This window comes from Crinia signifera, chromosome 6 (genome assembly GCF_055691185.1).
Source record: "Crinia signifera chromosome 6, ASM5569118v1, whole genome shotgun sequence".
Taxonomy (NCBI): Eukaryota; Metazoa; Chordata; class Amphibia; order Anura; family Myobatrachidae; genus Crinia; species Crinia signifera.
This window is the reverse complement of record NC_139222.1, coordinates 72,811,560-72,883,648: the sequence shown is the minus strand read 5'-3', so window position 1 is coordinate 72,883,648 and position 72,089 is coordinate 72,811,560. Positions and strand designations below refer to the sequence as shown.

The 72,089-nt window shown below is 43.8% G+C and overlaps 1 protein-coding gene across 2 annotated transcripts; it reads left to right on the top strand.

Annotated features, from left to right (window-relative positions):
* Positions 1–41,574: 41,574 nt before the first annotated feature.
* PCBD1 (pterin-4 alpha-carbinolamine dehydratase 1) lies at positions 41,575–68,677 on the top strand. 2 transcript variants are annotated; one of them, XM_083146295.1, is made up of 4 exons: positions 41,575–41,598; positions 63,875–64,006; positions 66,986–67,066; positions 67,921–68,677. In XM_083146295.1, exons 1-4 carry the CDS (start codon positions 41,587–41,589, stop codon positions 68,017–68,019), a joined length of 324 nt encoding a protein of 107 aa, XP_083002421.1. In that variant the 5' UTR covers positions 41,575–41,586; the 3' UTR covers positions 68,020–68,677. The 2 variants fall into 2 exon arrangements, with proteins under 2 accessions (XP_083002421.1, XP_083002422.1); XM_083146296.1 differs by lacking the exon at positions 41,575–41,598 and adding an exon at positions 52,333–52,569.
* The last annotated feature ends 3,412 nt before the right edge of the window (positions 68,678–72,089 follow it).

Here is a 72,089-nt window from a genome sequence, read left to right as displayed (position 1 = left end):
GCAGCTACTGACTCAATGCTACTGATTCAAATAGGGAAGCCATCGCTAACTGCCACCCCAAATGCTGCCAAACATCCGCAGTGGGTGTGGCTCCCCTATCTGACTTGTAGTCTGCGCTGCAGCCCCTCCTCTAGTATAACAATGAAACCACATAATGGCATGTGTGCACATTGCCTCAAATAGATGACACAGCTTCATGTCACCGTGCAGAAGGAGACAGATAAATGAGGGTGTGTGATGTAATGCTATCAGTTACATGAAGATATCCAATTCAACATGTAAAATCTCTTTATAATGCAATCCTTTTAGGGAATTCTAAAATGGACGACAGATGCTTACATCTCCTGCTCATTCTCTGATAAATGTAGGCAGTGCCTTTTTACTCTTAAATATGTTTACAATAATTCCATTACACCATTGAGGTCTGAGTAGAATACATTTATCAAATGTCTGTCACAGACGGAAATCATGGTCCTACAACTACTAATCTATAGGCATTCAGATGATAAAGTGGGATTTGGGTTAACCCTTAGCGTATCAATATACATTAACCTATTTACTCAAAAAGGAGTTATGAAAGCCTTTGAAGCTATTTAACTATATATGTCCTTGTATGACGGTGGTGATGATGATGATAAGTATATTTATATTAAATATTTTGATGTTTGTGTGGTAAAAAAGACAGTAAAAGTGTGGACACACATGTATATGCCTCTAACACATCTAATGAGGTGCTACATTAGCTCCCAAGTGAGATCGTTAAGCTGATACATGCTTCTTTTTGTATATAGATAATGGACCGTAGATGATGCCTCGCACCTCCTGCCTATATGGAAGTGTTTTTTACAGACTGAACTCTTACTATGCATTTGTGTTGAACATTTTAATTAGTGAGGTGTAATTAACATACTGTTATGAAGTGGAATACCACAGTCAAAAACGATATCCAAAAATATGGAGAGAAATCATCTATAATAGGCAGGCTATAGTAAAAATGATTCCTCCGTACTGTGAAAATGTAAATATTTAGGGCCAGATGTATCAATCTTCAAAAGTGATAAAAGGGAGAGTGATAAACAGCCAGCCAATCAGCTCCTACCTGTTATTTTTCAAACCCAGCCTGTAACATGACAGGTAGGAGCTGATTGGCTGGCTGTTTATCACTCTCCATTTTATCACTTTTTTGAAGCTTGAAACATCTGGCCCTTAATGTGAAAAACAAATGAAATCATAAACATGCATACATGATAGAAACACTGGTGATACAAAGGAGATATGTTTGACCCAGGTTTCAGGGTTATGTGTTTTTGAACCCCTAGGAAATGTCTGTTTATTAGAGATTGGTCTTTTAGTAAAAGGCGGATAATGGGTCTTGGGGGCGTGAATGTGACAGAAAAGGGAGGACTCCGTCCATGAATCCCATTTTGAGTCTTTAGGCCTACAGTCTGAGAGCTGGCTAATTAGAGCATTCATCTATAGAAGGCTGATATAAGCAGTGTGAGAGCTTGGCTCAGGGTCTCACTACCAATAGAAGCAGTCAGAAGTCCTGTTAAAAGACTGTGATTTATTGTATTGTGCAAATGCCTGTTTAGTGGTAGGGGCATTACTTCCTACCACCCTGAGAGCAAGAATCTATTTCTTTAGTTAGTGCCCAGACAGGCTAGGATTTATTGCTATGCTTTGTTTTATATGCTGCACAATAAAACTAGCCACAGCTAGCTTGCACACCCCAGGAAAGGGTTCCCCTACCCTTACCTCCCCCCTAGTACATACATACAAAAATCGAATGTCTATAATATATCAAAATTTTCCTGATGACTAAGCAATACCATCACAAATTCCAAAAATACTACTTAAGTATCCCTATTTTACCAATCCCTCCTGTGTTGCAGATATGCTCTGTTACAGAGCTATTCCATAATCCATACTTGCCGACTTTGGAGCTGCCCTCTCCAGGAGAGGGCAGCCAGCTTTTTTAGGCAGGGGTGGCGGGGCCATCGCCAGGAGGAAAAAGAACCGGCTTGTGGGCGGAGCCACAGATGGGTTGTCCTGTTGGGGGTCCTATGGTAATTGTGTCATTTTAGCCACGCCCCCTGCCGCGCAATGCCGGTATTTCAGGCATCGCACTGCGTGGGGCGGGGCTAAAATTATGCAATCGCGGCATTTTACCCGCGGACACCCCCGCCCACGGAATGATTCGCAAGAGATGGGGGTTATGCAGGAGGGTTGCGCCCCTTTCCGGGAGGCCGGGAGGGGGACCCAATTTCCGGGACCCTCCCGGCCATTCCGGGAGGGTAGGCAACCCTGCCATAATCTGTTATGGGAGCTGGTGAACTTCAGTGTGCGGGAGCTCACTAAAAAGCATCACTTTTACCATGTGAAACTTTTACTGGTGTTGCATGTCATTAACAGAGAGTTCATGCAGCATTGTCCTAAACTGTGGAATTATGACAGAAGTAAAATATGTACAGCAGACTGTCCTGAGCTCTGTATGTTTCTTATTCTGTGTAGTGGAAACATAGGGGGCTATTTACTTAGACATGATCGCCATCCTGTGAATTTGTTGAGTCCTGCGATCAGATAGCCCCTGCCTAGCCAGAGTGAAAACCTGCCCTGTCCAAGGCTGCGAAAATCACACAGATTCTGAATAGCTGCAAATTCATTAGCAACTCACTCACAGTGTGATAGAATCAGGCGGATCAAAGCCAAAGCTGATGTCAAACTCCCTCCTAGAAAATGCCTGGGCACTCCAGCCTTTTTTTCTGACACTCCCAGAAAATGGCTGGTTACCACCCCCAAACAGCATCTTCCTGTCTATCACCTTGGAAACAGTGGCGTGGCTACATATGTGGCAGACCCCATGGCAGCTTCGGGAAGCGGGATCTGTGGTGGGCGCCGCTGGCTGAACTGACAAGAGACCCAGGCAGCAGTGACTACTGAGCTGGTCCCGCCCTGTTCATATCTCATGAGCGGGGACCCAGTGCAGTGCATATTGAATGAGTGTGTCCCCGCCCCGTGCATATGTAATGAGCAGGTCGCCTGTCAGCTCAGCCAGTGGTGCCCATAGTCCATAGCCTCACTCAAAGTCCATCGTCTCGCCCCTTCTTGGAAGAAATATAGTGGTAACTTAATTGGCTTTTGACAAAATATGCAGTACAAAATATTTATTATAAATTCCACTGGGGCATGGACTGCTCTGAATTATTTCATATTCTAATTGCAGTACAGTATCATATATATACATATATACATTTTAATAATATTTTAATAATACTGCTGCTTTGATCTGAATTCTCTTAACCAGTAAAATTAATCTCCAAATTGTAAAATATAATGCTTAATACATTTTGCCTGTCTTGTGTAGAACACCATCAATTTCAGCGTTCTTTGGAAACCAATCAATAGTTTGAAATGACATTAGGACTCTATTCTGTAATGTTACTTGGCAGTATCCACTGCCTGCCATTAGGGGTTGTCAGGCCTTTTGTTATGTGAGCTGCAGTACTGGTCCTTACCAGGTGTCAGGTAATTGATGACTCAATTATCTGCATGGATCACACCTGAGAGACTGGCTATTTAACTCTGCCCAGCCCCAGCATTCATTGCTGGGTCATTAATATTTCTTCCATTCGTTCTTGTTTTGGGTCCAGTGTCATGATTCTGGACTCCGGTATTCTGCGCATATCAAGCAAAGGAACTTCTACCGTCCAACATATAATTCTCCTTCTGTTTACTTATGCATCCTGTGTATCCTGCATTCCTGCAGTTTCCAGAAATCTGCTTTTAATGTATACGGTATACACTAAACTGTATTATCAAGCATATCTGCACTCTCCTGCCAATGTATTTTCCTTCTATAAATATAATTTGAAATTATTATTACATTCTATGGACCTTATTCTGATTGACTCACAAGGCTGCGAATTTCGCAGCCTTGCGAGTCAATTAGATATCGCCCAAAGTGCCGTCCACCACCACCCCCCCACCCTTGTATGTGCGATCCCCCACATTCCTGCGAATGGATGATTTACATAATTATCCATTCGCAGTCGGGGTGAAATCATTCGATGGTCAGTGACCATCGAATGATTTCTACAGCGCTTGCAGTTCAGAGACACCTATATGGTGTCTCTAAACTGCGGGTGCCCTGTGTGAGCAGCTGGCATCCAGTGATGTCAGCTGCCCGCCCCCCGCACCCGCGTCATGGCCTCATTACCACGAGACCACCCAGTGTTATCATGGGAATGCCCATGAAACGCTGGGCGTTCCATATGGTAATGAGGCTTCCCGGGGCTCCCAGGCCTTCTCCGCCCTCCATCCACTGCGTAGGGTGCATGCACCCACTGAACAGAATGTTCGCCATGGGTGCACGCACCCTGCGCCTGCACATGCGCAGAAATGCATATGCACATGCGCAGATGTACACCATCGGTCCTCCGTGCAAACGCATGGAGGACCAAATAAATCAGAACAAGGTCCTATGACTTGTGGTTGACCTGCACCTAGGGGGTTCAGAACAGGTGATATCACTCCTCAAAAATAGTACAGGTTGAGTATCCCGTATCCAAAATGCTCGGGACCAGGAGAATTTTGGATAACGGATTATTCCGTATTTCGGAATATTTTAATATTTCAATGATGTATTTTGAAGTATCTTGCATTTATGCTGTATAAACACATAATATACACACAAATATATTTTATTACCACATAAAATACACACAAATATATTTTATTTGTTCAAAAAACAAGGTTTCAAAACGTGAAACAAAATGTGTGTACTATCTCAGCACTGAATTTGAATGCCAAACAATCATTTTCTTGTACATATATAGTGCCAGTTACATATCATGTCCTCAGTGATGCTGTTACAAATGTCCCCAGTGAGTTTTTAGCAAAAAAAATATTTTTTTTCACTTTCTGGAATGTCCGTATTTCGGAATAATTCGGATAACGGATATTCGGATACGGGATACTCGACCTGTAGCACAAACTATGTCAATCACATGCAACTAAGTAGAAATATGGACTTTCAACATAAATATAGTGCAGAAGTCATACAAATACTTATGTTGCAAAGAACTATTATCGACAGTGCAAAAAAACCATGAGAGTGCAAAAAAACAACGAGAGAGACAGAGAGAGAGAGAGAGAGAGAGAGAGAGGGCGGTATTCAATGAGCTGAATCGTTTGTCACAGCGATTCAGTTTTTTCATTCGCCAGCCAATCGCCGGTTTTTTGCTGCCAATCGCCATGCATGGGGATTCGTGTGGAGTCGCCGAGTCACCCTATTCAACGTGGCTGAGAATCGCCGGCCCTAACGGCGATTCTCAGCCAACCCTGCGTTTCCCAAAGCAGCGTCAGTAATGTCGTCAGTGTTTAAAAAAAAGCAGTTAAATGCAATAGAAATGCAAATTACCCTGAATAAACGCATTCCAATACAGCAGACGGCAAAATCGGGGTAATCTGCACAAAGGGCAAACGAAGGAGTGAGGTGGGGAGGAGAATCATGGGTAAGTGAGGTGCACCATGGGTAAGAACAGTGCTTTGTGGGAGAAAAAAAAATACCTCAAAAAATTAAATATATATTTGTATAGCACTTCTACGACCAACACATCACACAAGGGCAGCAAATAATAATACATTACACTTGCACAGTTAAATAGAACACTTAAAACCAATTATTTGACATGTTCCTATCAAAGTTCACCAGAAAAAAATGACGAGGGACACTCGGTGAGGAACGGCGATATGTAACAAGAAAAAGGAATCGCCAACTTCACATTGAATACACTTTTGGCGATTCCCCTCGACTACCGTCGATTCCCCATGCAAAATCCTATAGACTAAAAACGGCGATTTGTAGATAATCACATTTGGCGATTGGTGCTTCATTCACCGGTCGTCAGCGGCGAATAGACGACGTTGAATAGGGTGATTCGCTTATACAGCTCATAAAATCGCCGGCACACATGAAAAAAACACAGAATCGCCATAAAACTTGGCGATTCTGGCTCATTGAATACCGCCCATTGAGTTATTATGATATTTACTGGCCATTGGCACAGAGCCAAAAAGTGATGATCAACTTTACACCATATGCATGAACCCCGTTATCTAGTTCATTGGTACGTTGTGATGGACTACTTTATCTTTTTTTATTATCTGCTGAAAAAAAAGGTGGCTTTTAACCTTTATTCCAGTTTTTTGCAGCGCTATATCTCCATTCCATGCAATGCATAATAATGTTTCTAAATATCATTTTAATTGAGGCAGTCAATCAAAATGTTCAAATGCCTAACGAGCAGAGATCTCCTGTTCCTGTAGGAAACTTGGGACTCATCAACATTTTTGACAGAATCACAATTAAATTAAAATACAACTTTATGCTACGTGTAAGACTATATTTTTACACTTCAGTGTAAAGCAGCCATGGCCAACAGTTTGCCCACCAAACCTTAAATTGTAGCCACAAACAATATGTTTTGATATCATATTTGTGTAAAAAGACTGATGTGCAGCACATACTTTTTGTACTAGATTTTATCTCATTGCATTGCAAAACCCATGCAATGCAATGCGATGCAATCTAGTCCAAATTGTATACAATAATTGTACCGTGTATGGGCACCTTTAGGCAGACGAAGCAAATCCCCAATATGCTGCAGCACCTGATGGCTTTTCGGGACTAATTAGATAGCCCCGTGCTAGACAATTACCCATGATCAGTGATCATTGGTAAAAGGATATCGCACTAAGAGTAAATTAAGGCCCTATTGGTGGTTAGAGGACTGTCCCAGGTGGCCATGGAAGCTAACTTTTAGATAAGTTCCAGCATAATTTTTGTAGTATAATAGTGAGGGCATTGTGTGTTTCAGGAGCAACAGGGTACCTATCTCCTATACTAGTAAATTATAAAACAATATTTAGTGGAGTTTGACTTCAAATTAATATGGCTGTATCATAGAAACTAGCAACAGTCCCGGAAACTAGTGGATTGCCGGTAATTAGCAAATGTCAGGAACTGATATCAGTGGTTGAATGGCAACTCTTACCCCAAGAGCAAGCACACTACACTTGCCCATAAATGTCTATCAGCCATATAGCCAGCTTGTGCCTGGATGGGGGACAGGACAGATTTAGCTTCTAGTTTTACAGTTAAGACGAGAAAAAATGTTAAATTCATGAAAAATGTACTATAGAAAGATAAAATATGTAAGAAAAAAATCATTTTATAGCTTGGCTTACTGACTTCCAAATCCCTACATGACCAGTTTCCAAGGTAATTGAAGCGGCTTCTGACCATTACTGATTTGCTTGGTATGTAGATGAAGTACTATTAGCCGTAACTAAAAATATGGGGGTTGAGCTTTCAGCGGTGTGGCTTAATCTCTATGGAACCCATTGCTCTGTACAGTACAGGAGGCCTCCACTCTAGAATCCTTCAAAAACAGACGCAAGACTTACCTATTTACTCAAGCATTATAATAGTTTCCTTACTGGGGAGAAAAGTGCTATATTTTATTATTATTATTATTATTACTACTACTACTATTATCATCTACTGAAGTGTCAGTCGGAAGTGACTGGAGGCACTCACTGTTCTGAAGGCTGGTCTCCTGCAACTACATTAGCAAAGCAGCTTTCTGTGATAGGCCAGCAGGTAAGGACATTTTGACTTCTGTAGGAGGCTGGAGGACAGGCAGTGAAAATTAATCAATGTGTGTTTTATTTATTTTTCTGGCTTCATGGGCAATAAATCAACGTATGTTTTGGGGGTTTTCCCTCAGTAGGGGGTCATGGAATCATATGGGGTTTTTTTTTTCTTCTTTGGGGGGCAAACATTGATGTATTATGTCTTACTTTTTTTCCTGTGGGGCAATTATTGAATTCAATTGTTGAGTTTTTATTATTTTTTCCTGAGGCGTTCAGTTTGTGTGTGTTTATTTTTCCTATCAGGTGCTATGCATGTATGTTTTTTTTTTTTCATGTGGTTCCAATGTGTGTTGTTTTTTTCCCCATGGGAGCTATTGTGTTTTATGTTACCGTAAGGGGTCTTTGTTGGATTGTGGATTGCAGTCCAAAAAATTCTTGCACAGGGGCAGCCTGCCCTGGTTACACCCAAAAGTATTGTAAGACTGTAACTGGACAAGCATCAAACATTTCTAAAATACAATATTGAGCTGTAATTGCCAATTCACCAATATAGCAGCTAGGGCCTGATTTTGTTTAGCGAAATTCCCTCGCCCTGTGTTCGCCATGGGGGGACTGATGGTGAAGCACGGCCTATGCGCATATTTGCTTATGCGCATGTGCAGGGATTCTCTGCGGGTGCGCCCAGGAAAACGCGGGGGCGGGCGGCTGACATCACAGGAGATGAGCTGCCTGCCCAGTTCTCAAACCGGACACCGCAAGTCTGAGTCAGCAAAGACTGACTTAGATTTGCGAGCACTGTTGAAATCATTAGATGGTCGGCGACCATGATAATTGCTGAGCGGTGGGGGGTGTTACATGGCTCGCTAAGCATTAAAATACTGCTGCTTAGCGAGTTAACCAGAAGTAGGCCCCTAATGAATGCCTAGATTTGTGGAAAAAACCGACCCATGCAGCTTGCATTATGTGAACAAAGCTGAATGCAAATTTAGGGGGAGGTGGCTCTCCAGTCTCCATAGATTGGCTATCCATGCCTTCTCTGGCTCTATTGACCAGCCAGTTGCACGACACTTTCCCTCAGCTTATATTTGATATGTTACAGAATGATCAATCACATTTCCCCTTTAGTACAAGCTCTAAGCAGTTTTTTCAATGTGAGGCAATGGAATATTTAAATTAGATACAATTATTAATCTAAATGGACCAAATTAATCTTTCGATTTGCACTGTTGTTTTGTTTGCAAATATTCATAATAACGTTATGTATCCTGTAACACTATATCTAACTATTAACTCTTTAAGTGTGCTTTTTTTTCATGGCCTATTGTAACATGGTTTTGTTATGAATTTTATGCTTTAAGTGGTTTTTATGTTGGGTTAATATGTGCATTTTAGTCTGTTTTTGTATGTACACTCTAAGCTTCCATAGACTAGATTTTGCATAGCACCTTGATTTGGTCATCTATGCAGAAGACTTTTTAAATGTCTGTTGTTCACTTTGCATTCCTGATGAAACTAGCTGAAATTTAGAAATAAAGAAACCTTAAGGTGTGTACACACTTGTACAATTTAGACTATATTACAATTTAGACTATGTATACAATTTCACCTATCTGCATACAATTTAGACTATATAGTGCAGATCTGCACTATATAGTCTATGCAGCCAAGACTTTCTGGCTGCGATACGGGAGCGCATCGGGATCACAAGGGTTAAAACCCATACAATCTGCATGAGATCCAGATGAGATTTTGACTATATAGTCAAAATCTCATGCACATTGTACAAGTGTGTACACACCATTAGATTGCTGATAATGGCAATGGCAAGTAGTACAATTTGTAAGATTGTGAGTGATTCCATGCCTATAGAAAGAAAGATAGATAGCTAGATGGAGATATATGGGTGCCACGGATAAGGGACACCCCATAGAAGTAATGTAACTTATCATAGGCCCTTCAGATTACAGAGGTAGAAGTGTTTTACACTGCATACATTTTACCAATTCCTTAGAAATAATGGAGGTGGCCATTTCAGTGTGCAGAATCTATCTGTCTACCATTTTCTTAGGAACCAGACAACTTATACAAGAATAAAACCAAACCATTTTTGAACCCTAGAAGCATGTGGGATCATCACAGTGTTCAGGACATTTTCTGTCCATATAGTAACTAAAATCTCATCAGTCCCTTTGTCTGATCTGAACCTTCAGATGCTCATTCTTCTCACTGATAAAATGTCATTGCCACAGTGAACTCTGACTGAAAAATTGTGCAAGCATATCCAAGTTCAACCACTGAAGAGCTTTCAACAGCTGAAATGTTGATGAAAGCCGCTCATCGTCTGCTGATCCACTCTGCCAGTCCCTCCATTGGTTGCCTGTATTTTACCGTATTGAATATAACCTTTTTCTACTCACATATAAAGCTATTAACCATACTGTACCAGCATATATCTCTTTACTTATCACACAATATCTACCATCTTGGCCACTCCGCTCTGCACAAGATCTACGTCTCTCATCTGCACGGATCCTAATCACTCCTAATCACTATTACAGGACTTTCATTGGGCTGCTCCCACCCTATGGAATGCCCTTCCACGCACAATAAGACTCTCTACTAGTCTCCAAACCTTCAAGCATTCCCTGAAAACTCACCTCTTCAGGCAAGCATATCAAATATAGGCACTACCCCCACATAACCCTCAGAGGAACTTATGTATTATATAGCTTCCCTTCTGGACTTGCAACTTGGTGGGACTGCTATGCTATTACTGGTGCCTGTCCTTGTGTTTCCCTCCTATATCCATATACATTGTAAGCTTGCAGCAGGGCCCTCCTACCTCCAAGTCTGTCTGCTGTTACCCAGTTTGTTTTATCACTGTCTACTATTGTAAAGCGCAACAGTCTGCTGCATTATAAAAGAAACTGTAAATAAATAAAAGTCTGATCAATGGCAAACCCTATAGATTGTAAGCTTGCGAGCAGGGCCCTCCTACAATTTGACTGTCTGTAAATACCCTGTTTTGTTGTATCACTGTCCCCTTTGTAAAGCGCAACGGAATATGCTGCGCTATATAAGAAACTGTTAATAAATAAATAAAATGGCATCTACATTGTGGGCTGAGTCAGCTCTAATGAACATACCAGGACAGTGCAAAATAAAATAACATGCAGGTTTTTTTTTTTTTCCACAAATATGTTCTAATTGAATTCCTACAATATACAACTACAATCCCCAGTTATATAATTAATTCTACTTGCAGATAATTCCTCCTAGGGGAAGAAGTCTGGCATGTGGAAGGTGATATTATGATGATATTATTTATTGAGAACTCCTCATCTAGCCACTGGACTGCCCGCTCGTGGGAGAATGGTCACAACAAATGTGTGCCACTCTTGGACATTCCCTGAGAGTACATAAGCATTATTATTATTATTATTATACATACTTTATAGTATGCCACAAGTGGTCTGCAGCACCATATAGAGGGCAAACAATAAGACAGTACGAGGAAGAACAGTTCAACATACCTCCCAACTGTCCTGTTTTTTGCTGGACCTTCCCATTTTGCTCTGTCGGTCCCACCCAGTGTCCCGCAGTGGGGAGGGGGGGGCAGTTGGGAATCACCCCAGCCTGAAGGGAATAGACGTTGTGCGCATGCGCACAGCGTCTATTCAGTGACGCAGAGGGCGAAAAACGGGGTCCGCGTCCTAATTTGCATAGGCGCATATGCCACGCCCTAATTTGCATAGGCCTCACACCCTTCCCGGGAACGCACACGGCTCCGCCGCAGGAGCGTCCCTCTTCTGCAACTGCAGAAGTTGGGAGGTATGGTTCAATACAGTAAACAGTACAAAGCAGCAAAAAATGACACAACTCTCAGTACAGCGAATTAGGCAAGGGGTAACCACTAGCATGGGCGGAGCTAACAGGTTTAACGCTGTTAAAGATGATAATAGCAATGGAGCGAACTCCAAGAATGGCTTACAGTAAATAAGACTTGCGAAATATGAAGAGATTTATTGCAACATAATATTTGCCAAAATAATTTTATAGAAAAGCAAATACCTGTAACATCTACATTTTAATTTATACAAATTAAGTCAACATCTCAACTGTGCTTAAATATTGCAAAATGTGATGCTAAAAGGACAAGTTTCTTTTAATGGGAAAACACTGCATATGAGGCTAGATTAAAGGTTCAACAATGCGGTCAGGTTTTGCTTATACAGTACATTTTGTTTCCATGCAATGTCCTTTAGTACTGTAAATACAAATTCCCTACCCTAAACAGAACAAGATTAGTATTTTAGAAAACACTTCCGTAGATGGGAACGTATTCTTTATCCTTGTGTATCTGGGGAGACACCTTTATGTAAGGGGTACAATTCATCATTGGAAAAATATGCAGGTGTGGCACATTTATAGCACATAAATGACTTTACTATATATTATTTAAATGTTGCACTGGTTTATTACAGATTATCCTTTTATTTATTTAGTGATTCCACTGTATATTACATCTCCGCCACAACGAAGCTTAGAATCACAAAGCAGTTAAAATGATCTGTTCAGTGCTTAAAGCTACAAAAGGCCATTCACAGCATTAAGAGAAGTGATGATATTACCCAACCGCATCCCTACTTGTTTGGACACCCAGGGGTAGATGTATGAAGCAGTGATAAGGGAGGAGAAGTGATTAAGTGCCTGATGCTTTATCACCGGCCAATCAGCTCCTGACTGTTAAGTTATAGGCTGGGTTTAAAAAGAGACTGTTTGGCCGGTGATAAAGTACCTGCCACTTTATCACTTCTTCTCCCTTATCACTGCTTCATACATCTACCCCTGGGTGTCCAAACAGGTAGGGATGCTGTTGGGTAATATCATAACTTCTTTTAAAGCTGTGTATGGTCTTCTGTAGTTTTAAGCACAGAACAGATCATTTAAAATGGTTTCCGGGTACTTGTGTACTTTCACGGCTCCCATCGCATGCCATATGTAGTGGCATGCGATGGCATGCGATGGGATGCAATTTTTGCCGTTTTTAAGCATTTTTTTAAAAATCGCATGCGATCGCATGCGATTTTTAACAGAAATGCATCCAAATGCATTGAAATTAGTATCAAACATGTTCAATGGCCCCCAAATGTCATTTTTGAGGCTGTACCACCCCCACTATCGACGCGAACCCGAAGCGTGGCGAGTGCAGCGAGCCCGCGAGGGGCGGCGGTATGCGTCCTACGACCTTTTCATACCCCCACTATCCACGTCGGCGTGGAGTTGAGAATAGAAAGTGTGGCGAGCGCAGCGAGCCACCGAGCCCGAAGCGTGGCAAGCGCAGCGAGCCCCGCGAGGGGACGCGGACACCTGTGAAGCCCGCGAGGGGACGCGTATACCTCTGAAGGTATCCGTGTCCGCTCGCCACGCTTCGGGCTCGGTGGCTCACTGCGCTCGCCACACTTTCTATTCTCAAATCCACGCCGACGTGGATAGTGGGGGTATGAAAAGGTCGTAGGACGCGTACCGCTGCGCTCGCCACGCTTCGGGTTCGCGTCGATAGTGGGGGTGGTACAGCCTCAAAAATGACATTTGGGGGCCATTGAACATGTTTGATACTAATTTCAATGCATTTGGATGCATTTCTGTTAAAAATCGCATGCGATCCCATGCCATTTTTTGCTATGCGATGGACATCGTGGGAGCCGAGATTCTACACAAGTACCGGTTTCCGTTTTAAAGAATTTGGATTCTAAGCTTCACAGTAAATTTTGGTTTTTGTCCCGGAGTGATGCTTTTCCTTTACATATATACATATTGGGGGATTGATTCTTGCAAGCGGGTAATTATATTTACATTATATATTTCATATGGACTCTGCATTTACAACACGCTGACCTGGCAGCAGGGCAGTGCCAGAATTCCGTTCCTGCATATATAACAATCCAAAAAGAATGGCACTCCGGGAGGCAATTTCATCGGTGTAGCAAAGAATATATATATATATATATATATATATATATATATATATATATATATATATATAGGGGGGGGGCAGACGGGCGGCACTCATGGATTTCAAAAAAGACGACACCAACAAGCAGGTGGGATAGTCGACGTTTCGGAAGTCACTCCTTTATCAAGACAAGTTCTTGTCTTGATAAAGGAGTGACTTCCAAAACGTAGACTATCCCACCTGCTTGTTGGTGTCGTCTTTTTTTAAATCCGTGAGAGTGCCGCCCGTCTGCCCCCCCCTATACCATTTCTTTGGTGTCTGCACCCCCGTCCCATATCGCTGATACCTGCTGGAGTGCCGGTCTATCCCCCTCTAGATATAGATATAGATATATATATAGAGAGAGAGATACTTGTGGCGGCTCGGCACTCCGACAATAAGCACAACTTCTTCGGTGCCTTCTGGATCCAATAAGTAGTAGCTTAGAAAACAGACAGCAGCACTCACTAGGAATTTTCAAACGGGTGTATTTAACAAACCATACCAACGTTTCGGGGACTAGCCCCTTTGTCACCTGCACCTTGACAAAGGGGCTAGTCCCCGAAACGTTGGTATGGTTTGTTAAATACACCCGTTTGAAAAATCCTACTGAGTGCCACGGTCTGTTTTCTAAGCTAATTATATATATATATATATATATATATATATATATATATATATATATACATATATATATACATACATACATACATACACAAACTGATACAATACATATAAACTACAATGCTCAAATCATGGTCTTAATACATTATTGCTGTGCCCATCACGGTTGTGCCTTGTCTGTACTAATCAGTTATCTTGCATATTTACCATCCTAGAGCTATTTTACATCTCTTAATTGTCTCATTAATTATGTCAAAACAATTTGCACGTACTGCTACTCTACTATCACAATGTATAACAAAGCAGCACCAATTATCCATAAGTGACGATAAATCAGAACGTGGCAGACAAGAGAAGGATGTCACACCTTTTCATAGAGATTTTTGCAGCGTCCATATGAATTAATTAGTAATGAATGAATTATGTCCAACTAATTAATAGAGCATTTAAGTTATTAATAAAAAGTTTAATATCAAATGTGCTTTGGGCATCGATTTATATTGTAGAAGGTAGCTCTCAAGTACAGTATGAGGATTACAGGGAGACTAGATAGACCCTATTCACAGAAGTTAAAATCATTATCTTATTTAAAATATGTTTTCCTGTGATTCATACAGTCAACAAAAAACCACAATGGACGTATGCTAAAACTCCACATAAATTCAGTTATAAGAATAATTGAATCAGTCTAGTGACATAGTTGACAAGTATCACTTACTATCACCTTCACTGTCATGTATTCATACAGCAGTCATCAAGAATGGAGATAATTACCCCCAACAGTGTTAATTCAGGACCATAGAGTACTTGCTTATAATCTAAATGGCTAAAACATATTGAGAGGTGTGGGTGCCCTCATTAACTTGTAAGAGTAATACCCCTTTCACACCAGAAAATGATGGGACTTACCTGGGAAAATGGTCCCTGGATCATGCAGGGACTTTCCTGGGTTGACCCCTTTCACACCAGCCTATTGCACTTGCATTTTCTGGTGTGAGGGGGGAGAGATAGTTTGGCAGGTGGGCGGGGTGTGCAGCGATGGGCAGTAGCGGGGGGGGGGGGTTGATGGCCAGTTCCCCCCCTCTGTCTCTCCTTAGGCCTGTCCTCCACTGGGTGAGTAATTGAAAAGGCCCTCCCCATGCCTGCACTGCCGCCGCTGTCTCACAGTTCTGTGCCCGCAGGTGGCCGTATGTACACTGGGGACACCGCGCCGCAACAGCAACCCCATATTTTAACATATATATTATGAGGTTATATAATATAAATATATGACCACAGGCAGGAAGCTCAGACAGTCACATTAAATACATACAGTCGCAAGTCCAGATCCCTTTTTGTCCCAGTGGATGGAGAGACCCTTCTTACTGCTGAGCTGATGCTAGCTGCCCCACAACCCTGAGACACGCACGCACACCCAGCAGGCATCAGTTTGTGCCTCCTTTCCTCGTCCCCAGGCCAGAGCCAGCTTCTGCAGCAGCAGCTCCGTGACGGACTTCCTGGCAGCATCCTGTGGGCAGAGGAGTAGCTTTGCAACCTAGTTCCCAGAGCAAGGCTATGTTTTGACACCCCCTCATAGTAATTTTTCTATCTTATAGTAATGCCCATTCCACATTATTCCACACACCATAATGCCCAGTACACATTATGGCACACCGTAATGCCCACTGCCTCACAGCTCCTGTCCGCTCCTCCCAGGGCTGCCATCAGAAATTTTGGTTGCCTGGGACTGACAAGATAGACAGCCTCTCCAAGAGGAGCATCGGTGCGGCCGGCTAAGCATGTCACCACCAGTAGTGCACTAAACTCAATCCTATTTCATGATTTACAGTGAAATAGCCAGATCCATATTACAGAAAGCATTCGTTGTACCCACATGGCCAGGGGCGGATCCAGGATAAAATGACAGGGGGGGCACCATGATAAAAGAGGGTTTAGGTGGGGGAGTGCCAGTGTTAGTGGTGCCAGTGTACATGCTAAGAGAGCGGCAGAGAGAGGGTGGGAATGGGATTAAAAATAGGCCCTGGCATTTAAAGTACGCAGGCCCACCATGGCAACAAAAGTGAAGGATGTAGTTGTGCGCGCGCCGAAGACGCGCTCTGGAAAAGGGGGTGTGGCAACTCAACAGGGGGCATGTCTTGGAGTGTAGTGTACAACACTATATACAACTTCTACACATTATGCAACAAAATACTAGACCCCATTATACTTGCCCCTTACACATGATGCCAAATGGAATGAGCCAAAATTCACATAATGCCACACGGATTGTGTCAAAATTCCCATAATGCCACACGGATTGAGCCAAAATTTACATAATAACACACGGATTGAGCCAAAATTCACATAATGCCAAGTGGATTGAGCCAAAATTAACATAATGCCACATGGATTGTGTCAAAATTCACATAATGCCACATGGATTGTGTCAAAATTCACATAATGCCACACGGATTGAGCCAAAATTCACATAATGCCAAATGGATTGAGCCAAAATTCACATAATGCCACATGGATTGTGTCAAAATTCACATAATGCCACACGGATTGAGCCAAAATTCACATAATGCCAAATGGATTGTGTCAAAATTCTCATAATGCCACATGGATTGTGTCAAAATTCACATAATGCCACACGGATTGAGCCAAAATTCACATACAGTAATGTCAAATGGATTGTGTCAAAATTCTCATAATGCCACATGGATTGTGTCAAAATTCACATAATGCCAAATGGATTGAGGCAAAATTCAGATAATGCCTCACGGATTGAGCCAAATTCATAAGATGCCAAATGGATTGAGCCAAAATTCACATAATGCCACACGGATTGAGCCAAATTCATAAAATGCCATATGGATTGAGCCAAATTCACATAATGCCACACGGATTGAGCCAAATTCATAAAATGCCACACGGATTGAGCCAAAATTCACATAATGCCACATGGATTGAGCCAAAATTCACATAATGCCACACAGATTGAGCCAAAATTCACATAATGCCACACGGATTGAGACAAAATTCACATAATGCCACACGGATTGAGCCAGAATTCACATAATGCCACACAGATTAAGACAAAATTCACAATACGCTTCATAAACAGGGACATTGTCCACCAAAGGCGCGCATTAAACATTTACACCATAATGTCCATTGCACGTTAAGTTACACGGCATGATGTCCATTATATATTATGCCAAACACCATAATGCCTATTAAAAATTATGCTACAAACAGTAAGTGCTACTTATCTACATGCTCATTGCCAAGGGTTCCATGCTCATTGCTAGAGGTTCCATGCTCATTGCCATGTGGGATTACATGCTCATTGCCAACGGGGAATACATGCTCTTGGTAAATGGGGGACAGCCGCCGCCAGGCAGAAGTGATAGCCACAGAGCCTGGCTGTATTCCGAGCACTGCAGGTCCCAGCTATTTGAAATAATACCCATTTCACACCAGAAAATGCATTCCCAGGTTGGCCCCTTTTACACCAGCCTAGTCCCTGCATTTTCTGGTGTGAGGGGGAGAGAAAACCACCCCTCCCCCCTTTAACCAGTTATCTCATTTAACCGGCTATATCTTTGGAACTAACTGACCCATTTACATGAGACAAGTATCATATTGAAGAACTTTTGAGTGGGCTTTAAATGATTTTGGTCCAGTAAAACTGGAACGTTTGGTTCCAGAGTAATCTGCCCTCAAAGAACATGAACAGCCATGAAATTACATTTCAAAAATAAAAACATCGATTTACACGCTATATCTCTGGAACCGATTGACCGATATAGACCATCCTGGTATCATATTGAAGGCCCAGCGATTTGGAATTGAATAACATCAATCACAAGCTCCTGTGATGCCAGGGGGGGAACTGGAAGCTGTCGGAACCGGGTGGGGGTCGGAATTGACATGTCCCATATTATCCTATGGGGAAAAAATGTTACAGGTTTGCCAGGTGATATCTCCGGTTCCCGGAGGGCTAGAGACATGGGGCTGGGCTCGTTGGAAAGCTCTGTTCCTCATCTACAAAATGAATGAAAGGGGGGGGCACGTGCCCGGGTGCCCCCCCCCCCCCCTGAATCCGCCACTGCACATGGCACAACTCAGTGCCTGCCTATGCAGAACAGCTTTAGTGCACACAGTATCATCACCCTACACTACCTGGGTTGCAGCTTCAGTTGGCACAGTGCCTGCCATCACTCATATTATTTATTTAAAGATGGAAGCACATAAATGACAATATTAATATAAATTGATTTGATCCAAAAATATGAATAAAAAAAAGAATACGAAAGATTTACAAATACATATTAATGCCAGGGTATTGCTAGTAAAATACATGATATATTATCTATTAATCGCACACAAATAGATCACACCAAAAAAAAAAAAAAAAAATTGTTCGTGCTTGGTCAAGCTCAGGAGACAGTTTTTGCTAAAATATCTTGCATGTTTTTGCAGTCTGCACAACATACTCCTCATCAGAGTTTACGCAACTACGGATAATGCCCAGTTGTATGTAACTCCAATTATTGTACCACCCTCACTTGGTGGGTGGCAGTGAGCATTAATACTGTAAGTAGGCTAGTATACTAAGCTCACAGACAGTCTACAGATGGAATTATACACTAGGAGTAGTTTTTTTCCACTGTAAACCTATTCTTTGAAAAAAAAAACTTATGAACAGTTTTCTGGGACTATTCATTATCGCTTGATTCACAAAAAAATTAGTTAACATTTAAATTTCTGCAGCTGCTGGCGCAGGACTCTGTAGAGTGAGCATTGAAAAAATGACTGCAAACATTACAAATAAGCCAGTGCCAATTAGCGCTGCCTCTCCCCCCACCTAATATTATATTTTATTGATTGATAAATCCTCATTTGATGACTTTCATTTTAATAGAATAATAAAAAGGTTAGTAACTATTTTATATTTCATTATGTATACATATTTGTTAAGTAGGACAGCTTGAGAAATGGTCATCTGTCAGATCAGACTTAGGTCGACCCCGGAAGGTCGACTGGCCCCAAAGTCGACAGGGTTAAAGGTCGACATGGGTCAAGGTCGACATGACTTAAGGTCGACATGGGCCACGGTCGACAATCATTAGGTCGACATTAGTTTTTCACTGTTTTTTGAGCCGACATGTGCCGACAGGCGGTATTTCATGCCCTACCATCCACTAGGGCATGGTGGGAGAATAAAATAGTGTGCGAGCGAAGCGAACGATGCGAGGGGCTGCGGTTCAACTCAAACTGTGTCCATGTCGACTGTGTCAACATTCAGGTAAAAAAACTGTGAAAAACTCATGTCTACCTAATGACTGTCGACCTAAACCCATGTCGGCCTTGGCCCATGTCGACCTTAAGTCATGTCGACCTTTAACCCTGTCGACCTTGGGGCCAGTCGACCTTCCGGGGTCGACCTAATGACTGTAGACCTAAGTCTGTTCTAACAGATGTACCGCTTCTGACAGCTTATAGGGCCAATATGTGCATGTATTACCAGGTCACACCCAGTCGGGTCAATTATGTCAATCTGCCTCTTCAATGCTGTCGGGCAAGACAGCATTGAATAGGTGCCTGCCGCTATTTCCCCATCACAAATAGCGGCGGGATTGAATACCCCCCTAAGTCTGTTTATTTTACTAGTCGAAAAAAAGATTTAAGTATTCAATTGTGGCCATTTTTGACCGGGTATCAGTCATGTTTCTAGCCAGAATTACTCACTGATCCACATGTTTTTTTTAAAATTGTTGCTATTTTCAAATGTGTTATAGTCAGGTATCATCAATGCAGTTTTGACTTTCCACATGTTTTCAAATGTGCCAGATTTTTGACAATTAAAAAAATTGTCACTTTAATTGAGATTTAAGTCAGATTTAAATTCATCCAAAAAACATTGCCGCTTTTTGGACTGTTGAAAAATCCGGCATGGGATATATCAATTATATGTATATATAATTTGCATCGTTTGTGAAGTATTTTTAAAATGTGGCTGTATTCAGGCTAACTGGCTCCCTCTACTGGTTCTTCAGCAACTAAGCAGTGGTATGACTTTGTACACAGAACATGTATACAGCTGTTACTGTACTTCAGAAGCTGCCCAGTAGCTGCACTTAGAGATAAGCAAAGCTTTGGTAATTTTTAGAATTTCGGCAACTAATGGAAGATTTACAAAATATTACCTCTAAATATGGAAACATCATTTGATGTGACTTTTTAAAAAATAAAACTTAATGGTCAGTCAGAAATCCCATTTCCTCTTCTACGCTCTTGCTGTATCATTCGTACTCACTTCAAAAGTAGCTTTGGGAGGCATTTGTTAATGCGTCTTAATGCTGAGCTGCAGTATACTATATTTTTCTATAGAACTCTATTATATTATGGAAAGTCTTAATGATTGATAATTGTGTAAATAAATAAAATAAATGTTTTTTTTACTGTACTTTTTTTGCTGACCAAGTATGGGTCTGCGAGGGCTATTGCTATGCTGCCACCTGCCGCCGCATCAGATTTACTAGCCTGGTCCGGCCCTCCTCCTGGCTGGCTCCTTAGAAAATGGCCGCCCCCTTAAAGCAGACAGTTTTTGAGGATGCTAGAGGAGGCTGCGGTTAGGGGGTGGCCATATTGTGAGGGACATTTTTCATAGGGAGGCTGAGCCAGGAGAAACGCTGTGACCAGGCTAGTAGGCTAGTAAATCTGCGGGTCCCGGCCACAGCAGATGCGGTGGCAGGCCAGTGTCCCGACTCCCGGCCACAGACCATCGAAGAGAGGTAAGGCAGGGTGGGGGGGGGAGGGGTGTCTTTACTGGGGGAGCCTGACATTTTCCAGAGGGGGGGGGGGGGGGGGGGCGCGCCGAAATTTTCCTGGCGTAGGGGCACATCATTTATTCTTATGCAACTACTTCTAGGAGATCAACTATTAGCAAAATATGGCCGTTCAGGGAAAAGTTTTATAAAATGATTTAAGTGTTTTAAAGTTGAATGAAAAATATCACAGAAAACAAAATAAGATAGTGACCATCTTGCAACAGCAAAAAGATAAACCAAACCATTTTGCTATAATGATTATTAGACTTTTTTGTGTACACACATTGCAATATTGGGCCCACTGCTTAATATCACAATAATTTGTAAATGAATATATAATGCATATGTAGTTTCTCATTGTTGTTTTACATTAACAGAGAGTAATCAAAATATGTATCAATGAATGTCAATCTTTGTCTCAGAAGGTTGGAAAAAAGTGAGCACTCGATAAAAGAATCCTGTACATGAATCAAGTGAAAAGCTGGGTACACACCTATAGATGTATCTGTCCAATCTGTATGGTGTAAACAAAAATCTGGTATTGAATAAAAGCATCTGACAATCAATCATTTGCTTACAAACACTGGAAAATGGACAAAAATTATTAGTTGGACAAATCCGTTCAAACAATTTGTCTGAGCGACCAGTGTCTGTTTTCCAGTGTTTGGGAGCAAATGGGCGACTGTCATTTGCTCCCATACATTTCCATATTTTTATTCCAGCCAGACAAATTGGACAGTTAAATCTTTAAGTGTGTATCCAGCTAACGTCTTTATGTACAGTAGACAGAGGATATTACATTAAATAGGATCTACCTTGAAGAGTCATCTTTATCATTTGGCAGTTACAATCAACACATTGGAATCATACTCATTAAACATTGTGATTGAATATACCTTTTTGCATCATTGTAAATTAATTCCGTCTTCCACTAAAGAGTAATTAGTTTTGTAATAGCCTCTTCATACAATTGAAAATGGTACAAACTGCACTCCAAAAAGCTATAAAGGTAGGCTGTAAATAAAGGAATGGAGATTGTTTCTTTGGGATATTTAAATCTGTGTCCAATGTCTTTTGTACAGCCATTAACTGCTGTTAACAGTGAGGTTTTGCTGCCACACAGTGGATATAAAGGAAATCATTGTTTGGATGCAAGAGGTATATTGTTCTGGTTCATTACAACGTATATACTGAAGAAAAATAGGCTAACTAAACACACAATTACATATATATTTATTTATCTACATTTTGTCAAATAGGGAATCTTTACGATTATATTTTTTATTTTTCAAATGAATGATGCCCATATTTGGTAGGTCCGTAAAATCAGTAAATCTGGAATATAAAAGACATAATTGTTTGATTGATTTCAAAGGTAATTCTTTCAAACATATAGAAATATACGGATGACTTTATACTACTTTATTAAATGTCTGCATTATATTGGGATGTGGACATCAATTATGACTGACAGCACGACATTTCGTTGTATATGGATAATTATTGTTAGATCAAGATGTAAGATTGTTTGTGACACATATTTATTTATCATCCAGTTATATGGTAGAGAATATTTTCTACAGAATAAATGATTATTGACATAATACATTTATGCTCTATTTTATAATATTTTTCGTAATCAAATTTTTTGCATGCAGCACAATATATATATGCTTTTATTAGGTTTCACTTCAGAAATATTATAACACTAAAATAACCATATTTTGATATTTTATTAACCAATAATTTGAGTTCCTTTCTATACAAAACTACTTATTATAATTTTTTATTAATAAATAATGTTTGGCATCTTATTTTCACCCCTGTATTACTAATCTGGTTGATCACAGGCACAATGATCTAATTCATTACTGTATATAATTTACAAAGAGTAGCCACTATAGCTAATTTAGTTAAATTTTTACAATTTTGGTTTATTGAGCAACTGTAGGAATCTATTGTATTGTTTATTACATATCCCTAAATGAATATATATATATATATATATATATATATATATATATATATATATATATATATATATATATAACATATCCTTAAATATATATACATACATATATATATATATATATATATATATATATATATAAACACACAATTGTGGTATGGCGCCTAAAATTGTGTTAGTTTCAAGTCCATAAATGGTGTTTATCCAAATTGACAATCAGTGAAACTGCTGTTTTTCTCCAGATATTGTTTTATTGTTTCTTAGAAGTTCACAGGAAACAGGTAAAATACTCCCGACGCGTTTCGTCTAGCAAGACTTCATCAGGGGAATACAATATACATCGTTCTGAGTGTGTGTTTATTAATTAACACGTAGAAAAAAGATTTTTTTAAGGTGCTTTGATCACCTAAGTGCATGAGACCATTAAAAATAATTGAAGACTAATTGTCTTCCCCAGTGGTATAATATCCAACAGAATCCCAAGAGAAGGTGTGGTGAATTCTCCTTTGCACTTGGGCTGGGATTATCGTCTCTCTCTGGTGTGTCCTACTTCAACTGGGGAAGGTATATATATATATATATATACTAGGTGATTCATCGCGCCCTACGGGCGCTCTTCACACCGTCGTAAGGGGCTGCGCCCCCTTAATTTGTGAACGTTTGTATATGAGAAATATGGTTAGAATTGTATGAAAGATGCCCTGTATTGCAACTTAGGTGTCCGCGAATCGTGGGAGGGAGGGTCGCGGAGGGTGCCGCGAATTGCAGGAGGGGGGGTCGCGGGGGGTGCCGCGAATTGCAGGAGGGGGGGTTGTGGGGGGGTGGATGCTGCGAATCGCGGGAGGGGAGGGATTGCAGAGAATCGCGGGAGGGGGGGTTGCGGGGGGTGTGACGCGAATCGCCACAAGAAAAAAATCAACACAGAAAGGTCAACACATGTAAATGTTGACATAAGTGTGGCACTTCATTGGTGTCCATGTCGACACATGAGAATGAATATGAAAATATTCAAAAAATGACAAAAAAACTTCAAAAACTCATGTCAACCTTTTTCATTGTCGACCATAGCCATGTCAGTGTTTTCCATGTGCAATTTAATTCTGGAGCTGCCGCGAATCACGGGGGGTGCCGCGAATTGCGGGAGGGGGGGTCACGGGGGTGGGTGCCGCAAATCGCGGGAGGGCGGGGTTCACAGGGGTTCCGGTGGGGGGTTGCCGCGAATTGCAGGAGGTGGGGGGTCACGGGGGGTGCCACGAATCGCGGGAGGGGGGGTTGCGGGGGGGTGTGACGTGAATCGCCACAAGAAAAAATCAACACAGAAAGGTCAACACATGTAAATGTTGACATAAGTGTGCCACTTCATTGGTGTCCATGTCGACACATGACAATGAGAAGGGGGTGAGTGCTCGCGCTGATTAACTCTTGTGGCGAGGGGGCTGCTGGGCTGGAGTGGTCCAGACTCCCAGAAATACAATTTGATCGCAGGTGGGTAGCCTAGCGCTCACCTCTTATGTTACCCAGTGGTGTAAGCAGCAGATATATGCAAAGAAAGGAAAAGAAACGTGATGTTCCTTTAAGAGGTTTATTGGTATACAAGGTAATGTGCAATAAAATATGCAATAAGTCACCGTGTAACCACCCAGGAGCTGCTGTTGGTGGTGATACTAGCAGGCTGGATGGCAAGGGAGGGCTGAGATATTGCTGTGGGGGTGGTACGGGGTATAGCACCTGTGATTGAGTCTCACAGGGAACTGGGTGGGTGGGGGGTGGGAGGCAGTGTTCAAGCCGTGCGGTAAAGAAGAGTAGTTGGGGTGGTCTGCTCAGGCTGTCACTATCCGCGGGGAGATGCAGGGGATATGGAGCATTAGTCACTGAAAACAGTGTCCGGTGAAAGCAGTCAGTACGTGAGGTCAAGGTGAGAGGGTGAGTGTCGCCGGGTGTTGGCGTCCCAAACCACCCGGTGATACACTACACTCTTACCCGATACCTGGTCTCGTGCGGTCCCTCGACGGAGATCTGTCTGCAGACTTGTGCGGGCGGGCGGCAGTGGTGACACACCGCTCTACGGCGTCTTCCGTCACTTCCGGGTTCAGCTGTTAAGCTTGCGCCCGGAGTGTCAGAGTCAGCCGGAGCTGTGTGGTCTCGACTCCTGCTATGGAGGAGACTTGAAGATGGTGATGTGTCCAAGTGTCTGTGTCTATGTCCAACGCGTTTCGGCTGCTGACGGCCTTTTTCAAGGATACAATAGTGCATACATGGAGTGGGTTAAATAGGGCAGTGGGTCACGCCTCCAAAGTTTTGATAGGTGGATTCAGTATTCACTCAGGTGCGTAGTGACGTCATCATGAGTGGGTGTGTCTGTCAATCACTGCTAGAGTGAAAGACTGTCTTTGCTAAGTATTTCATGAGAACCAGGGTATATGCTGAACGGGTATGATACAGGGAATCAGCAGTAATTAACCTAGGTGTCCATTGTGAAAATCGATATTCAGGCCATTTGGTTGTAAGGTTTTTAGAGTAAAAATCCAGTATAACTCTCTTCTGTTCAATGATTCCACATGATCTCCCCCCCTCCAGTTGATATTGGGTGATTCTATGGCCTGGAATGTGAGACCTTTCGGATTTGAACCATGGGATTCAAGAAAGTGTAATGAAACGCTGTGTTTTCTGTAACCAATTTTAATGTTTCGGATATGTTCATAAAGTCTGTTTTTAAGGGGTCTGATTGTCCTCCCCACATATTCCAAACCACAGGGGCATCTCAGAAGGTAGACAACCCCTTTGGTTTCACATGACAGATGTTGTGAGAGTTTGAATGTCTCTTTAGTGGTGCTAGAAGTCCAGCTGTCAGTGCCTTTGGTCGTTAGTCTGGTAAGGTTTTTACAGCCAGCACATTTGCCGCAAAAATAGAATCCCTTACTGTCTGTCAATCTTGTTTGTATGAGTTCTTTTGGTCTGATGTGGTTTTTAACTAGTTTTTGCCTCAGATCCGGGGCTTTCCTAAAGACTAGTCTAGGTTTGTCTGTCAGGTATGTCTGTAACTGATGGTCCTGTCCCAGAATATGCCAATGTTTTTGTAAAATATTTCTGAGTTGTCTAGAGGACTGATTGTATTGTGTAATAAATGTGATTTCTTGTTGTTCTGTCTGTACTCCTGGTGGTTTGGTTGTCAGTGTCTCACTTCTGTCCATGTTTTCTATCTCCTTATATGCTAGGTCAACTATGTCATTGGTATATTTTTTCTCTAGGAACTGATCCCTCAGTTGATGTGCTTGTGTCTCAAAGTCTTGTGTTCTAGAGCAGTTCCGCTTAATGCGGCGGAACTGCCCTTTGGGTATCCCATCTAACCAGGGCCTATGGTGTCCACTAGTGTACAGTATAAAACTGTTGACATCTACATTTTTACGGTAGGTTTTAGTATGTATTGTGCCGGATTCAATAAAGATTTCGAGGTCGAGGAATTGTACTGATTGTTTACTTATTTGTGTGGTGAATTGTATGTTCCTATCATTACAGTTAAGATAGTTCATGAAGGATGTTAGTGAGTCTTTGGTGCCTTTCCAGATGAATATGCAATCATCAATGTAACGCCGCCATAGGATCAAATTTGCCGCCCAGCTACGGTCACCCCAAATATAGTCCTCCTCCCACTTCCCCATGAACATGACATGACATGACAATGAATATGAAAAAGTAAAAAATAAATCTTCAAAAACTCATGTCAACCTTTTTCATTGTCGACCATAGCCATGTCAGTGTTTTGCATGTGCCATTTAATCCTGGGGCTGCTGCGAATTGCGCGGGGGGGGGGGGTGCCGCGAATCGCGGGAGGGGGGTCGCAGGGGGGGTGCCGCCAATCGTGCAAGGGGGGGTCGCGGGGGGGTTCTTTTTGCCGCGAATCGCGGGAGGGAGGTCGCGGGGGGGGGGTGTTTTTTCCGCGAATCGGGGGGGGGGTCACGGGGGAGGGTTTGCCACGATTCGCGGGAGGGGGGGGTCGCGGGGTGGTGGTTATGCCGCGAATTGCGGGAGGGGTCGTGGGGGGGGTCTTTTTGCAGCGAATCGCGGGAGGGGGGGTCGCGGGGGTGTTTTTGCTGCGAATCGCGGGAGGGGGGGTTGCGGGGGGGTGTGACGCGAATCGCCACAAGAAAAAATCAACACAGAAAGGTCAACACATGTAAATGTTGACATAAGTGTGCCACTTCATTGGTGTCCATGTCGACACATGACAATGAATATGAAAAAATTAAAAATAAATCTTCAAAAACTCATGTCAACCTTTTTCATTGTCGACCATAGCCATGTCAGTGATTTGCATGTGCCATTTAATCCTGGGGCTGCTGCGAATTGCGGGGGGGGGGGGTGCCGCGAATCGCGGGAGGGGGGTCGCAGGGGGGGTGCCGCCAATCGTGCAAGGGGGGGTCGCGGGGGGTTCTTTTTGCCGCGAATCGCGGGAGAGAGGTCGCGGGGGGGTGTTTTTTCCGCGAATCGGGGGGGGGGGTCACGGGGGAGGGTTTGCCGCGATTCGCGGGAGGGGGGGGTCGCGGGGTGGTGGTTATGCCGCGAATTGCGGGAGGGGTCGTGGGGGGGGGTCTTTTTGCAGCGAATCGCGGGAGGGGGGGTCGCAGGGGTGTTTTTGCTGCGAATCGCGGTAGGGGGGGTCGCGGGGGAGCGGGTGTTTTTGCCGCGAATCGCGGGGGGGGGGGGCGCGGGGGGGGAGGTTTTGCCGCAAATCGCGGGAGGGGGGCGCTCACCTGGTGGCTGTGGAGTAGCAGTGCTGGGCAACATGGGAAGGCAGTGGGTGTCTGTGGGCTCACTGGTAAGGTTCTCTGTCACATACCTCCCAACATGACCCTCTCCAGGAGGGACACAATGCTCTGTTTCTAGACTTCCCCTTAATGTATGATTGCCATCACCTGTTTTAAACAGGTTAATTTCTCAGAAAGGTGTTCAGCACAGATGAAGGCAATCACACATTAAGAGGAAAGTCCAGGAACAGAGCGTTATAGACACAGACACCCACTTTGAGTGACAGATGTAGCCAAATATATAGGAGATATACATACATATATATATATATATAGTGGTGGGGTGAGCCGGCACTCCAGGGGGGATGATGCAGACAGTTACTGACCAAATCTGAGAGGGACGCTCTGAAGGGTCTCAAAGCCAGAACAGACATCGTAATCCGCAAAGCGGATAAAGGTGGGTCCGTGGTTGTCCAGGACCTGCCTGATTATGTCGCTGAATGTATGCGCCAATTGTCTGACACACAGGTGTATGAAGCCTTATGTAGAGACCCAACTCAGGTCTATAAAAAAGAGTTGGATGATCTAATTGGTGCAGCTACACGTGATGGCATCGTCTCAGAGGCATTGGGCAAAGCATTGAGCACGGACTATCCGATTATTCCACTCTTATATATGTTACCCAAAGTACACAAGAGCTTGGACAAGCCCCCTGGCAGACCCATCATCTCTGCCAGGGGGTCATTGTTTCAATCCGTATCTACATACTTGGATGCTCTTTTAAACCCATGTGTACAGAAGACTAGATCGTATCTTAAAGATACAAATCATCTTCTAGAATTGCTCAATGCATTAGGCCCCCTGCCTGACGATGTCGTCATGTGTAGTGCTGATGTCACGGGGCTCTAGGGCTCTACACCTGCATACCCCACATTGATGGGATGCGGGCTGTGGAGAACCTGATCAGCAACAATGAGACTTACAAGGGTCCACCTATCTCTCTGTTCATGAATTTGTCACAGTTGGTTTTAAACCGAAATTATTTCGTATTCAATGATGTGGTGTACGGCAAGCGCCTTGGCGTAGCGATGGGATCGAATGTGGCCCCATCCTACGCCAATGCTTACATGAATGAAGTTGACCAGCAGTTAATTTTTCAAGCCCCGTATGCAGACAAAATGTTGTTATTTCGCAGATACATAGATGATCTGCTCATCTTTTGGAGAGGCAGCATGGAGGAGCTTAAAGGAATTATTGAGGCACATAATGCATTAGCTCATCCTGTTAAATTGACGTACAATATGAGTAAAACCGTCATTAATTACCTAGATGTAAAAATCAGTTTAAACAACAATCTGATAACTACATCATTACATGTAAAGGAGACTGACCGCAACACCCTCCTTAGGTATGAGAGCTGCCACCCCAGAGCACTGCGGGAGGGGTTACCCTACTCGCAGATGCTCAGAGTACGGAGGATAGTCAGCAATGAGGCCCAAGCACAGATTGAGTTAAATGACATGCAAACCAAATTCGAGCAGAGAGGATACAAAAAGAAAGAATTGTCCAAAATTAAAGAAAAAGTATTAAACATCACACGTGAGACAGCTTTAAAAACCAGCACCAACAAGAAAGAACTAGGACTTAGAATCCCTTGGGTCACACAGCATGCGATGGGCAGCTGTGAAACTACAAGAAAAGTTAAAAAATTATGGCCCTTACTTACGTCAGACAAGGACCTTAAAAGTTTACATAACACACAGATCATGCCAGCATACAAGAGGGGACGCAATCTGGCGGACCTGTTAGTAAAAACTGACATTGCTAGATTAACCAAGGATAAGAAACCCACACATTTTTTGTCACGCCCTAAAGGCTGCTATAGATGTGTGGGGGGCTGTGTGACCTGTAGCTCCATGATTATAGGGGATACAGTGAGCCACCCCCACACTGGACAAAAAATTAACATCAGACACTCTGTCACATGTTCTAGCCGCTACGTGGTCTATATTCTGTCTTGTCCATGTGGGTTATACTACGTGGGCAAGACAGAGAGACAATTTAAAGAAAGAATGGCGAATCATCGCCTGGCCATACGGCAAGCTCTGGCATCTGGCCAGAGCGAGCAGCCTGTGGCTAGACATTGTGCGGAGAGCAAACACAACTTGGCTAGCATTAGGTCCAAAATTGTTGACCATGTCCCCATACCTGTCAGAGGCGGTAACAGAAAAAAGAAGCTATTACAGCTCGAGGCGAGATGGATACACAAACTTGGGACACTCGCACCCAGAGGGCTTAATGAGCAACATGGCTTGTATCATTTTTTATAAGTATGTTTAAAAATTTACAGCCTATGTATTACGTTTATTGATTAATGACTCATAGCCCCATGCACAGTATGAACAACAATATATCGATAGTGATGTATACATAAAGATACTACTTCATGAGATGCATTATGTAGTTGAATACATGCACCGTTAAAGCTACTGTGCATAACTAATTGCCTGCAGATTTTTAACCTTTTATGTATGTATGTTCATTTTTTTGATCTACTTTTTTTCATTATTCTTAACACAACACTGGCATATCTATGCCTTTTAAATGGCCATTCATGGGCCTCTTAAGTGCACGTTTTTTATTCCTTGTATTTGTTGTTTATTGCAGATCATGTCACAATGTATATGGTCGCCCAGGCAACCGTCCAACTTGCGGGATCCAGAGCGAGGCCTGGCTGTTCAGCTGACCCGCAACGTGGTAGGAGCGTGATGACGTCAGAGAGAGGTGCCGGTTTTGACACAGCCTTCTCAATGGCGGTATGTATGCGACTGCACGTGGGGGAAGGCGGAAGCGAGGACCAAGACCTGGATGGCGCAGGTAAGGAGGGCGGCGCTGGCTGACCCTGGGGGGGAGTGTTTTTCACTTGTTAGAGTATTTATATGTGTGGCTTTATCACTGTTGTATATCCCTGAGGACGGGCCACGTGCCCGAAACATGTCGGATGATTGATTAAAGATTTTTTCACTTTTGCAACAAATCCGAGAGTGCCGCCTGATTCCTACCCCTACACACATATATATATATATATATATATATATATATATATATATATATATATATATATATATATATATATACACACACACAAACAGTACATCAGTACACCAGCGTGAAAGGTAGCCAGCAGGTTTTCTGCAGGTCCTAACTATTGCTCAAAATGGTTACAATACACATAGCTATCACATTAATGTTTGATTCCAGGCATGCTATCTAGTCTACAAAACAGGTACTTTCGTAACGGATGGGGCACTTGTGTGAATTGCTAAGCCAGCAGCAATCAGAGAAGGGATTGTCAGTCCCTATGTGAAGCAATGGGAAAAAAGGGGGGGGGGGGGGTGATTGCGCTAGATTGATGGCAGAAAGAGGCTGGTGGTAAATGTAAAAAGCACTTTTAATTAATACAATTGCAACACTAAAAATTAGCAAAAGTATGCTTAAAACATATCATTAAAAAGAACAAGTGTATGAAAGTTGCTGCATCCAGTAATTATGATCAGATATCACCTTATTGTGGACCCACAGTTCATAGTGGGGAGAGGGGTGATGTGGAGTCCTCCAGACAAGTAATGTCCTGTCCCTTACGTTGCTTCCTCCAAATGTATAACGGGGGTGATCTTTTCTCCCGATTGGAATATCTGAAGCCGTAGGTGGTCCACTTTAAGAGTTGAGACGGGTACCTTAGAGAGGTGGCGTTCCTTCAGATGAGTGGTATCCCGCTTACTTGAAAAAAATAGCCTCCACAGTGATTGGTTGGTGATGTCTGGGAGCAGAATTTTTGGGGTAAAATGGCTGGGTGCCTGGGCCGACGCGTTTCGCTGCTAAGTGCAGCTTTTTCAAGGTGCTATCTAGTCTAAAGCCCTGTACACGTGCAGCGATTTTTCCCGATTTTCGATTTGATTTTGCTTATAGAAGCAAAATCTAATCGAATCCAAAACAAAATCGAATGGTTTTTGTGTCACTTTCGATCTACATTCGATTCGATGCGTGCTGTGCAGCCAAGGAAATATCGAATTCAAACTAGTAAATCGAATGTGTACAATGTACCATGATTGTATAGCACATTCGATATCTAATGCAAAAGTACAGATCTAATGCCAAATCGAATGGAAAGATCTAATGATCTAATAGAAAATCAAATCTAAAGGTGGGTACACACGTACAGATTTTTCTGTCTGATCTATCTGGTGGGAACAAAAACCTGGAAATGTATGGGAGCATATGACAATCAAAAATTTCCACCCAAATGTATCTGTTTTGATAAATTTGTTATATCAGAATGATTTTTCTGACTGATCAATGTCTATTTTCAAGCGTTTTTTGATTTGCTCCCATACATTTCCAGGTTTTTGGTCCTCACCAGATAGATCAGACAGAAAACCACTAGGCAGCTCTAGGCATTTGCCTAGGGCGCCGGCCTTTGGAGGACGGCAGTTCGCCCCTCGCCCCCCCACATGGAGGTGAGCGGAGGTGTTGCCAGGAGAGGGCAGGGGTGTCCGTGCCGTGGGTGTACCACTACCTGCGCCACTGTGTCCGTGCCACTGCCTGGCAGGAGCGGGCAGAGGTGTCCGTGCCACTGGGTTACCTGCGGCGCTGTGTATTAAGCTGGCAGCGGGGTCCCTGCAGTGATTAGCAAATAACTAGCGCAATCCGGCGGCCGGGCGGTGGCGCGGGAAGCGCTGCTGGGTTTGAAAACACTTGCCGCATGCTAATTGGCTGAAATTCAGCCAATCAGCGTGCGGCAAGTGTTTACAAAATCAGAAGCGCTTCCCGCGCCGCCCGGCCGCCGGATTGCACTAGTTATTTGCTAATCACTGCAGGGAGCCTGCCGCCGACAGCTTAATACACAGCGCCGCAGGTACCCACGTGGCATGGACACCCCTGCCTGCTCCTGCCAGACGGCACAGCAGGTACCCCTCAGCCCCCCCCCCCCCTTTCCCCGACGACTGGAGCACTGGTGCCGAGTTGAACAAAAAAAAGTTAAGGATGAGACAGGTGTGAGTTGCGCTTGCCACAAGAGATGTGAAGCGCCCGCTCCATGCTCACTTGGTGTCAGATCTGCCATACCAGGTGCCTGTGTCCCCACCTCCCTCTTCTGTGTTGTGATTAGGTGCTCCCTCTGCCAGGACTACACGCCATGCAAGGAGCGACTTGAGCCTGGCGAGGAGTCCATGGCTGGTGGTGGCACTTTTACTCTGAGTGCCAAGAACAAAGTGGCAAGGGCTTCCCAAACCCCAGCTGGGGAGTCCAAGCCTGGCAGCCATTTCCCCATGCACAGGTGAGCTTTCAAGTGAGGCACAAAAGAAAAAAGAAAGGTGTTGCGCTGTAGAATGGTGCAAATATGACAGAAATGAACACAAATATATAAATAATAAAATAATTATGAATTATTCATTTTAAATGAAAATCCCGTACCCTGCCCAGGGGGGTCGGCAGTTGGAAGTCCCCTCTGGCTGCTGCTGCTGCTAAGCTCACACAGTGCTGGCCATGCCCCCATAGTGACAAAAAATAGGGCCGTGGCTTGCAGCCGCATAATTCCTGTGAGGCCACGCCCCCTTTGGTCAAGGTCATGACCCCTTTTTTGGGTGGCGCACATGGGAGGTATGGTATGACTGCAGGTATAAAGAAAAACTGCTATATTAGAAAAGTCAAATTATATAGGGCCTAATTCATGTTTGGTTTGCAAAGCACATTTGGCTTGATAATGGACAAAGAGGGCAGGAATGGGATTAAAAATAGGCCCTGGCATTTAAAGTACACAGGCTCATCTTGATGACAAAATTGAAGGATGTAGTTCTGGAAAAGGGGTGTGGTCATTCAAAAGGGGGAGTGTCCTTGAGTGTAGTGTACCACACCATATACCACTTCTACTCATTATTCAACAAAATACTAGACCCCATTATACTTGCCCCTTACTTATGATGCCAAATGAAATGAGACAAAATTCACATAATGCCACATGAATAGAACCAAAATTCACAAAATGCAACACAGATTAAGCAAAAATTCACAATATCCACCATAAACGGGGACATTGCGCGCCAGAGGCGTGCATAAAAAATTTACACCATAATGCCCATTACTTGTTAAGCCACACATCATAATGTCCATTACGTATAATGCCAAACATCATAATGCCTATTAAAAATTATGCTACATAAATGCTGCTTACCTACATGCTCATTGCCAAGGGTTCCATAATCATTGCCAAGGGGGAATACATGCTCACGGTAACTGGGGGACAGCTGCTGCCAGGCAGAAATGACAGTCATTGACAGCCGCGCAGAGAGCGGGAGGCTTTATTCAGATTACTGCAGGTCCCGGCTATTTGAATTAATACCCCTTTAACACCAGAAAATGCATTCCTGGGTTAGCCCCTTTTACACCAGCCTAGTCCCTGCATTTTCTGGTGTGACGGGGAGAGAATACCACCCCCCCTCCCCCCTTTAACCGGCTATCTCATTTAACCAGCTATATCATCAGAACCAACTGACCCATTTACATGATATCATATTGAAGAACTTTTGAGTGGGATTCGAATGGTTTTGGTCCCGTGAATCTGGGCCATTTGGTTCCAGAGTAATCTGCCCTGAAAGAAAACGAGCAGCCATGAAATTACATTTTCAGAAATAGAAAAAAATTGGTTTACCCGCAATATCTCCGGAACGAATTGACCCATATGGCCTGGTATCAAATTGAAGGCCCAGCAATTTGGGTTCGAATGAGATCAACCACAAGCTTCTGTAATGCCAAGGGGGAACTGGCAGCCATCGGAACCAGGTGGGGGGCGGAATTAGCGGGTCCCATGTTATCCTATTAAACCGTTCCAGGTTTGCCAGGTGATATCTCCGGCTCCCGTGGGGATAGCAACACAGGGCTGAAATGAGAGGGGGGGCACGTGCCCGGGTGCCCCCCTCCCTGAATCGGCCCATGGATGGGGCGGATGTAACGTGTGCAGAGAGAGTTACGGGACCTACACACTTAGAGACCCGCTGAGCAATGCTAGATCGCGCAGAACAATGAGCGAGATCACTCAGCACACATCGATGTGCCAGTGAAGTGTGCTGAGTGATCTGTCAGAGGCAGTGTTCTCAGCTGAGAACACTGGCCCTGACCACTTAATAACCTGTGTGCCGGTTATTAATCGGCGCCAGATACTGACCCACTGGGAGGCGCATTTAAATCAGTATGTAGTCTACACACACAGTGATATTCAGGCCTTTTCTGAGCTATTCAGTAAAATTCTGTAAAATCACTAAGAAAATGCCTGAATATCGCTCTATGTGTAGGGACCTTTAGATTCGGTTGGGGTGTGTACTTCAAAGTGATATCTATATTGTAGTGTACAAATAACGCAGCCAGAATTTATCCTGCAATGAAACAAAATAACTCACCCAAATCTAACTCTCTCTGTTACATTTGCCACACCTGCAGTGCACATGGTTTTGTCCATTAGCAAACCAATTGTGCTTTGCAAACCAACTTGAATAACCCCCATAGAGAGAACATGAATGTGACTGGCTGCAACATAAAACTTTTTGTTTTTCATAATAAAAATGACACAGAAACGTGAGGAGTATGGTTTAGGTTTCATTATATTAGGTGAACGGTGTAGGGGAGGGGCTACCATCCTGTTCTGCCACAGGACCTGTTTCTGATGTATGTAACCTATTCTGGGTATTGACATTTTAATCAGATATGAAAAATAATAAGCCTGCTGATGCTTTTCTCAATATTACTCGTAAAATTAAATTAATATTATTCAGTTACTGGGAACAGGAGAACTAATGAAAAGTGAATCCAGGCAATGTCTGGAATTACTATTCCAGTATAAATAAAATTGATGCGGCTAGCTGACAAACAGCCTAAACCCTGTATCTTTTTTAAATGTATGTGTCAAAGCATGCAAAGTCATTTAAACATAATGCCATTTTATTCTATGTGTCGAATCCTTCATACTTGGATGTGTGTGCAGGGCAGCCGAGAGGAATGCCGGGCCCCGGTAAAATTTTGGGAGCGTGGCCTAAGTGTGGGAGGTGTGGCAACACCCCCAAAATGTTTAGAGGAGGCTGAAAGAAAACTCTAAACTCAGCAGCAGAAGCACACACCTACAGCATGTGCTGTTCTGACAGTGGGCTCAGCATGAGCTCACACGCTGTCAGTGAGATGCTCATGCTGAGCCTGCTATCAGCACAGCACATGCTGTAGAAGTGTGTGCTGCTGTTGCTACCTGGGAGGGACGGAGGGGGAAGGGAGGGGTTGGACCAGGTTCCCTGCAGGGCCCCTCCAGCAAGCTTGGGCCCGGGTAATTAGTACCCGCTCCCCTCTCGAGTGCCCTCTGTGTGTGTGTGTGTGTGTGTGTGTGTGTATGGATGCATGTATATGTGTGTGTGTGTGTATATACTGCAGTTGTTGGATGCTGCATAATCTGTTTTAGCTGTTCACAGCATATGATAGCACTTAAAAAGTTATTGAAACTGTATAGAACTTATACCTCCCAATCCTTTTTGGTTTTGGACCACACCCGGGTATGGGTAAAAACCGAATCCAGACAAGACTCCTTACCGCCGGACATCAAAATCTGTAGTCCGGAGCTTGTAGTGTCCGGTCCAGGGGGTGTCCCGTCCTTGGGGTGTCCTGTCCGGGGGACTTCACATGACAGCTGTCATCAGGGAGAGGAGGGGGGAGAATAAAGCTTCCATGTATGGTCCGGGCATGTAACAAAAACCATAATGGTCCAGACCACACGGGGAGGTTGTAATCTCCCTTCACCCTCTCCCTGGTGACAGCTGTCACAGGCATCCCCTGGACGGGACACCGACCGGACCGGACACTACAACCTCCGGTCTGCAGAGTTTGATGTACGGTCCAGCGGTCCGGGGTCTTGTCCGGGTCCGGTTTTTACATAGTCCCAACCACACCCCAAGTGATGCTATTTTGGGGGCGTGTCTGCCCGTATCCAACCCATTTATGTCAAACTGTATGTGAGCCCAACACTCCAACAGCATTTGGCTGCCTCCAGCCTCAGCTCTGCACATTGCGCATGCGTGAGGGTGAATAGCAACAGAAACTGCATATGACAGAAAAAATACAGGCATATCCAGACGTTTTTTGAGAGCGGTCTGTGACTTCATTGATGACCACTTCCACCCTGTCTCAGTCACATATTAGTGGAAATCTCAGAGCTACTCACATTTGCATAGACAACAAAGTCTTTTTGATGGTTTGAGAATTGCGTATGGATTTGCTAGGGGATCGCAATTAGTGATTCATTCACAAATTTCTCGCTATTTAGCCGCATTTTCTTTTCCTGTCTGGGCGGCAAATTTCTCCTCGCAGTCCACTGCAAATTCTCATATTAGGGGCAGACATGAATCAGGCCCTTTATCCCTATGGGATTTTAAATTTTTTTTTTTTTTTTTTTTACACATCACCGATATATTCTATTATCAGCAGCCAGCACGATCCAGCATTTAACTTATTTTCTCCATAAGTCATTGGGCCAGATGTACTAAGCTTGAAAAGTGATAAAACGGAGAGAGGTAAACCACCAATCAGCTCCTAACTGCTATGTTACAGGCAGTGGGGCAGATGTATTAAGCCTTAACAAGAGATAAATGCAAGGGTGATAAAGAGAGATAAACGTCCAGCCAATCAGCTCCTTACTGACTTTTTTCAAACACAGCCTGTAACATGGCAAGTAGGATGTAATTGGCTGGACCTTTATCTCTCTTTATCACCCTTGCATTTATCTCTTCTTAAGGCTTAATATATCTGCCCCATTGTTTGTAAAATGACAGGCAGGAGCTGATTGGTTGGAGGTTTATCACTCTCCTTTTTATCACTTTTCGAGGTTTTGTATTTCCGGCCCATTGTGTCTAGGGTGTCATGATAAACTGACATACGCCACATCACTTAACCTTATACAAGCATTACTATGTTTTTTAATTTGTTTTAAACTTTGCGCCAAATTTTATGCATAATATAATTGGTTCTGTCTAGTTACTTCATATGTTACCAGTATTTTTGCAATCATTCATTAATAAGACAAAGTCATATGCTTTAGTTGACACTTTCCATCCCAACTAGCCACATCCCACCTAAAATACGCTGAATGCATTACCAGTTATGCAGGTTTTTCAGGTTAATTCTCTTCTCAGTGTATACAGTTATGTGTTTTATAATCAACAGTCCAGTTCAGCCACAACAAATGTGACTGTTTGTTTTTTTGTAATTTTATTTTATATGTATTATGTATTTCTTCTAGTATGTTGTTTTGTTTATTTTTTTCTTTGCAATTATTCTTATTGCTTAATACATGGGCCTGTATTCAATGCGGCCGGTGTGTGGTTAAACGGCGTGGATCGCAGAAAACAAGTGATCCTCGCTGTTTAACCGCCACACCGCCCGATCACCCTATTCTACATTCCGGGGAAATCCTCGTTGTCAGGGCCGGCGCCACCACTAGGCAAGGTTAGGCATTTGCCTAGGGCGCCGGCCACTGGAGGGCGGTAGTGAGCTGCAGCCTGCAGGAGGAGGAAGCAGCAGCAGGAAGCTACACTACCGCAGAGGAGAACCCGGCCAGAGGAACTTTGAAAAAGAAGCTGCAGCCAGCGTAGCAGCTATTAGGTGAGTTGATTCGGATCCTCCTCTCCTCCCTCCTCCCCCCCACCCCCAACCTCCGCTCCAGGCAGTGAGATATTGCACTCTGCTCTGGGACGCCGGGTTCTTTAATGATAGACAGCCTGAGCCGCCCGTGCCTAGGATGGGACAGCTGAGGCGAAGGTCCTGGTCCCCTCCCCTCCTCCTCCCTCCCGGGCAGCAGCGTGAGAGCTCATGCTCTGCCTGTCAGCGGCACAGCACAATCATACTAGAGTGTGCTGTCACTCACCCCTGAGCTGTTTTAAAAGATTTTTAAATTGTTCCCGGTAAGGGGGCGTGGCCACGTTGCCCGCGATTTAGCCACGCCCCCAACACTTCAACAGTGTGCCTGTCCATGTCCAGTGTCCGCCTGATAGCTCCTCCTGCCCTCTGATCAGGTACTGTTTAATCACCTTAGCCCCTGCCCTGCTCCCTTACTATGCACTGCATAGGCATCCCCATTTTTCTCCTTGTCCTCAGTGTGACTTTCTCCACAGTACTGGGCACACAGCTAGTCCCCCAGGTGGGTGCATGATTATACTGTATAATCATGCACCCACCTGGGGGACTAGCTGTGTGCCCACTGCCCAGTACAGTATAATCATGCACCCACCTGGGGGACTAGCTGTGTGCCCACTGCCCAGTAGCTAGTCCCCCAGGTGGGTGCATGATTATACTGTACTGGGCAGTGGGCACATACTGTACTGGGCAGTGGGCACACAGCTAGTCCCCCAGGTGGGTGCATGATTATACTGTATAATCATGCACCCACCTGGGGGACTAGCTGTGTGCCCACTGCGCAGTACAGTATAATCATGCACCCACTTGGGGGACTAGCTGTGTGCCCAGTACAATATATATAAAATATATAAATATAAAATATAGCTAATAAAAATTATAAAAGTCAATTGTGTATGTGAGAAGTTGGGGGGGGGGGGCGGTATCCTGTAGGTTTGCCTAGGGCGCCTAGATGCCTTGCACCGGCCCTGCTCGTTGTCAGAGGACGGTGAGGATTCCCCCAAACAGTCAGGCTCACAGCTAATGCAGGGAGCTAGCTGCCTTTAGCCGCGAGTCTCACTGTTTTAGCTGCCGCATATGCCGATTCGCCCTCGCTCCAAAAATGGAGCGAGGGGGAATCAGCATATGCAGGGGGTCAGATGAATACTGACCCTGCGAGCTGTCACATCTCGCCCGCAGCGTTGAATACTGGCCATTGTCTTAAGGTGCCTATACATGTCACCTCGTCGCTCCATGTATGGGCACCTTTACATCAATGTGGTGTCACCAGGGGCATTTCCTTTTCAATGTATTGTCCATTTAAAATTTTTGTCTGTATGTGATGCTTGTTGGCGCAGCTTGTTAAAGGGTCATACACACAGGGTGATTATCACCCCAGTTCTAAGCAATCTGAATAGGTCGCTTAGAAATGGAGCACTGACCACTACATGTGTATAGCCCCACCATCGCCCACTTTCTTTCCTGCTAGATCATGGACAGTGGTGGAACAATAGCCCCGCAGACCCTGCGGTCGCAGGGAGGCTCTGAGTAAGTGTGGGTGCTGGGGGTCTGCGGGGCTATCGCTGCACTGTTGCCGGGACGAGCCTGCCATACTCCTCTGCTTGTTGTGGCTGCCGGGACCCGAAGATCTACTTGTCTGTAGACCCAACGTTCCTCCTGGCTCCTGCTAATGAAAAATAGCAGACACAAAATGTCCGCCCTCTTACAGCAGCCACTTTTTGAGGATGCTAGAGAGCGGCCTCCTCTAGCATCCTCAAAAACGGTCTGCTGCTAGGGGCAGCCATTTTGTGATGGTCATTTTCATTAGCAGGAGCCAGCCAGGAGGAGCGTCGGGACCGCAGACAAGTAGATCTGTGGGTTCCAGCCACAGACCCGGCGGTGGCGGGGTAAAGCAGGATTGGGGGGTTTATTTTACTGGGGGATGGGCATTACCAAAATTTCTGGCGGGGGGCGCACATTTTATAGTTACGCCACTGATGACAGGTCCCAAGCCCCATGCTGCACAGAGCACACATTGCAGTCTGCTTCATGGGTGAGTGATCATGCTTAATCTTGAGCCGCACATTGCATTTTAGCCTGAAAGTCAAACAGTGATGCTTAGAGGTATGACCAGCGCTCGGGCAATATATTATGTACTATTGACAGCAGATGACCTGTGTGATGTCACATAAATGTTTGCTACGTGCACAAATGAATAAATGGTCTCTGAGGCAAAAGTGGGGTGAATTGCAGTCTTTATTAGTATAGCACAGCACACACAGGATGGTGGTGTGTGGCTCCTGCCGTACCCGGCCGGGAAGGCAGAAGGAAGGGCTCAGCGGCTGGCTGATGTGCTCCCTTGTGGATGATGCTGCTGGGGTGGGGAGAATAGCTGGGGGTCGGGCGTGGGAAGGTGGTGAAGAAGGTGGTGGTCTGGAAGCTCTGGGTATGGGCGCACCCCAGATGTGTTCCGAACCAGGTGGGCGTGTGGAAAGTCACAAGTGTCCAAGATGATGAACGGATGTCAGCGGGAGGGTCAAGGGAGGTGTCAGGGTGTCACCAGAGGCTGGCGTCCCATGCACCTCTGGCGGTGCACCGTGCACATACCTGATACCCGGAAACCTTCTTTCTTCTGGACGTTCCCTTGCAGTCAGCCACGGCCAAAGGACTGCACCGGTGTGTGCGGTGGGAGAAGACGCCAGCTGTCCAACCACGCTGCTTCAACACACGCCGTCTACACTTCCGGGTTCAGCGGAGTTCGCGTCACCGGCTGAGGAGGCGGGTGGAGCAGAGTGGGCTCGACTCCAGGAGGAGGAGGCTTGGGTTTGCAAGTTAGGTGAGTGGTGGGCGTGTTGACCCAACGCGTTTCTGCCCTATTGGGCCTTTCTCAAGGATGCATAGTGTTCTTCAGTCTGGCATATTTGTAGGGAGGTAGGGACACTCCCCTCTTGTGTCATTGGCGGCAGTAAGTCCATGTCTATGTCAATCACGGCAACCTCTGTGGTTGATGTCATGGAGCTCCCTGCTGATCAGCTGCTTGGAGATAGCAGGGGCGTCCATGGTATGGGTGCACAGGCATGCGGGATGATGGAAAAGGTATAATGGTGTAATGCGGAGCAGGGATGGTGGGTTAGTTCACAGTGACGACATGTTGGGTCGACTCGGTGTGGGGAATCTTGTGCTGACCGCAAGCAGGTTTTTTCAGCACATTATAGCTGCGTTTTACAATTGTAGACAGTCATTGAAGAAACTGGGTAACAACAGACAAACTTGGAGGTAAGAGCAGGGCCACCGACAGGGGGGTGCTGTGGGTACTGCTGTCCCAGGCCCCAGCTTCTGGAAGGGCCTGGCCAGCTCATTTTGCGCCCCCCCCCCCCCCGACTGCCTCTACTGCGCTGCTCTCAGTGCACTGAACAAAGCAGGTCCCGGAGTGCAGGCTTATGCAACCCAGGACGCAGGTGGCCAATTAAAATGCTGCACTGGCTTTTGAGCCAATCAGAGCAACTGCTCTGATTGGCTCACCAACCGGTGCTGCATTTTATATGGCCTTCGGCATTCAGAGTTGATGAAGCCTGCGCTCAGCAGAAGAGGAGATGGGGGAACAGGAGCCGGGTTACGATAAGTCAAGTGAGGATTGGGGGGGGGGGGGCCGGACTGGAAATGAGCCCTGGGCCCCAAAATTCCTGATAGCAGCCCTGGGTAAGAGGGCCCTGCTGCAAGCTTACAATCCGGTTGTCCCGTCATCCTGCTGAACCACAGCATGCTGCGGTTGCAACCGGTGGGTGCGGCCCCACAGAACTACATGTGCAGACTCATTGAACGGGCTCTGCTAAAATGCAATGTATGGCCCAGGCCTTAAGTGCTACAAACCTCATTTGGCACCATGTAAATAAATGATGATGATGAGGATGGATGTGAGGTGGAGGTGGCAGCGGCGATGATGATGATAATAATAAATAAAAATGGGTACTCTTTACTTAGAAGGGCGCCCGCGATCATGATCGCGGGCGTCGCGTTCAAAAAAAATAATCGCGTCCATCGCACTAAATAAACGCATGCGACGCGATGGCCGCGATTTGCCATAGGGACCAATGTTAAATGTCCAAATGCCTCAATGGACGCGATTTTCCCATAGGAAACCATGTTAAATGTGTCACAAAGGGAAAATAGGCACCCTGAAGTGTTAAATGGCCCCCACAATTTTTAACGCCACCCCACGATCAACGTGAACCCGAAGCGTGGCGAGCGCAGCGAGCCCGCGAGGGGCGGCGGTACGCGTCCTACGACCTTTTCATACCCCTACTATCCACGTCGGCGTGGAGTTGAGAATAAAATAGTGTGGCGAGCGCAGCGAGTCACCGAGCCCGAAGCGTGGCGAGCGCAGCGAGCCCCGCGAGGGGACGCGGATACCTTCACAGGTAAACGCGTCCGTTCGCGGGCTTCACAGGTATCCGCGTCCGCTCGCCACGCTTCGGGCTCGGTGGCTCGCTGCGCTCGCCACATTATTCTATTCTCAACTCCACGCCGACGTGGATAGTAGGGGTATGAAAAGGTCGTAGGACGCGTACCGCCGCCCCTCGCGGGCTCGCTGCGCTCGCCACGCTTCGGGTTCACGTTGATCGTGGGGTGGCGTTAAAAATTGTGGGGGCCATTTAACACTTCAGGGTGCCTATGTGGCCCATTTAACATGGTTTCCTATGGCAAAATCGCGTCCATTGAGGCATTGATCATGAAATTGAAGTCAATTTTGATATTTAACATTGGTCCCTATGGCAAATCGCGGGCATCGCGTCGCATGCGTTTATTTAGTGCATGCGATGCCCGCGATGACCGTGACGGGCGCCGTACTAAGTAAAGAGTACCTAAAAATGTGCCTAGGCCTACAGGATCTCTGGCTTGCTAATATATTTATACAAATGGAATAAATACAGGCCAACTTGTACCAACGGAAATGTTTTTTCTTTTTAACAATAATAACTATATAATTCTCTGGAACAGGCATGTCCTCCTCTTTTGCACCAGGAGGTTTATTTACTGGGTGGGGATTAACCCCTTCCCGACATATGACGTACATGTACGTCATATGTCGGTTGCGGGGGAATCAAGCCAGCTCACGGAGTGAGCTGGCTTGAAAGAGAGCAGGTAATGGCTGTATATTACAGCCAGGTACCTGCTCTCACGGCCACGAGCGGCGAGTTCGCCGATCGTGGCCGTTTAACCCTTTAAGCACCGCGGGCAAAGCGCCCGCAGTGCTTAAATAGCTGATCGGAGGGGGGCGCCCCCCTCCGGCGCCAATCGGGGGCCCCCGCGGCGAGATCTAATGTAGACCCCTGTGCTGGCCATGTCAGAATTCCTATTACATCCTGCCTGAGGCAGGATGTAATAGGAAGTGCTGAAAATCACTATGTTCAGCCATAGAGCTCTATGGCTGAACCTAGTACAGGCGATCGTGCCCCCTAGTGGTCAAGTACACTAGGGGGCCTTGTAGTAAAAGTAAAAAAAAAAAAAAAGTTTAAAAATAAAAAAATAAAAAAAATATTCAAAGTTCAAATCACCCCCCTTTCCCCATTTTACAAATAAAAATAAATAAAAAATAAAAAAAATAAACATATTTGGTATCGCCACGTTCCTAAAAGTCCAATCTATTAAAATATAACATTAGTTATCCCGCACGGTTAAAGGCGTAAACGGAAAAAAATTCCCAACGCCAAAACTATGTTTTTTGGTCGCATCGCCTACCCAAAAAAATGTAAATAAAAGAGATCAGAAAGTCGCACATATCCCATAATGGTATTAATTAAAAAGTACACTTCAGCCCGCAAAAAATGAGCCCTCACCCAGGTCCGTAGGTGGAAAAATAAAAAAGTTATAAGCCGCAGAACATGGCGACGCAAATTAGAAAAACCGTAAAATTTTCTATTTTTTTTTTAGTGGTAAAACGTAACGAAAACTATATAAGTTTGGTATCACCGGAATCGTAACAACCCATAGAATAAATATAACCCATCATTTTAAACGAACTATGAACTCCAAAAAAAACGTAACCAGCGCAAAATTGTGGAATTGCCTTTTTTTTCCTTTTTACCCCACATTGAATTATTTCCTGATTCCCCAGAATATTATACAGTATAGTAAATGGTACCATTAAAAAGTACAACTTGTCCCGCAAAAAAAAAGCCCTCATGTGTCTATATAGCCGGAAAATTAAAAAAGTTACACTTACTTGAACGCGAGGAGGAAAAAAAAAAAAGAAAAGTTAACAAAAAACGCCCCATCGGGAAAGGGTTAATAGGTTGACAGTGTCTAGATAAACAGTTAATAGGTCAGCACCTAAAGGTCGACATGCACTAGATCAACATTGACAAAATGTCAACATGCAATAGGTCGGCATGAAAAGGTCGACATGGATTTCCACTTTGTGTCAATGTTGACAGCTGTGACCTGCCAGCTCTGGAACATGGCAGAAGTAAGTAACTCCTCTATACCCTATCCCCAGTACTGGAGTGTCCCCACCTCCTCTAGAAATGTTGCTGTATATTGAAAGTTTACTGTATCCCTAAAGTTTACTGTATACTAGTTTCAGGGAGATTATAGTTGGTAATAGAATTTTATACAGTGCCCAATTTAGGGGGCGTGTCATGCTCCACCCAAAGGGCGTGTCTAGTTCCGTATATGGAGAGATTGCGAAAAGAGATTGTGAACGTGGCACCTAGAAGTGTGGGTGTGTACTGCTGCATCTGAGAGGAATCTTTTAAAATGACTTATATCCAAATGTAGATGAGCCCCAAAGCAGTTAGTAAGAGATACTATACTTGGTAAAGTGCTGGGAAATGGTGCTGGTGATTCAATGTAAATGTATCCGTCTCTCATTCCTTTTTTCCCCTAAAAATGTAACAGTGTAATGTGGGCTAGGTGACATGAGGGAGATTGGTAGATTAATGAGGGAGAGAGGGAGATTGCTTCTATTTCAGGGAGTCTCCTGCAGAATGCAGGAGGGTAGGTAACTATGACGTTAGCTCCATGCTAGTTGTGCCTGTATTCATTGTAGCCACTAACTGGTTTTGCCTCTCATTTTGACCAAATAAAATTGGATCTGGTCCTGGACAACTAATCTGAGGCACCCCTACAAAGAGTATGGCAGCACCCCAGGCTGCGTAAGGACACAGTTTATGAACCACTGGCTTAGCTGATATACAGATTTATTTATTTTGATGTATTTTCTACAGGATTTAAAGCATTGTTTTTATGCACTGTGCATAATCTTTTTGAATGTTAGTGTCCCTAATAACAAGCACATTGACACAGACAGATTATACTGCAATAAAGGAAGTAGGAAAAGCTTTGAGATACACCTAATAATGAACCTTATTGAGGTCCGTCCACTAACATACGAATTCGCATGTGAGCGCAATGTTTTTTAAACAGGAACAGATTGTTTGCTGGCTGCTCACACCCAACATTGCGGCCGGCAGGGCCGTCTGGGGGACCCGCGCATGGGAACACCCAGCGTTTCGTGGGCGTTCCCATGGAAATCGCCTGGTGACATGGGGCGCCAGGGGCGGGTAGCTGACATCACTGGATGTCGGCTGCCCGCCCACTTGGTTCAGAATCCCCACGCCTATCTAAGGTTGCTCTGAGCAACCTTAAACATGGCTTTATAAATCAAAAACTTTTACTTTACATAGATCTTAAGGAATTATTTTGACATAACCAGTATTGCAACAGTGCACTTAGCTACAGTGTCATCTATGTTGAACCAGTTAGATAAGAAAGGAAAATATTTGTAAGTGAGAGGTATTCCAGAATATCAGGGGGAAAAAAAGGCAAAAAACCTATGCCCTGACCAAAGTACAGTAAAGGTCACATGGTGAGGGACGTCCTGTGGATTCATGACAAGCTGCGTCCTATCACTCTTCCTGACAGAACAATGTGAACTTCTTGAATTAAGTTTTTTTTTTTTTCTTGTGTGGGTGGATGAAGGTTGTGACTCGGCCGATCCATTCTGTCTCTATTTAAACAGTCTCTGTACTCTGCACATCTACAAGATCAATAAATCATTCTAGTTGCTTCTAAATTACTGGACAATGTGGTATTTTGTTGTACCATTGAAAATTTGACAATAAAATCATTGTATTGTGGTGTTAACACATACTAGCATATATTACTGAAAATTTTAATATCATAAAGACACCGACATATCTATAATTGGTGCAAGATGTGTGCTGCACATTGCTCCTGAATCCAGGAGGGGCCACACACCACATATAGGGCCTTATTCTAGTTCACTCTTTCTGACAAAATCCTTCTTAGATGGACAAAACCATGTGCACTGCAGGGGGGCAGATGTAAAATGTGCAGAGAGAATTAGATTTGGGTGAGTTATTTTGTTTCTGTGCAGGGTAAATAATGGCTGCTTTATTTTTACACTGCAATATAGATCTCACTTTGAAGTAAAACCCCACCCAAATCTAATTCTCTCTGCACAAGTTACATCGGCCACACCTGCAGTGCACATGGTTTTGTCCATCTAAGAAGGATTTTGTCAGAAAGAGTGAACTAGAATAAGGCCCATAGTACCCTGCACCCATTTATTTATACAAACCTCTCCATTAGACAGTGCCGTGGCAACTATCCAAATTCCTGTTATCCATGTATATGCAATAAAGGTGTCCTCGGAAAACGGCTTGGGCGCCATGTTCCCGGAGACTTGCACATGCACAGTATAGTCTGGCACAATTTTACTGTGCCGCCAAGGACGAGGGGACCCCATCGTAGCCTGCACACATGGCCCCTCCTCTGTTAATGCACCTCTGCTTGAAGATTAATGATCTAGAAAAGCTTGGATTAGGATAAAAGGAACTCCACACAAACAATGAAAAGCTCATACAGTATCTTTTGAACATTTTGATTAATGTTAAGGGTAATACTTTGCAGCTAATTAAACAAACTTTGCAATGTGTACGTTTCCCTAACAATCAGTATGTAATTTGTTGAATGCTCTATCCCCACTGTATGATGCTAGGGAACTCATGTGGGTAGAAACAAACAGACATAGGGGTTTATTCTAGTTCATTCTTTCTGACAAAATCCTTCTTAGATGGACAAAACCATGTGCACTGCAGGGGGGCAGATGTAACATGTGCAGAGAGAATTAGATTTGGGTGAGTTATTTTGTTTCTGTGCAGGGAAAATACTGACTGCATGATTTTACACTTCAATATAGATCTCACTTTGAAGAAAAACCCCACCCAAATCTAATTCTCTCTGCACAAGTTACATCTGCCCCACCCGCAGTGCACATGGTTTTGTCCATCTAAGAAGGATTTTGTCAGAAAGAATGGACTAAAATAACCCCCATAGAGTTAGGAGGGCCCTGCTCGCAAGTTTACAGTAAACATCATTGTTAATAATAATAATAATAATAGTAATAGTAATAAAGCTTTAAGCAGGGCTATTTTTCAGCAGGCTCCAGCAGGAACTGAGGCCCTTATTCTAGTTCACTCTTTCTGACAAAATCTTTCTTAGATGGACAAAACCATGTGCACTGCAGGTGGGGCAGGTGTTACTTGTGCAGAGATAATTAGATTTGGGTGGGGTTTTACTTCAAAGTAAGATCTACTGTATATTGCAGTGTAAAAATAAAGCAGCCAGTATTTACTCTGCACAGAAACAAAATGACTCACCCAAATCTAATTCTCTCTGCACATTTTAAATCTGCCCCCCTGCAGTGCACACGGTTTTGTCCATCTAAGAAAGATTTTGTCAGAAAGAGTGAACTAGAATAAGGGCCTCAGTTCCTGCTGGAGCCCTGGCTTTAAGTATCATTGTATAAAGAGACGAAAATGCATAAAAAATTTAATACTAGAAGGCAAAAGAGGTTTTCTTCATAAAATGATGCAAAAACAACAGTTTCTGCATCATTTTCTGTATCACCGCTATGTACTGATAGCATAATGGAGGATGTTTCAGAAACATCTCTAGTAAAGGCTTCAGAATACATAATTCTGGATAAACAGGGAACCTAAGGGTTCGTCTATGGCTACAGCAGTAGCGAGGAAGAAACCATGTATATATGCACATATGATCACACAGCAAACAGAAGAAACATGCCGCCTTCTTTCCAATACTCCCTTTAAACAACTCCAAACGGCCACCTCCTGTCATTCACTCTACGACAAGGTTCGCAGTTCTGAGCGAGATTGCCGCTGTACCCTCCCACTTACATATGAGATTGCGGTACATGCACAGTTAGCCAATAACTGTTCATTACATTGCCCATTGTATACAAACATGAATCACAGTAGACCCATTTTGCACTGCAGATCTATCACTGGAAATCGAAGAAGAACCATCCAGTGCGAGCAGTGGCATAACAAAGGTCCTGCAGACCCCACGGCGGCTTGGGGTAGCCAGCGCCAGCTGTCTGCGGGGAGCACTGATGCCAGGATGTAGGGTGCAGCCTGCTTCCACAGAATCATCACTGGGGCTTAGCGTAGTGGCACAAGTCCAGCCAGTCCGGTCATCCGGGATGTTAAACCCCTGGCTCTAAACATTCACTGCCACAGTTGCACCTATGCCGGGCCTACTATGTGTGCCCTGGCCCCAGCAATCGCCGGCTTTCTGCGTCTAGTCTCTGGATCCCCGCCATCCCCAGCACCAGGCTTCTACTGTTGTCCCAGAGAAACGACTCTCTGCCTCCTGCTCCTGCCCATCTCGTGGCACCTCTACCTTTAATCACCACCTATCAGCATTGTCTTCCACCTGACCACCACCTGATGTGCTCTTCTCATGTCGGTGACCAGCATAGGATGCCTTCCTTCTCCAGTCACCTGCATCCTCCTCCTCCCCCTGAATCCTCTTCACAACTAATTGGCAGCTACCTGGCTTCTCTAGTTTCTGGCCTCTGTATCCCCGGAGACCAGGAGTGAAGAGGAACTGAAGCTGTCCCTCACACGGTATAGAAGGAGAATTGTGAACAGCTTCAAGTGGAAAATTCTTGAATATTTGTATTTAAAAGGTAATATTTTTTTTAATGCAATTCTTGGTTTGCAGTTTTATAACCAACCGCCTCCCATACATTATGGTGTGTGGCATAATATGTAATGTAATGTAAGGGGCATTAAGGTGTGTGGTATAATGTGTAACTAGAAGGAGGAAAAATGCACCTTGAATTGGGCATCTTTTTTCCCTGTGGTGGCCAAAGTTTGGGCGTGCAGGTTGCAAAACTGGGGGTATAAGGTATTCTCTACCTGCAAAGCCACACTCCCTTGTTTGGAATGTGCACTCATTATATCACACATTGACTATTGCAATAGCCTCCTTACTGGTCTTCCTAATAAAAGACTCTCACCACTACAAATCTGAATGCAGCTGCGAGGCCGATCTTCCTGGCTAGACGTTCATCGTCTGCTGATCCGCTCTGTCAGTCCCTCCATTGGTTGCCTGTATACTACCGCATTCATTATAAAATACTTCTACTTGCATACAAAGCCATTACTCTGACTACACCGACTTATAGCTCTTCGCTTATCTCAAAATATATCCCCACCCGACCTCTCCGCTCTGCACAAGATCTGCGTCTCCATCCACACTCATTACTAGCTTCTACCTATGCTTGCAGGATTTTGTCAGGCAGCACCCACCTTATGGAATGCCCTTCCACGCACACTAAGACTCTCCTCTAGCCTCCAAACTTTCAAGCATTCCCTGAAAACTCATCTCTTCAGGCAAGCCTATCATATTCAAGACCCCCACACAACCTCCAGTAGCATTCATATCTAATTGCATCCCATCAGGACTGTCTTGTAATCTAATGGGATTGCCATACTATGGATTTCTATCCTTATGGATCCCTCCTATTATCCCCATAGATTGTAAGCTTGCGAGCAGGGCCCTCTTACCTCCATGTCAGTTTGTTACCACCCAGTTTGTTTTATCTCTGTTTCCAATTGTAAAGCACGAAGGAATATGCTGTGCTATATAAGAAACTGTAAATAAATAAATAAAAAATAAAATGTGTGCATTCTTTATTTTTCAAATATCTATTGGAGGGGGGGGGGGGTGCAAGAAACACTTTTGGCAGGGGGGAGCAAAAATAATATTTACGCCCCTGAGTGCCAGGAAGTATTTTTTTTTTAATCGAAAGTGCTGTCCTGTACAAATAGTCAGTGCATAGAAAGATTTAAAAAAAAGGGATTACAAATTACAGAGATTAACACTATGGGGGAAATTTAATAGGATGAGAGATTCAAAAAGTGAGATATATGGTAAGAAACATCCAATTTTATTTAAGCGGCAATCATTTACACTGCAAAACCAGTTTGATTTTGCAGTGTAAATGATTGCGCTTCAAAAAACCTGGAGATTTCTCACCAAATCTCTCACTTTCTGAATCTCTCATCCTATTAAATTTCACCAATCTATATTACCGTACTTCTTGCTCAGTTTGCATGAATTAGCACACAAGGCAGCATCAGGTGATCACTGGTTTAGAGAGAGATGTTTGCACACAAACACATTAGGCTCCACAGCAGGATCGACAATTGCTTCTTGCTATTTAAATCCCAACAATAGGTCATCTGTGCGGTTTGCTGTGCTATGCAAAGTTTAGACTTCCAACTGTGTGACTAGTCAAAGCAATTTGCTGCAGGGGCTACTGCCTATGGCACTCGAGCTGTATGGCACTACAAGTACCAGCATAACAAACAGCAGGGTAGATCCTATGAGCTTCAATGATTTTGCAATGCGAATCACTACTGCAGTGGGCCAGTGGCTTTACTTTACGGTGGCCGGAATTCGCACAAAAGTGCTTTGTTGCCCAATAGGCGTTTTAATGCTGCGGCATTGGCAAATTGCACCCTCACATTTATGTAGACTCAGGGGATTATTTACTAAGATGGGCGTTCTATTGAAGATCCGCCGCACATCGCCGGCTACCGCGTAGATAATTATTGCATATGCACTAACATACGCAATAATTATTGCAAAGGACAGCTTCTTGCGTTAAGAACTGCCCTTTGCATTGCGCCAGCAATGTGCAGCACTGGCGGCTCCCCCTCCTTCCCTTACCCGGCGCTGATGCTGCTGCAGGGCAGAAGAGGATGTACAGTGCAGGGAGGAGGAGGTCACTGGTCTGGGCAGCACAGTGCGGACACAGGTGAAAGGGGATCGGTGTGGGGTGGCAGGGGTCCGTGCGGGGCTGCACCGGGTCGCATTAAGAAGCCCATAGGCTTCTATGGGGTATCGGCAATACCCCCGCAGCGAAAACCCGGCTTGTAGGTTTTTCTGCATATCAAAATGCGGTAAAAACCAAGATAACGGGGTTTTACCGCATTTATTAGAGCATCCCGCCACTGATGTTGCTGTGGGCAACCAATAAGATTATATTATCTTCTTGAAGGTGTTTAATAAATAAGTAGTAGATTCTGATTTATCGCTAGGGGCAACATCCCATCTTCAAAAGAACTCCCATCTTAGTAAATAAACCCCTCAGTAACAATACTACAGGAACCATAAAAATAAGTCTCTAGAAAAAGTATCTAGTTACAATCATTTCCTTTCCAGGGGAAAAAAAAAACAAGCTCAGTACAAGCCCTACAAAAGACCCTCCAACATGACCACTTCCATCAGGTCAGATGCTCCACTCCTGGACTTAATTTATGATCGCCGCTACCTGTGGTGAAACACGTTTTTTATCAAGTAACTAGTATAACCCAGGTGACAGCAATCATAAATTAAAAGATAAGCCCAGAATCAGAGCATATTGTAACTAATGAAAGGGGCCACGTTGGAAATTCTGCTACCGTAGTCGCACAGTGAGCACACCACAGGATGTCACTCACAGGCAATATGGCTCCTGTCTTTGGATTGCTCTGTTGCTGAATCACAGTGTGTGAGCCTGACTACATTCATTGAAGCTCAGCCCTGGCTATTTGCAATAGGCGGATTTATAGTCCTCCCCTCCCTCCTCCTAGGCATTCAGCTAAAGCAGCAGCAGCAGCAGCTGGAGCCAGTGACAGACACACAGGCTGATCCTAGAGTTGCTGTGTAATCCCTTGTGTAGACATGGTAAGGTGATGTTTTTATAAAATACATTTGCTTTTCATTGTCATGTTAGACTAGTTTGGGATAAATAATTTGTTTTGCCTGCAACTGTTGCAATCACATGTGTGGGATTGGAGAGGCAAGAGTCAAAGTGTGTTAGTTAATGAACAGCCCAGGGAGCAATGTAGCATGATAAGATTGGGACTATAATCTTTACTATGCTGGGTAATGAACATTCTGAGCAAGACACACAAAAAAAAAAAAAAACCTTTATATTACTTTGCCTTGTTTGGCTGATGGGGAATTGAATGTTACACTCTTATTTTTATTTTTTTAATTAATTTACAGTAATGATTCATAAAGAAACCTCATGCAGCTTAACTACGTACCTCGCTATCACACCTGTCTGCTGTTGTGCTTTACAGCTGCTAAACAGCTAATAGAAGGAGCAGATTCATATGCATTTAAACCTTTTATATGAAAAGGGTTAAAGTGAGGGGGGACGGGGTGGAACGGAGTTCCACCACCTCCTAATGGTATGGGGAACTGAGTTCCAACTCCGTCCTGAACAGTAATTCCAACAGAAAAGCCTGTCCCAGCGGCGTCTTCTTCTGGCACGGCCTATGTAATGTAAAATGAAGATGAACAACTGTGGACATTATGTGTATAAGGGGCATTACTGTGTGATCTAATATGAATCAAGGGCACTACTTGCGGTGTAATATGCATACGATTGTGCTACCATATGTTGTGGGACCATTATCCCTTTATGGGTGGTAGGGCACAAATTCCCTGGCACTGGTCTAGGCTCTGCCCAATTGGGGGGAGGAGGGGTTGGTGTTAGGGAAACAGAGTTTCACCACCTCTCCAGGACCACTTTAAGCTGTGTGTGTGTGTGTGTGTGTGTGTGTGTGTGTGTGTGTGTGTGTAGTAAAAGGATAATTTCTCCCTGCATTCTAAACTATTACTGTTTAACATATTTAATTGAAGTGTGCAATTAGTATAGTGGATTGTATTGGTGGAAACAAAATAGGTATACAGTACATAAATCATACTTTATAAACCAATTTACTAAAACACTTTTAAAGCGCATTTTTATTTGTGAATTACAGTCATTTTGTTTGTGCATTATGTGGATTTTCTGTCAGGTGTGCTATGTCAACTTACAGTATTGGTTTTTGCCTCCACAAATATTCATCTGTTCTAGAACCTGCAGTGCACAGGGTTTTGCCCATTTTGAGAACAAATTTGTACTGCGATCAGATCTGAATAAGGGCCAAAGTCTGTAGCCACACAGCTAGGGTGACCAACTCTTCCCTTTAATCCGGGACACCTATTAATTACACAGGTTCTGTGGCTGTCTTTCACCTGGTTTTAAACTGCCACACCTCAAGACTCCATTTCACCTGGTTTTAAACTGCCACAGAACCTGTGTAATTAATATGTGTCCCGGATTAAAGGTATGAGTTGGTCACCCTACTCACAGCACTGAAGTCATGGTTAGGATTCCCACCATGGGCATAACTGTGTGGAGTTTGTATATTCTCCACATGCTTGCTCGGGTTTCCCCCAGGTACTATAGTTTCCTCCCACACTCTGAAAATATACTGGTAGGTTAAATTGGCTTCGAACAAGTTAACCCTAGAATGTCTGTGTGCATGTACATGTGGTAGGGAATATAGATTGTAAGCTCCACTGGGGCAGGGAATGATGTGAATGTTCAAAAATCTCTGTAAAGCGCTGCGGAATATGTGTGCGCTATATATAGGGTGACCAACTCCTCTCTTTAATCCAGGACACATACTAATTACACAGGTTCTGTGGCTGGCTTTCACCTGGTTTTAAACTGCCACAGAACCTGTGTCCCGGATTAAAGGGATGAGTTGGTCACCCTAGCTCAGGCATGTCCAACGTTGGCCCTCCAGATGTTGGGAAACTACACATCCCAGCATGCTTTGCAGTAGTTTTAGCATTCTCTAATAGCAAAACTGTGGCAAAGCATGCTGGGATGTGTAGTTTCACAACATCTGGAGGGCCAACGTTGGACATGCCTGCCCTAGCTATATAATAAATTGATGATGATATAGGGAGGGGGGGGGGGGGGGGGGCGCCTTGCTGTACACCCCAGGATCAATTAACAAATGTAAACAGCATACCTTCCACCATGACACTATCCAGGAGGGACATATTGCTCTGCTCCTGGACTTTCCTCTTAATGTATGATTGCCATCACCTGTGTTGAAGCACCTTTTTTATCAATTAACCTGTTCACCACAGGTGATGGCAGTCATACATTAAGAGCGAAGTCCAGGAGCAGAGCAATGTGTCCCTCCTGGAGAGGGTCATGTTGGCAGGGATCAAACAGAATGTTGTTAATTTTAGTCCTGCGACCATCCACATTTTAAAGACAGAGATATACTAGATTAATTGGGTATAGCAAGATGTTCAATTCCAATTTTTTTTTTCCCTATATAAAAGTATCATGCCTTCTAAAGATGGACAAGTGCCCTTAGCCACCAATTAGACTGTAGCTTAGCAATTGTACAATGTTATAGATCACAGGTTCTCAAAGTCGGTCCTCAGGACCCCACACATTGCATGTTTTGCAGGTCTCCTAACAAAATCATAAGTGAAATAATTAGCTCCACCTGTGGATCTTTTAAAATGTGTCAGTCAGTAATGAGGGCAACAGCTGTGTGACCTGGAAAACGTGAACTGTGTTTGAGAACCACTATTATAGATCATCTCTAAACTCTGGTAAATCTGTCCAACACTTGTACTTCCCCTGGCAGGTCTAGAGATAGGCCTGCAGCTCTGTACAAAATTCAGATGGTGGTGTTGGGGTAGCAGTGGGTGGGGTTCCTCTGATTGAATGTTGACCTGTGCTGAAGAACTGCCACTGCTTTCATTTGTATATTCAGATTTGTACTAAATAAAACATATATGCACTTTGTCTGTCTAAAGTGTGGGGCTTATCAGGGAAGGAATTTAATTATTCATTATCTGACATGGTAATTATCACCCCTTACCAAAGTTTCTAGGCTAATAATACATGTTTAGTTTACTCAAAATATGAAAATTGGTTTATGTTTAAAACTGTTGCCTTGAATTGTATCTGGAGGATGAGTGGATGTGAGAGCATGTGGTAGGGTGCAGGAACATGAAAAGTATTATGCACTTGTCTTTATGACCTACTGTAGCCAACATGCTAAGGATGTTGAAAACTTTTATGATCAGTGGGGGAGAAACAGATGGTTCCTTATTGAAAATCTGAAATAGAACTCCCATCTTAGTAAATTTCCCCCACACTGTGCTATGCTGTCTCCTTGATCAGCTCATTCACGCCCTCAACTGTAGCAAAAATAGACCAATGGAAAAACAATTGAATAGTTACCATCAATGGTGGGACACAGATGGCCATCTGTATGATATAGCAAATAATTGGAAATAGTTGGGCTGTATTAAGTGCAAGTATGGTTGCAGAGCATACTGTATATATCACGTTTGTTTTTGTTCATTGAACACTGCAAACTTGTCTGTCACTATGGGTGTTCTAAAATTGTATGCCTTTCAGGTATATCTCCACTTGGTTTAACTTAATTGCGGCAGGTTTCTGTAGTAGGAAATATACAGTGATCTAAGTGTCTATGGAATTATGGGATAGAGGGGTAGATTTATGATCTGACGATCAGGGGTATATGCGCTATCCCTGTGCCTTATGGCAGGGGATAGCGCTTCCCCTGATCTATCACACGGTGCAGTAACGGCGGCGGTGGGGGGACGGCGTCATAGCGCATGTACTAGTTTTAGTACAGGGCGCATACTGCATATCTAATTTATGAACGGTCAGCATCGCTGACCGTTCTGCCGCCTGCAGCTATCGACTTCGACAGCTGCAGGCGGCGATGCCCTATGTCTACAGCAGGGACAGCGCTGTCCCTGCTGCTGGCTCTGAGCTGCGCTGGGATCTCGCGTGAGAAGCGAGATCCCGCGCATGCGCAGTCCAGCCAGCCGGGGAGAAGCAGACAGCGCGTCAGTGTTAACTGACGTGCTGTCAGCTTGAGGGGACATCGCCGGAGGGGGGAGTTAGCGCTCCCCCGCTCCGGCGGCAAGATCTTAGTAGATCTTGTCGGTGTCCCCTCCTGCTTCGCCTCGCTAATGAGGCGAAGCAGGGAGTGTTATAGCGGCGCGATAGGCGCCGCTATAATAAATCTACCCCAGAGTTTTCTGTAGGTAAAATTACACCTCTTTTCAGATGTATCTAAAGCAGAGTTACCTACCTGACTCTCTCCATGAGGGAGAAAATGCTCTGTTCCTGCACATCCCTGGTAGTGTATGATTGCCATCACCTGTGGGGAGCTGGTTGATAAGAAAGGTGTTTCACCACAGGTGATGGCAATCATACATTACCAGGGAAGTCCAGGAACAGAGCATTTTCTCCCTGAAGGAGGGGGTCGGGTAGGCAACTCTGATCTAAAGGCCCATGCACACTAAAATATTATCTTTCCAATCTGGCTGGTTGGAATGAAACAGGACATTTTTGGGAACAAATAAGAATCAACCATTTGCTCACAAAAGCTGGAAAATGGACAAAAATCAGTCATCTGCGTACATTGATTGAACCAATTTGGCAGAATGACCTTTTGTATCAGTTTCTATGGGCCTTATTCTAGTTCACTCTTTCTGACAAAATCCTTCTTAGATGGACAAAACCATGTGCACTGCAGGTGGGGCAGATGTTACTTGTGAATAGAGAATTAGATTTGGGTGGGGTTTTACTTCAAAGTGAGATCTATATTGCAGTGTAAAAATAAAGCAGCCAGTATTTACCCTGCACAGAAACTAAATAACTCACCCAAATCTAATTCTCTCTGCACATTTTACATCTGCCCCCCTGCAGTGCACATGGTTTTGTCCATCTAAGAAGGATTTTGTCAGAAAGAGTGAACTAGAATAAGGCCCTATTTTTAGGAGCAAATGTTCAATTGTCATTTGCTCCCAAAAATGTCTAGATTTTTATTTCAACCAGCCAGGTATGGGCCTTTAGTGCAAAATAAAAACTGGTGCTGCTGGGCACTATTTATGCTAATAACTGTTATCAGACCAAACGTATAGATGCCTGTGAAACTAGATCAAGTTTGCATAAGGAATACTATCCGTAGTTAGAATATGATTCAGAGTAGTTCACAAAGTCACTGTTCCATGGAACTAAGCGATTTTATCCACAGACTGTGCATGTGCTGTATTTGCATTGGGCACATGTCAAGGTATCGCTACGTACCCAAACACACAAGGATTCAAATAGCAATCCCCTCGCAATTTGACCAACAGCAAGCTGTAATTTCTGGGGTCAACCTGCAATTTTCTGGGTATGTCAGAAAAAACTCAGGCGTGCCCAAGCATTTTCAGGAATGGTGTGTGACGTCAGTTCCGGTCTGTCGCAGAGTTGTGGAAGGGTCACACTTACATTTGCACAGACTAGGGAAATCTTTCCATGAGTGAGCTGCAAAAGGATTTGCAGCTTGCAGCCGATCAGCGATCCATTCGCAAATCATTCACAGACTTGTACAGGGTGGGTCTAACCTCTGTCTGGGCGGCGGGTATCTGATCGCAGGTCTCTGTAAAATTACTCAGCAGCAATAAGGTCTGAATCAGCCCCTATGTTTCTTGTTCTTACGTTTGCAAATGAGTTGCAGTAAGTATGGTGGGTGTTTCTTAAGTTCTATGTGGCATTTTTGGTACTTGTTTAGTTTCACGGCGGCTGATATATCGGATACGATATTGGCCGATCCGATGTGATTTTTTTACCTGTTCATAACCCCACTGTCCACTACGCATGGAGTTGATTTTAAATAGCGTGGCAAGCGCAGTAATTCGCGGGGCTCGCCGCGCTTCGGGCTCGCCACACTATATAAAATCAACTCCATGCATAGTGGGGTTATGAACAGGTAAAAAATCGCATTGGATCGGCTAATATATCGGCCGCCGTGAAACTAAACAAGTACTGCATCTTTGCTTGCTGATATTGGCAGTTGCTTTGCATCTCTCTGAATCGGGCCCTTAGGTCTGTGCATGCAATGCAGGAACAATTATAGATGACTTGTGTTCAACTCGGCACGAACGCTATATATGTGCAATATAAAGGCTTTTTAAAATACAGGTTGAGTATCCCTTATCCAAAATGCTCGGGACAAGGAGAATTTTGGATAACGGATTATTCCGTATTTTGGAATATTTTAATATTTCAATGATGTATTTTGAAGTATCTTGCATGTATGCTGTATAAACACATAATATACACACAAATATATTTTATTACCACATAAAATACACACAAATATATTTTAATTGTTCAAAAAACAAGGTTTCAAAATGTGAAACAAAATGTGTGTACTATCTCAGCACTGAATTTGAATGCCAAGCAATCATTGTCTTGCACATATATAGTGCCAGTTACATATCATGTCCCCAGTGATGCTGTTACAAATGTCCCCAGTGAGTTTTTAGCAAAAAAAAAAAAAATTTTCACTTTCTGGAATGTCCGTATTTCGGAATAATTCGGATAACGGATATTCGGATACGGGATACTCGACCTGTAAAAATATTTTATGAAAGCATTATCAGCCTCCATGGATGGGAAGTGGATTGTGCTGCACAGGAGGGGATGATTCGCAGAAATTGTACATGGAGACAGTATTCTGCTTTATTGGACATTGCTCAGTAGTTAAATACAAATTTAATTTGAAACACAAGAACAGACATCTGGATCCCTTTGTAGATGCTTTGATGAAAAACAACTAGATGAGAGTCACATGTTTTTAATTAGAATTTTTTTTTCTTTGCAGACACATTTCAGTTTATACGGTAAGCCTCAATGGGAGACTTCCGATTTCTTGCTTGTAAATGAGCTTGATTACATTTCATACTGCACAAATGGCCAGTCATGGCAAAATGCAGTCATTACAGTCGTTTTTCCTGTATGTCATACAATACTTATTGACTTCTGCTCTGCCCCCTGCAGGGGATATCATTGTGGCCTCACACACACCACTGCAGCATTGTAAAGTAGGGATGGGGCCACAATTATGCAAAGTATACTGTACCCATTATATCTGAGGTGTATTTCAGAGCTGAGTTCTCTAAACTTAATATTTTGTAACATAGTAGTTGAGGTTGAAAAAAAGACTTGCGTTCATCAAGTTAAACTTTATACAGGTTATAGTATACCGTTAGGTGGTAACTATATACTAGATTGTGATATCCCCATTTTAGTATTACCATCTGTTCCAACTATGGCTGAATAGTGATTAATTGTACCACTGAATGTTTTTTTTTTTTTTTCAGAAAATGTTTGTCCAACCATATTTTAAATATGTTCAATGTGTCTGCCATCACCAAATGTCCAAATGTCCATACCTTTATTGCCCCGACCGTAAAAAACAAACCAAAAAAACCCTTTCCTTCTAAGGGTATGGAATTTTCTGACCTTGGAGTAAAGAGGTTGCTTGATGTTTTAGAATATTGTCCCCTGATATATATCTGTACATGTTGGGCATGTCTCCCCTAAAAGACTCTTTTCTAATGTAAACTTTACGAATTTGACTAGTCCTATCTTGTAGCTTAAGGGCACTATCCCTTTATTAGCCTAATTGCTCTTTTCTGGACGTCTTACAGTTCCGTATGTCCTTTTTGTAATGTGAGGCCCAGAACTGCACTCCAAATTCCAGATGAGGTCTAACCAGTGCCTTGTAGAGCAGCAAAAGTACATTGGGGCAGATGTATCAAGCCTTAACAAGATAAATGCAAGGGTAATAAGGAGAGATAAACGTCCAGCCAATCAGCTCCTTACTGACTTTTTTCAAACACAGCTTGTAACATGGCAGTAAGGAGCTGATTGGCTGGACGTTCATCTCTCTATCACCCATGCATTTATCTCCTGCTAAGGCTTAATACATCTGCCCCATTGTACCTAGTTTTCATGCCCCTTTTTAAGCGTGCTAGTATCCTGTTGGCCTTAGTGGCTGCATCATGACACTGAGCACTGCACCTGTCAATTTGGACTCCTAGGTCCATCTCCAATTCTGATTTGTCCAATTCTACTGTTTAGTGTATAAGTCGCACACTGGTTGTGTCTCCCAAGATGCATAACCTGACATTAATCAGGGGGCGTAACTAGACATTCGTAGGCCCCATAGCAAAGGTTTGTAAGGGCCCCCTATTTAGCAACTGATGGTGACCAATGTATGTAAAACATATTACTTAGACAGAAAAGATGGGCCCCCTTCTGCTCTGGGCCCCATAGTTGCTGTAGCCCTTGCACTTATGGTAGTTACGCTCTTGCATTTCTCCACATTGAATCTCATTATCCATTTTCCAGTCTATCCATCAAATTTATCTAAGTCCCTCTGTAAAATGTTAACATCCTCAACTGCTCCAACCACCCTGCACATTTGTGTCCTCTGCAAAAATGGAGACTGCTTATTATCCCGTTCTTTATAGCATTAATGAATATGTTAAATAGAAGAGGCCCTAACACCGAACCATGTGGTACTCCACTCAGCACTGATATCTAACTTGAATATGCACCGTTTACCACCACCCTCCGCTTTCCACCACCCTCCGCTTTCTATGGGGCAGCCAGTTTCTTACCCAGCTACTAAGTTATCTATCTATCTGTAGTTGACTAATTATGTCTTCCTTTAAAAAAAAATGTATGTCAGATACACTTTAAAGTGGCTTTCTGGTTGTATAGAATAGATACTGTTGTGATTCCTGATTTGTAAGCACATTGTTAGAAAGGAAAAAAAACTATAATACATTTTATGTAATTAAACTAATGGTACAGTAAATATAAAAAAATTACAATTTCATGGACTAGTATTATCTGTTATCCAATACTATCAGTCTGCTTTGTAAATTATTTCTGTAATTGTGATGTTTGCCCTCTATAATACAGTAATTCAGTCTTGTTCCTGCATTCAGTCTTTATTACAGTGATGGAGCAGTATCTATATTTCCCATCTCGTTGCTAAGATACAGAAACTGTCACGTTTACTGAGTCTCACCATGAAATGAGCAATGCACTGTATGTAACCTTTCGCTGTTTTTACTTTTATGAGTTTTACCAAGCCTCCACAAACATGCTGTGGAATGGGAACCTCTGTGCACTCTTGCTTGTATAGTCCTTATACGAGATTTTACACAGTGTTTGACACACGGTGTAAAATAACATTTTAGATCTGCACAGTGCCAGCCTTAACCAATTTGATGCCCTAGCCAAGATTTTGTCTGGTGCTTCACAGCCCCCTCGGTAGTTCTGCCTTTGACCCTTCTCCCCTTTTCCAGCACCGCACCCTTCAGCACAGATCAGTGGCTCTGAGAGTCAGCGGGATAGGGTACTTTTTACATGTGCTCGGGTCTGATGGAGGGGCCCTGGGCCCGATACCCCTTCCCTTGTTGCAGAGACCCGCACACTGAGAGCGAGAGGACAGGCCTCTCTCCCCAGCCCATGCTCCCGGCACAAATCACCACAGCAGCCAGCAACACCTCACTCATAGCAATCCTCATTCACAGAGCCATAAGTAGACATGTTGGTGCCCAGTGCCACAAGAGCATTTGCACACCCTATATTTTAACTAGAAACTGCATGTGCCAATGGAGCGAGGTCTTGCTGGAAAGGGGTCCCACATTTAATACACAATAGTGCACCCCTATACACATTACATCTCAGTAATGTCCCTTTTAATGTTCTGTCACACCGTAGTATCCCTTTATCTTATACACAGTATGTTACACCCCACAGTAATGCATCCCACCAGGACAAATAGGTCAGGTTAGGGGCTGCTGGCCCTATAATTATAGTGTCGGGTTGTTCCACCTTTTATTCTTGGGTGTACCTTACTTGTCCCATCTTTTGTGACTGTTTCCAATTATTACTACAGTTATCTAGGAGTAGTCCATATTAAAAATGTTATTTAAATTATTTTTTTTTTAGGTACAGGGGAAAAAGGCTAAACAGGTTTCAGGCTTGGAAACACAGTTTCCTTATAAACGGAAAAATCAGGTGTGGATTGGTCGACTGCTATTGGTCAAAAGGTCAAAGGTTGACATCAACAAAAGGGGTACTTGTGTATTATCACGGCACGCATCGCATACCACTAATTAAGGTATGCGATGGACCAGATTTCAGCCTTCTCCCGGGCTGAGTATACAATTTTAAAATCACGTCGCATCGCATGCTATTATAATGGCATGCGGTGTGACGCGATTTCCCATTGATTCCCATGTTTAATGGCACCCCCAGACCCGATTTTTAATTGTATACCCACCCTGATGGGTAATGAGTATGTTAAATGCCCCCACATTGTTAACGGCCCCCCCACTATGAACGCCAACCTGAGGCGTGGCGAGCGTAGCGGTACGCGTCCTCCGACCTTTTCTTACCCCCACTATCCACGTCGGCGTGGAGTTGATTTTATAAAGTGTGGCGAGCCACCGAGCCCGAAGCGTGGCGAGCGGACACGGAATACATGTGAAGTAATCCGCGTCCCCTCGCCACGCTTCGGGCTCGGTGGCTCGCTGCACTCGCCATACTTTATAAAATCAACTCCACGCCGACTTGGATAGTGGGGGTATGAAAAGGTCGGAGGACGCGTACCGCCGCCCCTCGCGGGCTTGCTGCGCTCGCCACGCTTCGGGTTGGCGTTGATAGTGGGGTGGCGTAAACAATGGGGGGGGGGCATTTCACATAGTCATGACCCATGAGGGTGGGTATACAATTAAAAATCGGGTCTGCGGGGGGCATTTAACATGGTAATAAGGCATCTGGGTGCCTGTACAATTACAAATAGGGTGAAGTCGCATCGCATGCGATGCGATTTTTCATTGTACAATGCCCTGCGATGGAAATCGTGGGCACCGTGATAATACACAAGTACCGCAAAAGGTCCACATGGGAAAAGGTTGACATGAGTTTGACATTTTTGGTATCAATGTCGACATAGGGCAACATGGACAACATTTTACCACATTCTGTCGTATGGCTCGCCATGCTTCAGACATGGTCACTCTTTGAGCTCTGCATGCTATTCTATTCTCCCTCAAGGACCACTGGGAGGGTAAAGTATGAACAAGAAACTCATGTTGACGTCTAGTCCTTAACCTGCTAAACTGATTTACTGTTGACCTAGACACCACCTATGAGGCAACCAGATCCCTCTAATCTGTACCAAGCTGTAATTAGTTATCATTGATTTGTGGAAATAGAAGGCTTAATTCATTTACAGCAAATATGGCTGATCATTTTTCTTTTTTTTTTCACTTGTTGAAGGCCGGGAAAGCTCACAGACTGAGTGGAGAGGAGCGGGAGCAGCTACTGCCTAACTTGAGGGCAGTTGGATGGAATGAACTGGATGGTAGAGATGCTATTTTCAAAGAATTCCACTTTAAGGACTTCAATAGGGTAAGTAAGAAGAAATGTGTCGCACATGTAATAACATTTGCCAAACTTACACAGACCTATAACAGGTCTGGTGGCTTCAACCATAACTTTTAGACATGGGACCCAGCAATTACTGCATTTTGAGTGCTGGGTCATTTTGCCGGGTGACCCCTTTTCACACTTAGGGCGGGATGTATTAACATACATCGCCGCCCTTCGCACTGCAGCCGCCGCGATGCTGCCGCATATGAACTAACATATGCGGCCAGCATCGGGTTGCGGTGACGGAGACCCCCGCGATACCTGTGATGTGGGCTGCGGGGGTCTCCGTCACTTCCCGGCGGCTGGCAGCGTCCCCCTGCGTCTCCTCCTCCCCCCTGAAGCCGGATGTCCTCCCGGCTGTCACACCAGGGGGAAAAGGAGATTTTGGAGGACGGGGGGCGCAGACGTCGTACGGCGGGAGGCGAAAGAAGCCCATAGGCTTCTATAGGGTATCGCCACCCAGCCTTGCGAAAACAGGTCGGACAGGGATTGATACATAGGAAAATGACGTAAAACGAGGGTTTTACGGCATTTTCCCTTTAGTAAATCTCGCCCTTAGCAGCAAATTACCGGATTAAAAACGGGCAACCCAGGAAATTTGTGTAGTGTGAAAGGGTCTACCAGGGCCGACGAACCTGGTAAAAAGCAGGGTCAGTGACCCGGGATTTAAGACCGGAGTAGACCCTTTAACACTACACAAATTACCGGGTAAAAATGCTTCACCCAGTAATTTGCTGTTCTGTCTGAAAGGGGTATTATTTGGATTGTGGGACACCATACAAATCATGGGAATTAGTTTCCCAACATGATTGCTCTATGTGATCAAACTTTAGTATGGCCATTATAAATGTCAGCATGCTTTGAAATCTAGGAAAGCGATAGATAATTGTCACTACATGATTGTGACCCTAAATGTGCACAATAAACAGTTCAGAAATAAACATGTCTGGATATTATTAATGTAATGTTGACACAATGGTGGTTGGTTTTTAATGGGACAGAATGTATTTCTCACACTGATCAAGAGCTCAGTTATGCACTAACCAAATTAATATTTGTTGATATTTTTGACAGTTGGCAATATCGGCACACAATGATTCAATGTGCATTGAAGCCGGTGCAGATTCTACTTTCTAAAAAGTCAAATCTGCATGGTCGCAAAATTGAACACTGAAGGTCGACTTGACGTCAGAATGTCTGTGTTTCAAACTGAATGTTCCGACAGTCAAAATTAAACATTGCATTTGCACCACCTCTCCCCTAAAGCTGCATACACACTGGCTGATATATTGCTTGTTTAATGAAGCGGATTATATATTGCTTGACCATCGGCCATTGTATAGGAGCAATATATGTGAACATCATCGTTGTACATCCAATGTCCGATAGAGCTCTGTCTACAAGCATTGTGCTGTGTTTGAGCGATTCGCCAAACGTCCCTATATCCACACAGAAGCTGGTGGTGATTGACAGCTGTGATGTGAGGCAGTATCCATTGAGCAGTGTGTATGGAAACTACGCTGCCCGATCTAATGACCTATATCTGCAGACCAAATAATCTGTAGATATGTATCTGCCAGTGTGTACTCACAGTCCAGGTTTTAAGAATAACCAAGCTTGGGCACAGTTAACTTAATTAGTGCATTAGTCAGTTTGATTTAACCATTTGTGCTCTGCCATGGATAGCCTTAAAACCGGGATTATTAAGCTGGGTACACACCTAAAGATTTATCTGTCTGATGGGAATACAAATCTGGTACTGTACTGGGGAAAATGAAAATTGACCATTTGCTCACAAACGCTGGAAAACAGACAACAGTAGTAAAGAGAACATGAGGTCCATACACACTGGGTGACTATGCCTAGTGTGTATAGAAAGCGATGATAGCGTTCATCGCTGCGGGGAAAGCCGCTCAGTGTTTTCCCCCTGCCCGGCGCCGACGGAGAGGGAGGGACAGTGTTGCATAGCAGAGCACTATGCAAAGCCATCCTGAAAGCCACTCATCTGCTGCTATAACCTGCAGATGAACGGCTTTCCCGGTGATGTTGCGGGAGCTCGCAGCAGTGCTCCTCGCCGGGCCATACACACTGGGTGGCTTTGGGCCGAAATTACGCTTAAACCTGCTGTTTTGAGCGACTTTCAACTCATGGGCCTTTAGTCATTACACTTAAGTGATCTAACAGATTTTCCCAGCCTTTAGAAGCAAATTATTGATTTTCATATGCTTTCATTAATTGCCAGGTTTTTGTTCACACCAGATAGATTAGCCGGGTATGTCTTTAGGTGTGTACCCAGCTTTAAGTTGGGTACACACCTACAGATTTATTTGCCTAATGCTGCTTTCACATTGCCTAAACGTTTAAGACCCTGTATTTCAAAATGGTGTTTAAAACGGGTCTGAGTCACTAAACCCCTTTCACATTGCATGTGAAAACCATTTTAAATAGCATGTAATACCATTCACGCATTCAACCAGTTTAACCACCAAGGTTTCAAGCCATAGAAACAGACCCTTTCTCACTACCCAAAAAATGGCTCTGAAACGGGTAGGACACTACTTTTTAACCGTTTAACAAATACCGGTATTTGTTAAATGGTTAAAGCATCATGGAGCTTTCACACTGCAGCTCTACCCATTTTAAAAGGCAAAAAAAACGGCAATTTACCGTTTAAGAGCTGCAGTGTGAAAGGGGTATAATAGTTACTCAGACAAATTAGATAAATCTGTTTTTGATTTAATAAAATTAAACAATTTTTGTTTTGTCCATTTTTCACCATTTTGGAGGAAATGGTTGATAAATCTTTAGGTGTGTATCTATCTTAAGGGTGATTTGAGGACAGGGTTTAGGAACCTTTTGCCTACCCTATGAATAATGTGGAACGTAATGGAAAACATGGATCACATCACAATCAATAAAATGTCAACTATGCAATTAATTTAATTCATCTCATTGTAGGCCTTTGGTTTTATGACCAGAGTAGCATTACAGGCTGAAAAACTGGACCACCACCCTGAGTGGTTTAATGTCTATAACAAGGTAACATAAATCTTAAATATTTTGTTAAGAATCTGTATGTTTCTTAAAATAAAACCACCAACATCTAGTTTATTATTTTATGTTTCCGAAATGGGTCTGAGCAAACTAAACCTCTTTCACATCGCATGGTTGACCCGGTTTATTACTGGGTTGGTGCCTTTCACATTGAACCCGATTCACCCAAAGAAAACAGTATGATGGATTTCTATTGCTCACATATTTGTATTATAACTAAAAATAAACCTACCTGTTGATGTTTGTGTGTACCAATTTCAAATGTTTTTAAACATTAGAGATTCCTTTACAGTGCCAGTTAATTATCTGCCAGTTATTTACCTGCAAATTTCTGCCTCCCATCATCAGTCCATGTTGCCATAACTGTATGCTATGTAGAATAGAAATATGCCAGTAATACTGCTCCACTACTTCAAATGCTAGTTCTCTTGTTTCCTGGTTCAGGCAGGGAGACAGCCTATCAGCTTCTGTGGCACAGTCATGTGCACAAAATACTGGGTCTGAGGCATTCACACTGCAAAATGAATAGACATTGATCGGTGTAGGAACCTTCTTTTTAAACAGGTTCAAATACCATTTCTTTTTGACCCTGTATTTTGACTATGGAGCTTTCACACTGCACCTAGAACCGGGTTCACACGATTAAAAATCGTCAATATACCTCGTTATAGCTGCGTTGTGAAAGGGGTATAGCAGTGATGGCTAACCTTGACACTCCAGCTGTTGTAGTGTAGCAGTGCAGTTAAATACTAATCATGCTCTTACACCTATTGGATGAAAATTGTGTAAGGACTTTTATATTTCATATAAAGTTAATAATTTTTTTTCTCCCCCGAAAGGTCCACATCACTTTAAGCACTCATGACTGTGGAGGTCTGTCCGAGAGAGACATCAACCTGGCTAGCTTTATTGAACAAGTTGCAGCTACGCTATCTTAACAAGAGGTGGCACCATTGTCAATGCAATAGCTTCCAAATAATTCTTCACACTGCTTCTTTTAGTGATGTGACAGATAAGAATGCCCATGTTTGTGTCGCATTGTGTAGTGACTGACAAAGTAAAGCGTTTAGCTGTTGTAAAATTTGTTATGATACTCTTTCAGAGACAGAAGAGGGATGTACAGTCCAATCTTTATGACTGGACCAAACATCTAGTAATGTTTAGGAGCAAATGACAATTGCCTATATACTAACTAACCCAGAGAATGGTCATTCTGACATATTGTTTAAATCTATTTGATTTATCCGAATTACTATTTTACACATTTTCCCAGCTTTTGGGAGTAAACTGTTGTCATTTGGTCACATACATTTACAGATTTTCACTCAAACCATAAAGATTGTACAGCTAATCTTAAGGCCCCCATACACTAGCCGATTTTGGTCAGATTTCAGCCAGATCAATCGGATCTGTTCGAAATCGGACCAAAATCGGCTAGTTTTGATGTCCCCTCAGATCCGATGCGCGGTCCCGTGCGCATCGGATCTGCGTCGGGTGGTCGGACCTGCTGCACGTCCGACCACCCGACTTGGGACCTAGTGGGGCAGCGCGGCGGTGGAGGGAGCAGGGGGGGCTGGGGACGCTGCGGGGGACACAGGCGGCATAGAGCCGGGCAGGGGGAGCCGGGAGCTGTCAGTACTGAATAAAAAAAAAAAAAAGCCCATACAATGAATGGGCGGCCTGTGATTGGCTGAGCGCTCTCTCAGCCAGTCAGCAATTGGCTGAGAGAGCGCTCAGCCAATCACAGGCTGCCCATTCATTGTATAGGCTTTTTTTTCTAGCACTGACAGCTCCCGGCTCCCTCTGCCCGGCTCTATGCCGCCTGTGTCCCCAGCCCCCCCTGCTCCCACCAGCAGCCCTGCTCTGTAGCCCCCCCCCCCCCCTGCTCCCCAGGTTTTTTACAAGTGATAAATCGAGACGATTTATCACATGTAAAAAATGGCACATCAAGTGCCAATCTAATCAAGCTCCCCCGGGGAGCAGCCGGGGAAGTCGGGGGCGACTTGTCCTAAGGACAAGTCGCCCTAGTGTATGGGGGCCTTTATACTGTGTATCCACTAGAACTACCCTACAGTGATTAAGCTTACTAGATGTTTCCTTATTGTACTGTCCAATTTTATAAACTATTGCCTTGAATTCAGATTAGAAACAGAACATGATGTACAGATCTATTTTGTCTAACCTTGTATGTGTTTTGTTGTCTTATCAGGGCAATTCTTGGATTAAGTGTTTTATAAAGGTACTTATAGTGGCCTAACAGTATTATTAGACTTTAGGGATTCAATTATACAAACCAATTTTATCCAATGCAATGTGGGATTCATTTAATTCCTAATAAATAGCTTTTATATTTTCTGCTATGTGTACCTTTCTTATTTATAGGTTGTTTAAGTTTTTTTGTCTAATACTTATAACTTTATATGATGGGCAGTACGGATGGTGTAATGGTGAGCATTCCTGCACTGAGGTCATGGGTTCGATTCCCACCATTGCTCTAACTGTGCAGCATTGGTATATTCTTCCCGTAGTTGCATGGGTTTCCTCCCACACTCCAAAAATATACTGGCAGGCTAAATAACTCTAGAATGTCTCTGTGTACATGTGGTAGGGAATATAGATTGTAAACTCCACTGGGGCAGTGACTGATGTGAATGTTCAAATATTCTTTGTAAAGCGCTGCAGAATATGTATGCGCTATATAAGAAACTGTAAATAAATGATGGAGAGTAAACACATATCCACAGGAAAGACTACCAATATTACACATATATTTTTTTTCCAAATCCAATGCTTGATTTATAACTAGTATCTGACTAGATACCTGTGTTCACCTGACCTAAACAGAACCACAATTATGCAGTGTAAAGTAGAATATCTAGTAAGTAATTTTTCCCTTTCATCAACTGAGCACAGTTGCTTGAAAAGCAACAATTGTAATGGGTTGGGTGACATTTAGAGAGACTTTGATTGGGTACACACTGGCCGATAGATCGCTGAATCATTGGCCAGTGTGTACTAGCGATACGTCTGAATAGCATTGTTCAGATATACTGTGTGCAACACAGCCAATGTATTAAAATATATTATTATCCTTTATTTATATGGCGTCACAAGGGTTCCACAGTGCACAATTAGAGTATACATAATCAAAACCGGAAAACACTAGACCAGGCATGTCGAACGTTGGCCCTCCAGATGTTGTGAAACTACACATCCCAGCATGCTTTGCCATAGTTTTGCTATTAGAGAATGCTAAAACTACTGCAAAGCATGCTGGGATGTGTAGTTTCCCAACATCTGGAGGGCCAACGTTGGACATGCCTGCACTAGACTAATGGTGTGTACACGCGGTGAGATTTCCTAGCTATTCAACTTAATATTCAAGTGCTATGCAATCTTTGCTAACTCTGTGCTATTTACATACAATTCATACAATCAACATTAGATTTGCACTGTATAGTCATTGCTGCGCTGTGTATCTGGGTTTTGATTTGTGCGGTCACGGGAGCATGCATTGGGATTGCAAGGAAAATAACCTGTTCGATCTGCATACGATCTTGATTATATAGTAAAGATCGGTACTTGTGAGTTATCTGGGCGTCCGATTTGGGTACTTACGATTTGCATGCGATTTACGATTTGCATGCGATTTAGCATGCGATTTGCATAAGATTTGCTATTCATTTCATTACCCCACTATCCCCAAAGTGTGTCTATCAACGTGAACCCGAAGCGTGGCGAGCGCAGCGAGCCCGCGAGGGGCGGCGGTACGCGTCCTCCGACCTTTTCATGCCCTACTATCCACTAGGGTACCTCCGACCTTTTCATGCCCTACTATCCACTAGGGCGTGGAGTGAGAATAGAATAGTGTGGCGAGCGCAGCGGACACCTGTGAAGCCCGCAAGGGCACGCGGATACCTGTGAAGGTGTCCGCGTCCCCTCGCGGGGCTCGGCTCGCTGCGCTCGCCACACTATTCTATTCTCACTCCACGCCCTAGTGGATAGTAGGGCATGAAAAGGTCGGAGGACACGTACCGCCGCCCCTCGCGGGCTCGCTGCGCTCGCCACGCTTCGGGTTCACGTTGATAGACACACTTTGGGGATAGTGGGGTAATGAAATGAATAGCAAATCTTATGCAAATCGCATGCAAATCGCATGCGATATCGCACCAAAATCGGACGCCCAGATAACTCACAAGTACCTAAAGATCTAATGTCAATGTGTACACAGCATTACAATTTAAAATAATACAGGACAAGTACAAGGTAAGCAATTATGTTGCAGTAATCGGCTTTGGTGCAGTCGAAGACTACTGAAGTAAGGACGGATAAGCACATGAGGTAAGAGGTCCCTGCTCGTGAGAACTTACATTCTAAAGAATTGGCAAATTCTGCGGTTTGTGCAGGCAGTGGAATATTGGTGTAAATAAGAATATCACCAGCACCAAAAGCCAGTGGTGGTTATAAGCTTAACTACAACTGTATATACTCCTGCCTAGTTCTGGTGTCAGTCCCCACTGATTAGGCAGCATGTATTCAAACATGGTACACACTGGTCTGTTTATCTCAGCAGATTAATTGAACGGCCGATAAATTGGCCAGTGTGTACGCACCTTTAGTCTTGGGTTGTTCGCTGTCATACTAAGCAAATCCATGCACATGCAAAAAAAAAAAAAAAAACTTCTAAGTGGGGAGGGAACAAGGAGCAGAAGGGTCAAAAGGCCACTCTGAGATGCTGCTGGAAGATTATGTTCCAGCAGTGGTTTGACTGGTAGGTGCAAGTGTAAACATGTCAAGGAAAGCCCATCCTGGTATATAGTCACATCGTATGTGAACATTCTAGGCAAGAGATTAAAGTTTATTCTCTTATCTTCATTTTTTTCCTTCTCGTTCTTTTACAGTATGGGGAAAAAAAGTGTTCAAAAGTAATACGAGAATTTTTATTTCATGATCATGTTACAATAAAATTACCATGACCCATAAGGTGATACAAGGCACTTGCTATTTA

Excerpts from the sequence above, each read along its gene's own strand:
- PCBD1 (XM_083146295.1), top strand. Across the intron at positions 64,007-66,985 it reads ACTTTAAGGACTTCAATAGG|GCCTTTGGTTTTATGACCAG; the intron begins GTAAGTAAGAAG and ends ATCTCATTGTAG. Across the intron at positions 67,067-67,920 it reads GGTTTAATGTCTATAACAAG|GTCCACATCACTTTAAGCAC; the intron begins GTAACATAAATC and ends CTCCCCCGAAAG.